We start from the raw sequence: 72,089 nt of genomic DNA, 5'->3' as shown, positions 1-72,089 counted from the left end.
GCATCAGCTAGAGTGGTATAAAGCCCTTTAGTGTTAGGCTGTGGAGCAGTGAATTTGTGTTTTTGCACAAAGTGGATTTAATTGACCATTCGATACTTTTGGGATAAGTTGTAGTGTTGTTAGAATTTGTAGCTGAATATTAATAAAGCCTACACCAATATGTCCAAAAGTATCTAGACACTCTTCTACTTAATGAACACAGCTATATTATGGCCCACCCATTGCTGGCACAGGCCTTCAGTACAGCTCACACAGCTTCTCCATAGGTTTTTAAAGAAATATAGAAACTATAGAGTCTTCTAGACTTCTATAGATTGAGATGCTCTGGAGAAGACATAATCCGAAGGTCACTATACTCAACTAGAGAGGTAAAAAGCCCCCCAGCATTAGGCTGTGGAGTAGTGGAACTGTGTTCTCTGGAGCTCCATCCAGTACCTATGAGATGAGTCGAAGTGGCTTGGTCATTCGATATTAGCACCCGACCTTACTAATGCCTTACCTCAGCAACATCACTGTATGACTTTACCCGTAGCTGAATGCAGTCACATTTTCAGTGCAGTGTTTGAACATCTAATAAAAAGCCTTCCAAGAAGTGTCAGCGGCTGTTACTACAGCAAGGTGGGGCAAACCCCCTTAAATACACATGATTTCAGAAGAACTTTGGGTTGTCTACAAACTTTGGACATACAGTGCATGTTGTGACTGTACAGCGAACCAATTTGGACAGCTTAAACATCCTCAAATTCATCTTTAAATACACGTGAAACATGCAGTCCTTACCTGTCGTATGGTTAAGCTACAGCTTCAAGTCTTCTGCTTTTCACCATCAGATCTGGATGTGTGGTGGAGAGATTGAGATAATCCCATGCTCTCGAGTTGGCCACATTTTCCGGGGCGAGAACCCTTACCAGTTCCCCAAAGACCGACAGAAGACAGTAGAGCGGAACCTGGCACGAGTGGCCGAGGTGTGGCTGGACGAGTACAAAGAGGTGTTCTATGGCCACGGCTACCTCCATCTGCTGAACAAAAACGTGATCGATGTTGGAAACCTCACAGCGCAGATCCAACTGCGAGAGAAGCTGCATTGCAAGAGCTTCAAGTGGTACCTGGAGAATGTCTATCCTGAACTGGAAGCTCCTGTGGTCAAAGCTGAAGGCCTGGTACGTACAGTAATGTTATGTAGTAACAGTAAGCAGAGCCTGCATAATCAGTTTTGTCAGGAAAGTTTGGGATAGTTTCACATAAAAATTACAGAACCGCAGAAGAGACTTTAGAAGAACACGTATATAAGATTTCTTCACCTCTGCGATCGTATTTTCTGTTGTGTTTATCTCTGAAAATGCTGCACAATCTCCTATTATGTCCGGCACATAGTAATTTAGTCACTTGTTTTGGTTTTCTCAGAGACGACAGGGCCTTTGTTTAGTGTTTAATGTTCACAATGGCTCCCTGTCAGTCCAAGCCTCATTCAAGGCATCTCGTGTTTTGACTGGAGTCTTTGTCTCGGGAATCAAGGTCAAATGAGCAAAGTCCCGATTAACACGTAAAGTGATGGTGACCTTCTATCCATTTTCCTTTAGGTCTTCAATGTGGGTACCAGAAAGTGCCTAGTGCTGGACAAAGGCTCTTTATTTTTTGAGACCTGTGATCTTAGCAAACAGGTAATGTGTCAAATGGCTGCACATAAATAATGCTGTCTGTATTTATATACTTTTTAATAAGATATAAAAGACAAGCAGAACAAGACATCAGCTGACATCTCTATCCTCCATTTTACAGAACCAGCACTTCAACTACAGCTGGGTGAAAACTCTTCGCCAGAACACTTCCTGTGTGTCTCCACAGAGCACAGGAACAGGTGTGGCCATGGAGCCATGTGACAACACTAAAACGCACCTACGCTGGATGCACAAAACTAATAAAGTCCTGGTATGTCACCACTGAAAAAAACAGCCTGTGTAACTGTACAGATTAGTTCTGCTGAAGTGTTTGAATTGAACGAAGGACTAAGACTAGTTTGGTCCAGAGAAATGAGACTGTTCTGTTCATTTAAACTCATCCGAACAGTGAACACACACACACACACATACACACTAGAGTTCAATTGAACAGAACAGTCTGATTTCTCTGGACCAAACTAGTCTTATTCCTTCGTTCAATTAGTAACTTGGACATTCCTATCTGTTGTGAATGTTGAAACCTTAGAAACCCTGAATACTGTGGTGCATATTGAGTATTGTGGAAATGTCATGCTGTTGTGTTTTTGCTTTATCGCCCAGGGGGTCGCTGTATAGAATTACATAATCTGAGTGTCTGAGTCCTTGAATCAGTATTGCTACTCTGAGATGTTGGTTCAGATTTTTTTTTCCTGTGTGTGTCTTTTAGACAGAGCATCTGATTGCGGAGGTATCCCCCAGGGGTGTCCCCCGGCGAGTGTGTTTGGAGGCCGGGCCTAAAGCGGACGGTGTGTATCTGAAGGCATGTGAGGCATCCAGCTCCTTCCAGAAATGGCAGTTCACCCACTACTACACACAGTGAGCTGTGCATAGGAGCGTTCACCTCCAGCCGCCGGCGGCAGGCCATGTTTTTCCATCTTTCTCTGTCAGGGTGAAGACGTTGAGAAGTGTTATGTTAGTATTTTGAGGAATGGAGAGGTGCATGCGTAGAGCTGATGTAGTTTTGGTATAGGGGATGTTTTAAGGGTCTGTGCAATGTTTCTTACTTGTTTTTGTTTGTTTTTTTGGAAGGGGGGGTGCTGATGCTTTGATATTAGTTTGGCAGCTACTCCACAAAACCGTCATGGATTTGAGGTTTTTTTAGACAGCAGACATCTCTGAATTTTACATCAAAAGCTGTGTTGGATTTGATCAACTTAAATATTTGAAGTGCCTGAAAAAGAAAGTGCAGAAATGTGTGGAATACTGTTCACTAGGTCTAAAAGCACTTAAGTTAATGCACAAATAAATCTGATAAGGAGGGACACTGAAGCTAACTGGATTCAAGCGGACTTATGACCGCATCCGAGCCATACATCCAGCTCCTACATCTCCATGCAGTCCGTTTGTTTTGCTGAGCCAGAGTTCGTATTGTTGTGCTATCAGCTCTTGACTTTGTAGCTGGAATGGGATGGACAGAGTGACCTAAACCCATCCTAAAACAAAAGTACTGTTACTTTAATAAAATTTGCTAGAATTGCTTGTAGCTGGAACTGAAGTTACTGAAGTTTCTGGATCCTTTTGGTATAAACCAAAACGCTAAATCTTAAAATCAAGAGGTATTCTAAACATCTAAGGGGCACAGAATCACACTATGTAGCATTATACCTTATAATAGCAGCTCCAGAATCACAGTGATGCTCTGCAGTATGGATCTCTGGCGAAGTAGGTAGGATAATGCTAGCGAGAAATGCGTAGCGCTGTGTAACCTAAGTCACATTTGTGTAAAGTCCTCTAACATTACTCGACCACCTCAGTCCACATGCTTCTTTCACAGTTTCTGTATCTTCCTGGCTGTAGGGGGAGCCCAGAAGCAAGAAACACCAAGGAATTGTCTAAAAAACTAAAACTGACCTGAGAAACAATAGAATTTAAATTCTTAAAAAAGTAATTACGTACATGAGTAAACTACGTGATTACAACTAGTTACTACCCACCTTTGCTCTCCAGAACCAGACACCCAAGGGCTGGTGTGGTGGAGCAGGTAGGAGCTGGGTTTCAACAAAAATGTGGGTTGGCTGCAGGCCTGGAAGATTGGATTCAGAAACTTCTAATCTGTATAAACATTTCCAAGACCAGAGGAGAATGGCTAACCCCACTGACATGCAATAAATCTTATGTTAAAAGAAATGTTATTGAGGAAACAAGCCTCTCCTGGGCACAGTTCAAGCCAGAACTGTCCAGTCTTATCCATAAAAGGCAACAGGTGTGCTCCTGCAGTGCTAGAATGAAGTTAATGAAAAGCTGCACCTACACCAGCCCTTTGCAAATAAGCTTGCACACCCCTGGCTTAAGCATTTATTCATTTTTGCAGAGTGGCAGCCAGTATTGCTTTTTTGCTTTGTTTGCAAAATTCATCTCATCAGTGGTTGGCTTTGTTCCAGGCCTGGTACTTTTACCAGGTGTCTTTTTGACAATATTCCTGTTTACATGTTGAGTTATCCCTCACATTTTGAGAGATATGTATAACATAAGCAGTTATGCTGTACATGCCCCCTTTTCGCACTAGAGGGCGCTGTTTACAATCATTTTCCCATACACTTCTGTTTATTCTTTTTTTTAATTCTTTTTCTTTCTTATCGGGGTCCACTTCAAGTGTTTTGTTTCTGTTGTATCTGAAATTGATTTTATTAAAAGATTTAACTATTTCTTTAAAATCTATCTATCTATTGTGTGTGTTTTCTATGAAGGTAAGATTATGTGCATAAATTGTTATGCAAGGACAAAGCATGTTACCATATTTAGGCTGTTTTTACACAGTTCAGTTCTAGACCATGGTAAACTGCAGTGATGTGTGCTGATTTTCAAACCCTTTCATTCTGATGATCTACTTACAGTCCTTCTGAACAGGAAGTGCTGAATATTTTTTGTGTAATTCAGGAAAGTACCTGCTTACTGTATTGCCCTTCAGCAAAATTTGGTGAAAATAATGAAGACACAGTCTAATTGATCCTGAGAGAGGTAAAACTTGAAGCAAGTATAGACTATAGGACAGTGAGTTTTCATTCCTTTGGAGAGGAAGCGTAGCAATCACTATAAGCTGCAGAGCGAATAGAGAACATCATCATCCTCTGTTCAGGTAGGGGTCTGTTGCCAGAGTCTTTTGCAGTGTTCTGGCAACAAAGAGGCCCATGCTAGAACAGAAGACCATCCTTAGCAATAGCTGATGGCATGACAGGCCATTGACGACCATATTACACCACACAAAAGAAATAGAAATACTATGCAAGACATAGACATACATGCCTACAGTAGTGAAGAATGCATCTGCATAACCTCAAAGGCCTCAAGGTACAAACCACAGGTGCAAATCTGCTCTGGAAAGCCTTGCCAGGTATACAGTGTTTCTAAAAAGCAAAGTAAACAGGAAATGAAAGTCAGTTCTTGATGACTGATGACGACAGCAGCGGGATCAATTCTGAAAGAAATAGAAGAATATTGCCTCCTTGGATCCAGTCAGATTCACTCAAAATTCACTGTATTGCACTTTCCAATGATCCCAAACATACTCAAAGAATGGAGCAACTATGGGGTCAAAAGGTAGAACAGTCTTGGCCAATCAACCAACCTGAACACCACATAACATTTCACTCACTAAAAACAAGACTGAAGACAAGACGGACTCTAGAAACGGGCAAAACCGTTAATTAGTGTTAATTACTGTTTGGTAATGCATGTGATTTGCAATCTAGTACTAAGCCCCCTGATATAGATGTAGATATACTCTGTTTGGTAATGGCCATGATATTGACCACTACAGGCCCAAAACTGTCAGATTATTTACGTGGCATTAAAACAGGGTGACCATATTTGGTATTCAGAAAAGATGACGCACAGGCTGCAGTTGTGGTTGGGATGTTGTGGCCAGGGGGCTTCAAGCAGGTCATTGGCAATGCGTATTTGTGTGAGGGTGTGGGAGTTAAATACCTCTAAAACCATGTTGCTATGTTAATAGCAATTAATACATAAATGATTACTTATTTATCAATAATAATAAATAGCCTTAATAGCTTATTTGTGGCAATTTATTTCCATTTATTTTTTTATTTTATTTTTTTATTATTTATTACTTTTTTACTGTTATCTTTTTATTGCCATGCAAATATAAAGAAATAATACAAACAAATACATGCAGTCAATCAGCCAGTTGACCAATGATTGATGTAGATGCAGGTGCATTTGGACCAATCATGGTGTCGACTTAAGTCTTTAAAAATCTGTAGATATATTATGGTGACTGTAGAAGCAAACGCTGACATGAACGACATTTTTTTTTATTTTTTTAGATTCCTAAAGGAGGACATGCTGGGGGGAGGGGGGGGGCAGGAGAGGGGGAACAGGAGGTATGGTCACCCTAATTAAAATAAACTCCAGTCTAGCCAGTGTAGGTTTGTTTGTAGTCCTTTTTATTGTTACTCATGCAATGTACAAAGCAGATGTATGTCTAGAACGCAGAAGTGATTTTTATCTTTACATTCTGTTTAAATTCATAAATATTCAGTGGATCATGTCTGGCAGAAACTTTACAATGCATTACGATAAGATTAATTTGCATGACATTTATACACGAGTGTGCAAGATGAAAGTACACATGCTAACAGTGTAGCTGAGCTGCAGTACGAGATGACGAGATGACCTGTTGCATTTGAGCATAGTTGTTGAGCTGTAGAAATATTCCAGTAATGAGTCTTTTGTCTGGAGGATTGTGTGCCTTCATCCTCTTACTTGTTAAGTCTTGTAGTTTTTTTTTTTTTTTTTAGTGTTTAATTAGCCAAAGTATTTTCTCATATGTTTCAGCTCAGAAATCCATCCCTAATAGCTGATCACGCATTCACATACAGTGAACTGTGGTTCGGGTCATTCGCTGTTAATGGACTATTTTGTCTTATCAGGCCTAAGCAGAAAGTGTCTCTTTTTTTGCTATTAAAGCTGTTGCAACTCAAGCATGTTCAGTCACAGTCTGGTTCTTGAACTCACATTTCCTTGTGGCCTTCCAGCACGTTTTCACAGCTGCATCATGGCTTCAAACTCCTCGATCCTCTGCCGCGCGAGGCCTCTGCGAATGCGCCTGTATGAGACCGTTCCGTACTTCGCATGTCTGTCTTGTTCCGGCTCCTCGGTTTCTTCAGGCTGTTCGTTAGTGGTGGTGCTTCCATCGGCCCCTGCTGAGTCTGGAAAAGAAGATTTTGTCCACCTCAAATCAAACCCATGATTCCTGTGTGTGAGCAGTTGACATGAGATCTAATCAAAGGCTTGTTATCTGCAGACTTGATGGGATATCAAGTGTACAAATTATCCCTGAGCCTCTTAACAGCTTCCCCATGCACCTTAAAATGTAGCGCACAAAGACGTACACTGACTGACCAGACCCTAGACTGCACTGCACACTAAGCCGACAAACAACTCAATTGGTTCCCGTGTGTGATCTATGCAGTGCTTAAAGCAACATTATGTAGCATTTTACCTTAAAACTACAGCTTCAACATCATTAACTGTAATAGGGAGGATGGCATCTCTATTGTTGTTACTCTGGGATTCTAACTGCTGCTAGTGCTACTGGCTGCACTATGCAGCGAACTCTGGTGTAACAGGCAGGACAATGCTCGCAAGAACTGCGTAACACTGCATAACCAGAGTCATAATCGGGGTAAAATCCTGTAGTCCAATTTTGTTTTAAATCCCGGTCCACATGCTCATTTTACTTTCAATGACGATTCTGTATCTCTTATCTTGTCAACAAATGCTGTGTAGAGCATGTCTGTTAGTGGTGGCTTAAAACGCAAATGACATTTTCCAACTCTAGGGGGAGCCCATGAGCAATAAATACCAGTTCTCTATAGCGCTGCTTTAAAATACCAAAAATTTAATTTAAACAATTAAATAAATAAATAAATCACACAAACAAAACAGAGCTGTAAAACAGATTAATAAAAAAAAAATGTTACATAGCACTTGTTTTATTTATGTCCCCAAAATCGACATAAATCCAACCCACTAGCGAAAGCTTTTCAACACCTGAAGTTAAGACATGGAAAACTGCAATTGCCACTTCAAGACAAGACGATTTGATTAATTGGATACTTTAATCTCGCCGGGAAGCACATCACCGAATTCTTCTAGCTGGTGTGACCACTAAGCTTAAATAATATAAAATAATATAATAATAATAAATAATAATAAATAATGGCTTGTGAGCCAGGAAGCTGTTTTTTTATGTTGAAATGTATAACATTTATATCTGTGCTAAGGTCGGTGTAGGCAGCCAGTGAGTTAGCAGTTGGCTTAGTGCTACACTATCAAACCTGAGTGTGTTGCTTGTTTACATGTGTCCATCACAGTTTTTCTAGAAGGTTTACATGTCACAAAAGTAACTAGTGAATCCAGCCCTTATAATAACTTAATTTGGTCACTCATTTTTGTTGCATAAAGCAATTTACAATATTTGGGCTGATTTGAGAAAAGCCTTTAGGCCATATTCTAGAGAAAAATGCACTATATTATAGAGTCAGCCATATTTTGATGGAATTCCTAGTTTTAAACCATTGAAAAACTGTGCTGAGCAAAGTAAAGTGTTTATCTGTGAGTGTATTATACTGAATTATCTATCAGGACACCAGAACTTAGTAGCAGTTGTCCTTAGCAATGACTGAATAATGTCTGCTCATTGTGTTGATGTGATCTCGGTTGTACAAAATAAGCTGTCAGTGTTCAGCAACACCTCCAACAGCACTGAACGAAACTGACAAAAAAGATGAAGCATGATAAAGGCTTTGACTGTTTTCAGTTTTCAGTGGAACCAGAAAAAAAGCTTCAGTGAGGCTAGCTATGCTACTAGTGATGGTGGAACAGCACCAAGAGCAACTCATGGACCTAATGATCAGTCAGCTAGTCACCCCACAGCCACTTCTGGCAAAAATAGACCCCTCCGTTCATAATTAGCTACAAAAGCTAAAATAATTGGCCTTTTTCCTGCCTATGGTTACACATTACTGCAAGTATAAACTCATCTGTTTATACTTGATTTCATTGATTTCTACATAGTATTAACCTATTCATTTTCATTGATTAAGGGGGATGAACATGCATAAAACTGCTCCCCCAATCAGACATCCAATAAAACTTCCAACTCTACCTTCTGTGTCCCACTTCTGTGAAGTTTCTATACCCCACCACCACTTTGTGTCCTCCCTTTACCCCTATGATCCTTTCGCCATTAATCATATGTTCTAGCTCAATGCAGGACCCGTCTGAACGGCAGCCCGAAACTCTTAGAGGTCCTTTCCTCATTTTAGTTCTTCTCCCATACCATAATCATGTGGTGATGAACTTGAAACCATGGTCTGAACTTGCAAAATACAGCCTTGGTCCACATGTTTTGTAAGCTTAGTCAAACCGACTAGACCACAGAAAGCTACAATGTGCGATTTTATCACATCATCATATTTAATGCACTTTCAATAAAATATTAGACAGAGAATTCTGTACCTGAGACTAGTGAGAACAAGCTCATGGCATTTCCCTAATCATATAGAAGATACTGGAGCTGAATAGGTTACTATTTAAGCTTAGAAGCTCCCTATTGAAACTCTGGGGTAGATTACCATCTTAATAAACAGCATAGACATAGATCTAGACAAGATGATTGCATTAAATTGGCTTGTTTGTTCAGTAATGGGTCGGCCCATTGTAAGGTTTTAGAGTGATCAAGCTGCTTACCTTTGTCCTGTGTTGCTTGTTCCGATTGCGGTTCTTTTGGAATCTCAGTCATCACATGTCCCAGTAGACTGTTTTCCACCTGCTTCTTTTCTTCAACAGACAACATTTCAGATTCCTCTCTAGTACACATTGCATATGGTACGTTTGATGGCTTTGAAAGCTCTCCAAGTGCTGCTTCAGACTCATCCTCCACTACTGGAACAGAAGCTGAAGATGAAACATGGTTTATTTTACTCTCCATTAAACTCCCCACTTCTTCCTGCATAACATCACCATGATGCACTGAGCCTGATTCCATTAGCCCAGAGCTGTGAATCAACTCTTCAGCTCCTGAATCCTGAATCTGGGGCGAAGACTGAGGCTCTACAGGCCCAGTAGGTCCCTCAGACACAGACCATGGGTCACAGATGGAAACTTCCTGTGGAATTTCTTCATCTTCACTGTAAAACACAGAATCGTCTCCTTCAGTCATAACCAGAGCGGTTTGGCTCACTGCTTCTTCTAGGGTCTGCAGGGCCTCCAGAGTAACTCCTCCACTGATGTCCAATGCTGGTTCCAGCATGGTGCTGCTTTCCGTCTCAAGCAGTCTTGCAGTGTCTGCCATCTTGACTTAGCTTAAGGCTTCGTTTCTGGTCAGGGCACAGTTCTCGCAACGTCCTTAGTGTCCTCACCTTTGCTTCTTGTCACGTCTTATTGGCAAAGGTAACAAATCTGAAGATTAGTTCAAGTGCTGTGCATCATGCCCAGTCACTATTCTGCCCCACCATTCTTCTCTTCTACACTGAGAGAAACGTCCCATCTTGCATTATAATGACCAGGCACACAGGCTATGGCAAGAGGGGCTTTTGTGCTGGGGTGCGATGTTATTCTATAAGCGTTCTGAGCCAATGGAGAGCAGAGGATTTGTACTGCCCAAATGAAAGGCCTTTTGTCTAATGCTCCACTACAAGCAAACCGTTTGTCCTTGTGTTTTAATCCTTCTCGAGTGACCGCCGTCACCAAGAGGTATTTTAAGATTAACATTCTCATTCACGTTTTCATGTCAGATTTGTGCCACTGGTTGGCTGTGTGACCACAGAATGGGTTGCATGTAACTAAAAATACAGTGGTTAAAAGTCCAGTGAATTGACTCCAACGTGTACTATCCAAACATGGGGCTAATTATGGTCAATCAACTGTTATTCTCACAATGTACATTACATACATTATATCTAAGTCCAAATATTTGTGGACTTAGACACCCCTTCTATTGAATGCATTTAACTACACCCATCGCAGAAATATTGCTAATAAAAGGGGTAGAGGAATATAAAGCCCTCCAGCATTGAGCTGTGGAGCAGTGAAAGCAGTTCTCTGGAATGATGGATGGTGCTCCATCCACTACTTTTGGGATGAGCTGGGCAGTTGGGGATGAGGTGGGGTGGTGATCATCCAACATCCTGACCTTACTAATGGGATTGAATTCTCAGAGCAATGCTGCAATGCTCTACTCTGGACAGTAGAGGCAGTTACTCCAACAAAAGTAGGATAAACAATGAATGGGCGGGTGTCCCAATACTTTTGACCATATAGCATATCGACGATTTATGCATTTAAGATCAACCAGCAGCTAGAACTAGAGCACTCACTTTTCAGTTTCATAGCTGTAGCTGGTAAGATGTTCTCAAATATGGTGTCTATCCAAAATCATGGCCAGTATTACTGCTGCATGTTCTACTACTACAACTACTACTGCTAATGTAAGACTTTTGTTCTGGGCTTCCTGAGCCTTTTATATGTTGTCCATGCTAACACACCTTATTTAGCTCATTAGGCATCAAGTCAAATCAGAACTACTATGTTAGTCTGCTGGACATCTGCACTGGCATGCAGTTTTTCAGCTACTCCTTAACAACAGGTGAGCAAATCGTAGCAGCAAATGAAGCACAGGTTACTGCTCTTGTGGCATGTTATCTGATCTGAAGATGAAGATACACAGCCTGCATTGCAACACGTTCTCCAAAAGGCTTTGCTCTTTTATGCCTCTTTCTCTTTTTCCTGTGGTTACCCAAACAGAAGCAGCAGGCTTCATCGAAGGCAGCCGCTGCAAGCATGCTATTGATGCAAATGAGGGAACAGGAGGGGACGAAGCTTTGCTGTGTGTGATGATGGGGCCAGGTGAGCTTACTGTGGGAAAGAGGAGTTAGATCTGCAGGCTGAGAGTTTAGCATTGATAGTGTGCACTGAATAACTTGAAATCATGGCTGTGAGGTTTCACTAGAACAAGATGCACAGAATGAGTGATATTGATTGTTGGACACAATCTTGATGCATCTTGCGGTCTGCTCTTGGGCTGAATTTGCTAGGTCAGCCTGACATGGCTATTGTAAATTATTTTCCAGACAGAGGAATGGCTGATTTCTAACTGTTCTGAGATAGGGGTCCAACAACTACTCAAATTAGTCGACAAAACTCCAAAATCAAGTTAGTTGGCAGCTGATTTAATAGTCGATTGGTTGGTAACGTCATCACGCATGCTTCTCTGACGCTAACTAGGAATGGTTCTGGATGTATGTAGACCAGAATTTAAGCGTAGCAGTGTGGAATCGAGTTATACAGGCAGTGGTTACTTCTTACAGTAAAAGATTCCCTCAATACAGAGACAGAGGAAGAAAGCCATTAGGGAGCTGTAAGGCAACATGGCCACACATCTGCAGTGACATGACTTTGGTGCGTACGTGGAAAGTAGAGTCTCATGTGGACACGGGCTGAGTGTAAAAAGAAGAAGTCGCCAACTAAATCAACACAGAGACGCTTTAAATAAGGAGACCGGTCGCTGAATGGGAGGTTTCGTAACGCTCAACATGGCCTCTGTTTACGGATAAAGTCCCGGGCTTCAACAAAAAGAGCCAATCGCCTTGCTGGTTATGAGTGGAAAAGGGTCGGATAGATTGAGGCACCGGCCAGACCATGTCAAAATAAAAGTCCTTAATGCAAGCACTCAACTAAAAAATCTAAAAAATGGAAAAAATTATTAATGAAAAAACACTTTTATTTAAGCCCTGCTACTTTGCACATCCTTGGTTTTAAATGAATAAAAAAAAACTTTTTTTTTAATTAATTCATTTATTCATTCATTTATTCATTATTTTATATAAGCCGGAAAATGCATTAAAACTGTGAATTTCTAAATAAAGTGAACAATTGTCTTTATTGTTAGTTAGAAAATGCATAAAACAACCTCAAGCTAAATTTAAAAGCTGATAGCTGTGTCAGAGTTATTTGGTAATTTAGCGATTCATAATCAAATCCCTATCAAATTTGTTTATTTTAATCAATTATTCATTTTAATAATCAACAGATTATTCAACTATCAAAATAGTAGTTTGTTGCAGCCCTAGTTCTAAAACTGAGATTTTTACATGCCTGTTCAGACTTCTATGCATCTGCAGCCTCTTTGCATCTGACCATGGTGATAGCACTTACATTTACATTTACATTTATGGCATTTAGCAGACGCTCTTATCCAAAGTGACTTACAAGGTTACTTGTATTACAGAGGAGGGCCAGTGTAGTGTTAGGAGTCTTGCCCAGGGACTCTTATTGGTGTAGCGCAGCATAGCCACCCAGACCGGGAATCGAACCCTGGTCTCCCACGTAGTGTTGTTGTAACTCAGTGGCAGGGGGTGGTGTTATCTGTTGCGCCACACCAACCACCAACCTTACTTCTACTATCAAAAGCAACTATCAAAAGCAAACCAATCTAAATGTCTGAGGTTTAAATAAGACTGGCTCCTTCAAGAATCCCCTGATGTTCTAATCCTCTGCAGCTGATGTGCTGCACCTGTTTCTTATTTTACACTTAGTAATTAATGTGGGAGTGTTGTAACTTTTTCTCAGAAGAAAATTGCATTTCTATTAATTACATTTGACTAATATTTATATTTTATAATTATTGTTAAAGATATTTCTTTGGTTGTATGTGTTCAGTTAGATTACCTCAACCTCTCAGTATTGTTCAAATGAATATCAAATGTTTGTATGTTACAATATGTTAAAAACGCAACATCTTATATGGGGTGTCCTAATGTTTTCACATGCCTGTATGTAATACAAGGACTTATTTACAAACGGTGTATCACACTGCCCTCTGCAGTCTAATGTGGCCAGGCAATCAATGGTTGATTAAAATCCATTACAAGTAAGAGCATCATCATGTGAATAACCTTAAAAAAAAGTTGATGAGGAATGCAGGTAACTTCCTTATGTAAGGCAAAAGCAGCAATGACACTCAGCAACTTGCTTTAGATATTCTTTAATACAGCGCCTTTCCATTTCACTCTTATACAAGCATTCTCCAGACCTGCTTTTAGATATGCTGTACTTGTTGTTGGCAGGCTTTGGTGGCAAATGAGATAGATTGTCAGTCCGTTAAAAGACCTCACCTACAAAAAAGCAAAAATAGTCAGTAGGGTAGCACCTTCATCTAGACCGCATCCTGTTTTGAACACTTGTCTCTGATCTCTGTGGTAAAGGGCTGTGGTATCTGTTAACTCACGTACCCCAGCATGTTCATTCCTTCCACATCACCAGAGCGCTTTCAGCAAGTTGGCCTTATTTCCAGAATAATCTCTACCAAACCTTACCGACATTATTCACCATATCTCTCAGTCTAACACGCTAACCTGAAAAGGTCCAGTGCTGCACAGTTGTGCACAAGTGCTTTTTCATATTTTGCCCACTAGGTTTTTTGCTACAATCAATAATGAGCACATCTAGGTCACTTTGAGATTTGCATGACTAGACTCATCTCATTCTCACGCACTCTCCTAGATAGCAGGTAGCAGATCACATAGTGAGATCCTGTAGGAGCTGGCCATTTGCAATAGGAGTTTAATGCAGTTTTCTGGTAAAACTACCAGATTCATTGAACATCTGGGTAATGCTTGTTGCACTTCACAAATATACAAATGGCTAAAACCGGCTAGCAGTGAAGTGTTCAGTGTCACATAGTCACTTAACATACATTGATCAGCATCCTCTGCTACCTGCTCCTGCACATGTTCTTAGACGGTTCCTTGAGTGTCGCAAAAGTGTGTAATGCTGCCGTGTGGCTTGTTTCAAGCAAACTCAAGCCGGGGAGGAGTCAGTTCTAGAACACCATGTGTTCCAGAATGTCAGCATATCTAGAACGACATGTGTTCTAGAGTGCCAGAAGTTCCACAATGTTGTAAGGATTTCATGTCTTTCAAATCTCAAAAGTTCACTTTTCTGAATGTTGTTGAACGAACTAAACTCAGAATCCACTTTGCACATTCCTTCTGTACTCCTCACACCAGTTTGCATATTTGAAAGGATTTCACATTCGTCTAACAGTCTGTAGGCCCAGCGATGGCTCAAGTGGCCTCCTCCTCCTCCACCGAGTGATTTAGTCCAGGTATAAACTTCAGAATGTGTTTGCGCATGCTTGCCCTTCTCCCTCTGCGGGGCAAGGTGCCAAACACAGAGCTTTGGGCGGAGGAGGCCCGGACGTTGTCCCACGGAGGAGACTGGCAGCTGCTGCCGCTGCTGATGCTGCGGGTTCGGGTCAGAGTCGGACGGGACGGCAGTGCCTGGTCTGGCTGAAACTCTTTACTGAAGAAGCCACAGCCTGGATCGGTGGGACTTAACGAGCTGAAGTCATCAAATACAGGGGACATGAAGGCCCCGTCCTCACTGTCGTCCGTCAGCACGCTCAGGCAGCTGCTGTCGCTGGAAAAGCGCTGGCCGCACCGGCCCGTAGGGGACGAGACAGACATGAGTGAGTCCATGGAAGGGTGCAGAGAGCTGATGCTCAGGTTACCTGCAAAGAGAATATCCATTGCTATGTAAGAAATTCTATGCATGGATGGATGTTAGACATATGACTATATAAGACCATATATTTCCAACCTGTTGGAACCTTTATATCTCAGAACAGGCTGTTTTTGTGGCTGTGTTTTTAACAGGTTTTTGTGATTGTGCTTTTATGGCTGATGTGTGTAAATGGCCTCTAAATGTTTGGATTAACGGCCCTATTTATTTATTTTACCCAATTTTCCTTCCAAGTTTTAGATTAAGGCAACTAACATGTTCAGAGGAAAGCACCAGGTATCCAGCTCCGACGCATCGGCTTGCAGACGCCTGTGGCCACTGTCGCGAAAAACCTAGTGTCTCTATTTTTGTCATTTTCATTTTTTATATAAATTTTGTATAATTTATACCATTTTTTGTATACTTTATATTTTTGTGTATAATTTGAAATAGAAATGTACTTTTTTGGAGATAAGTGGTGGTGTTCCATCATTAATGATGAAAAAACAATGATTTGAAACTTGAAACCAGCTCTGATTTCAGTTTCTCTGAAACACGAAAATGAAAAATTGCAGTTTTTTTACATTGACACATTAACACACAGAGCTCAGCATTTCTAGGGAAGCCTTTTCATTCCAGGTATGGATGCTGATTCATGTTCCAGAATGAAATGTTTAATTACCCATCATTTAATCCACATTTATCTCCATACCATTTCATGGCAAATCAATAAAAATGAAGAAGTGGACACCTAATGACCAAGTAATGACTAATTACCAGCAGAGTATCCTTTCTGTTTGTTATCCCTAACATTAGCTCTAGGAAATGGCAAAACTGAAAGCCACAAACCCATCAGCAGCTGCAACCAGTTGCTTTTTATATATGTTGCATATAAATGTCCCACCTCTTCGGACCCTTATCCCTTTAGAATTAAACAGGCTGTTTTTGAGATTGTGCCTTTAAAACTGCGTGAAAATGACCTCTAAATGTTTTGTAGAGGTTCTCATTATCTGTCCTTAATTGTGCCTTGGTCAAATCATCGTAGCTGTTGCTGTCTCTTTTTTACTTTTTTGCATATTTTTGAAAACCTTTCTTACTTTTTGCATTGGGGTCAAATTTTGCGATGAACAGACCAATGGAAACGCTCCAATATTATTTGGAATAAAGTCCTGTTACATTAACTTCCATTACAAGCCGAGTGTTGTTTGTAAAAAAAAAGAAAATAAAAATGAAGAAGTGGACACGTCACGACCATGAATGCCACCAGAGTAAACTTCCTGTAACCTGTTATCTCTAACATTATTTCTGGGAAATAACAAAACTGAAAGCCACAAACTCATCAGCAGCTGCAGCCAGGTCGAGCCTTGGTCTGTGTTATCTTCACTCCGAGCCCCAGATTATCAAAGAATCCTCACCCATCCCACTTTCCCAAAAGCACCACAGACAGGGTTTAAAAACTGAGAGTGTTGAGAAGTGTTACTCACTCTACCAGCTGGAGATGAGCTTGTGGTGAGCTCTGCACTGCCTGCTGTTGTTTAGGGAAACCACTCTTTTATTATTTCTTCTTTTAATGCACTAACTAATAATCAAGCTATTCATTCATGCACTACATCTACATACTGAATCAGAGAAGCAATAGTTGTGAAATTTGTTGTGTGTGGTGCTCTAGAGCTGGCAGATTGGAGATACTGATTGTTTTCATTCACTGAAGGTTTTCAGTTATTACCAAGAACTGATGCAGTAGATAATAAAAGAGGCCAGTTATCTGTTGACATGTTGGTGCTGATGAGCAGTGCATTACTGCACAAATCAGAATCTGCATAATAATCAACCCTTTACCAGGAACAGTCAACACTGTACCTAAAGCCTGGTCCACCAATCAGCATATAAGCGTAAGGTTTAAGGTTGGAACTCCCCCAGAGAGATTCATAATTCTCTCATTACACTCTGCCTTCATCAGCTCGTTTCATTAGGTGAATGGCAGAGCAAGAGGATGTCTGTGTGGTTTTTCAGCTGGGTCTTTTTTTCTCACCTCGAGTAAGACGTTTTTCCTGCAGCGTGAGGGCCTTCAGTTCCACCCATTTCTCATGCAGTGTTTGCTGTGTTAAAAAAAAAAAAACACCCATGAGAAAGTAGTCATAGTCAGTCTAAAGATCTTCTCAGGCCTGTGTCAGCAGGAATGTGGAGCACTGGAGAGCAACATCAAGATTTGCTTGTGAACAGACTGATTTGACTGGTTCTCATGAGTCTTGAGATGCTGAGCTAGCTGATGTATCTGTCCAGTAGGATTTTGTCATGATCAAATTATAGTATAAAAAAAGAGAAGTTCTGTGAAGAGTCATGTAGACTTTCACCAGTAATGAGTGTGAAGAGCTGGAGCCCATAAAAATGGATGGAAAAAAGTGAAGGATTGAATTTACTTCATTTACTGGGGTTAAACATTGACCCCAGTTACAGACCCTCAGGATTCCCAAGTTTCCCAGACCTGGATTAAAGCTGGTTAAACGGGGTCTGTAATATTATAGCACATTATGGCAGCTCTACTGTACCTACAGTGTGACAAATCACTATCATACACACACCTTGAGCAAGCGCATCCTCTTCTCCAGCTCAATTCTCTTCACCACACTCCCGCTGACTGTTTCCATCCTACACACAACAACACACACACACGTCACAGAATCAGGTCAGAGTCCATCCTTCGGGTCAAGAGGCCGTCTTGCAGAAAGCCTTTTAACGCCTCTCACATTTTATGCGCAAATGTGTTTGCTCATTCTGTAGCTGCCTGGAGCTCAGTAATTAGCTGCCCAGTAATGAACTGCTGATGTAGTGAAGTCAAGGTCGGAATACAGGGATGTTCTGATACACTTTACATCTCCAGTAGTGGGTGTGTTTTTTATTTAACTCACTTTAACATGTTGATGGACTCGCGGATCAGTTCGATAATTTGCTGATGGCGGAACCCTTTAATGCTGACTCCATTTACTGTCAATATGATGTCACCTGTTGGGAGGAGGGAGAAGGAAATGGTTAAAGAGATGCATGGATTCAGTTACACTCTTAAAAATAAAGCTGCTTAAACTGAACACTATCATACCAAACTTCTCACAATCAAAAATGTAGGTTCCTCAATTGTGCTTGGTCAGATTGTTAATTAGGATAAGACCTTAACTTATACAGAGGTTCTTTAATCTTTAACCTTATCATACCCTCTCACATCTCACCCTCATCCCACCAATGAATATAATGTAGGACCTTTACTTTATTTAGGTTCTTTAATGTTTAAAGATTAAGGAAGCTCATCAAGGATAAAGGTTCTACAACCATTAAGCAACTGAATGTTTCCTAGACCTGAACATCCAAAGGTAAGAACCAGCTAGGAACCTTTATCTTTTTACCTTTTAAGGTTGTGAGATGTTAGGTCTGATAGGGTTAGGAATCATGCTTGTAATAGAGATGTGTGTTCTTTAACCTCTATAAGGTTCTTTATACTCACACGGCTCTTTTACAAAAATGGTTCTTTATGGAACCAATAGTGGTTCTTCTATGACTTTATGATCACTCAAAGAACCCTTGGATTTATGTAAAATTTACTAAACTGAAAGGCAAAATTGCATTTATGTAATATATGGTCACTTTCACACAGACACCTTGTATCTCCACTATTTTTCACTTTTTGATATATTGTCAATCTTATTATTTTCATTGTCTGTATATTGTATGATGAATGCACCAATAGAAATTCTCCAGAATGACTTGAAATGATTTGTAATTGACTTTTGGAGATTGGAGGTTTTTGTGGTGTGATGTATGTAGTTGTAAATTTGAAACACCACTTTTTATGCTTCTTCTCACCCTTCAGAGAACTAATAATGAAAGAACGGAACAAAAAGCTAGAATGGACAACAGCGAAGGGAGTGGTGAGTGTTAAACGCTGACCCTGTTTACAGTGCAAATGTCAGACAACGGAAAAAGAAAGTGGTGAGTGCAGGGGTGTTAAAATAGAGTAGTAGATAGGCTGTTTGTGTGGGTAAAGCATCACTGAAAGGGGTCAGAACACATAGGTGTGGTCGTGCGGTGCAAAGGATGTGGCATGAATATGCTCTCAGCTCTCACCAGCAATTAAACCTGCAGACTCTGCTGCACTGCCCTCCTGCACGCTGCACACAAACGTACACATCTCCACCTCATTGCTGTTCCTCAGCTGAAGGCCGTACGTCTGAGGTCGTAGGAAAAGAGGAGAGAGAGGAAAATAGAATAGAAATAGACAGAAATAGAATGTTTTAGATTTTGATTTACTTCATATTTCAACAGACAACAGAGATCAACGCATGTGTGCTGTGCTTGCTCTATGCTTAACCGTTAATGAAAACTGAACTGAAACTCTAACCCCCCCCCTAAAGAAAGCTTGGCTGAAACTGAAATACAGAAGCAAACATACCTGAACTTCAAATCCAAAAGCTTCATTGTCTTGCTTTTCTAACACAACTGTTGTCCTGAAGGAAAGAAACAAAAATCTTGATCATCTGCTGGGCTGCTGGGAAGGATTTCGGTGGAATCTGTGCTGTCTATGTTGGGATACACTATATGTACAAAAGTTTCCAGACACTCCTTTTAATGAGTGAGTTCAGCTACTTTACAGTGCACTCAGTACTGACACAGGCATGCAGGTACGCATGCACAGCTTGTTTAATCACAATAGAAATCCATTGCCTTTGTTTGCAATGGTTTGCTGATTTTCCCTGCTTTAATAGACCTATTAAACCTGTGCCTGAGGAGTAAAAGCTAAAAACTGTGCAGGAATCCAGCCCCCAGGACCTGAATTGCCCACCCCTGGTCACCATGCCCAATGCCATCCGGTAGCACTGGGCTATGGATTCTCTAGAGTGCTGGAGCTCCGGCCAATAATTCTGGGATAGATTTGAGTGTCATTTGTGATCTATAACTATGCAGTACCATTATCCATTATCAGGACCTGACTTTGTTAATGCTCTCATGGCCAAATGCTGTTAAATTCTCACAGCAATGTTCCATAATGTAGTGCAAGGCCTTGCCTGCAGCAAAGGGGCAACAAGCTAGCTATTATTACCCTTGATTTCAAAAGCAGCTCTGGAGGAGCAGGTGTCCACTAACCTTTACATGCAGTATAGTGTATATTTTGGGAGAAATATGAATATGAAATATCAGAAGGTTTTTATTGTGAGAAATAAGAATTACTGTTCTGCATTTACCTCTGAGGATCTGTGTAGTCCACCAGGGAGGTTGAGCACATTCGGTTCAACTGCAAGAAAGACACTGTATTTAGCACCACTGGAACCAATAGGTTTAGTTAATTTGTAATGCAGACTGTCTCATTAAATACTTAACATTCAGAGCTTTGTAGTCTGTAATTAGTAATAAGGTTAATCCCACTGTAGAATATGAACCACTACTTGATCCGTGGGGCATTATCTGGAGCCCACATGAATCAAAGTGCTGTCCAGCTGCCAATCACACCCCAATAACATGTGCATTTAGGCATGAGTTCATGTGCAATAATTTGCATAACAGGATCTAAACTAAGTATTTATTGGGCATTATTACAACTAATAATGCAATTGTTAGCTTTTCTGCACAACAAACCTGCAGTTATCAGTTATGTACTAATACAGATGATCATGAATAAAGCTTAAAGTTTCATAAATCTTTAGATTGTAATTCAGAATTTGTGAAACAAAGAGCAAAACCTTAATAAACCGATCATTTGTATTCAATATATACATTGAATTTTACTTAATTAATTTCATATTTATATTTTAGAAAAAGAGAGAAAGAGTGAGAGAGATAGAAAGAGTGAGAGAGAGCGTTATAGAGAATATATAGAGTTTGTGTGTTAATGCAGGGCAACTGCAAATTGTCGCTGTACTGCAAAAACCTTGTATCTAGATTTTTTATATTTTTACTTTTGAACATAATTTGAGTCTGACAGTTGTTCTTTACATTCTGTCCACCTTTCCTAATGAATGGACCAATAGAAATGCTCCAAAATGGCCTTTTTACATTGACATTCATGGAAAGTTAAGAAGGTTTTTCACAGCTCCTATAAAGTTGACATTTTGGAGATGCAAGTTTTTGTGACAGGCACAAAATGAAATACACTTAAGATAAGCATGCAGTTTATGCATTTAAAAACAAGACAGCCAGACATGAATCCTTCAGCAAAGTTCAACAGTTTACCTGATTGCGTCCCCTTGGCAGCGTCCCACCGCTGTTCTCTGCATTTTTGAGCTGTTTCCCATTGTTTAAAGAACGCCGTCTCCAAGGCAGACCCTTCCTGGAGGAGCTTTCCAGGATGTAGGTGTCCAGGCTCTTCTGGTGCTGCAGGGCTACCTTACGGTTCATGTTGAAGCTCATTGTCACTGCAGTCAGACAGCGCTCACACAGCCACCTCTCACAGCAGCCTGTCAAATCCAACCTGCACGCCTGCGGTCGGCTGACTAAAATGTGTCAAAGCGGATACCCTGCTCATGTGACTGAGCGGAGGACCTGCATTTGTGTGTGGGTGTCTGTGCATGCGTCTGTTTTTTCTCTCACACTTGCAGTAACTTTTTACTTCCTTCAACTTTCTGTCTTCATCATCTGTCCTTATTATCCTCTCTCTTTTCTGATCCAAGGCTCAGCAAGCACTCAGATACACAGACAAGATGCTGCGGTGGTCTTCTTACACTCTCACCTGTTTCCTCTGGTCTCCACTTCCTTACAACAGACACGAAAGACCACTTCTGCTCTGTAGAAGAAAAGGGTTGTGAGAGTTTCGGCAGTGTGAGAGAACAGAAGAGAACTCAGAGGATTCAGTCTCTTACTGAGCTCTTTTGAATGAAGGGTTCCAAACCCTAGCACTTAAGTACCACATACACTGTACGTTTTCGTGTTTTCTCTGCTCTAACACACATACACTTTATGGACAAAAGTATTGGGACACCTGCTCATTCATTCGTTTCTTCTGAAATCAAGGGTATTAAAATGAATTTATCCTGAGTAACTGTCTCTACTGTCCAGGGAAGAAGGATTTCTACTAGATTTTGGAACATTGCTGTGAGGATTTGATTGCATTCACCCCACCTCACCACCCCCCACTTTTCCCAGAAGTACTGGATCGTGCACCATCATTCCAGAGAACACAGTTCCACTGCCCCACAGCTCAGTACTAGGGGCTTTATACCAGTCTAGCCCACGCCTGGCTTTAGGCATGGTGCCAAACTGTTCATGTTTATCTGCTCCAGAGAGTCCTACTCTATTGGCAGTACTTCTCCACAGGCTTCTCTGGTGTGTGTGCATTTGCACATCTGCGTCAGCAATAGATGCAACGTAAAGCATTTGAATGCATTCATTAGAAGGTGGTTCAGCAGAGAAAGCACTAAAAGATGCAGAGCAGGGGTGTGTAAGATGGCATTGATAGCACAGTTTTAACAGTTTTAATCTCTATCAGTGCCTTGCAAAAGTGTTAACCCCCCTTGTGTTAACTCATCAGATTTGTCTGGATTACAAACAGCACTGACACATCCTGTTCCAGGTCGCCTCTTGCTCACTGCTTGAGGGTGATTTCCACCCATTTCTACTGGTAGATTTGCTTCAGGTTGTTGAGATTGGTTGGATGATGCTTGTGTACCAGTATTTGAATAGTGTCACAGATTCTCTATTGAAATGAGATCAGGACTTAGGCCATTTTTTGAACATTCACCTTGTGTTGTTCAACCACTCCAAACGTCAAAACTCCAGATGTCCTTTCAGTCACTCCCCATAGAGGCCAGTTGTATCAAAGTTCTTATAAGCGGCAGAGAGAGAATAAAACAATGGAAACTGAAGGTCAAATTACTGTTTGAAACCATATTTTAAATAATTGATAAAAATTTGAATAGTTTCTAGCATTCGGCTCAATAACTCACAAAAACCCTGATTTTTCAGCTGGTTCTGACTACTGCTCTTCAGAGATCTCCACATTGAAGGGTGCCTTTCTTCCACTTCTAGCATAACCAGCAAGCGGACTAGTTCTTTTTGTTAAAGGGGGGGGGGGTGGCTTTACCTGTAAACGGATGCCAAGGTTGAGCATTACTCCTGTTCATATTTCAACCAGTGGCCAGTCTCTAGATGTGTGTAGCCTGTTTTACATTGTTTATGTTTGTAGTTTTATTTCTAAGATTTTTTTGTCTTCATTTTTGTCTTAAGATTCACAGTTCGACCAATGGAATGTGAATTAAGGGGGTCTTTTATTTGGAATAGTGGCACTTTTTAAATGATTCACAGGTTAAGGCCAATTTTAAGGTGATCATGTTATCATTCATCTGTGTAGACTTTGAGCTTCCAGGGCATATACTTAATACTTAATAACATACTTAATACTTAATATACTTAATACTACAAACAGATTTGATTTTCAGTCATTTTCTATCACCAAAAAAACAAGATAACTTTACATTAATTCATTTTCAAATTAAATGTGGCACACATCTCATGAATGTCTAGCAAAAATGCACCGTCACCTTTCTTCAGCCAATCACCAGCCTCCACCTGGGTTTCACCTAGGCTACTTACATGCCTTTTTTGCTGCTTTCAGAAGCAACGTCATGTCTCTCCCTACTTCCTCCCTACCACCACCAGTTTGGTCCCACCAGCTGCAAGGGGAGTTGGATCCACCCCCCTGCCTTTAAATATGGGATGCTCTACGAGAGTCCAGATGTTGCAAGACCTGGGCAGACAACGGGGCCTACGCCAAATATTTTAACAAATATTTTAACCTGTTAACATTGTTTCCTATCTCATTATTCATTACTAGTCATGTACTCATGTCCCCAGAGTATTTTGGTAAAACTAATGTTACCTAATGAAACATCTGTTTGAGCCAACTTTGAGTCAACCAGCCCCTCTCTGCCTACTCCTGGACCAAGGTTTGGAACCACGACTCTAAAAGAAACAGTACAACAGACTGGAGGCCTGTGCTTTTAGGTCTTCCCAGCCAATGTTCTAGGTGGGTTCCATGGTGGGCATGTGCTCTATGTAGGTTTTTTCATGCGGTTTTACTGGGACCCAGTTGAACTTCCTAAATGAGCCCCATCGTTACAGCCATTCCTAGTCTCACATGGGTGGCATCTAGACCCTGTATGTAGTGTACAACCTAGATGGGGCCCATGTTTAACCCCACTTTGTCCCATCACTGACCTAGGTGTGTATCAATATTTAGGTTGGTGTGGCGCAACAGATAACACCACTACCTGCCTGTGAGCTACAATACCATGTGGAAGACTGGGGTTCAATTCCCAATCTGGGTGACCATACTGTGCTGCACCAATAAGAGTCCTTGGGCAAGACTCCTAACACTACACTGGCCCTCCTCTGTAATACGAGTAACCTTGTAAGTCTGGATAAATGCCATTGTAAATGTAATGTTAATGTAGAGCCAACGTGGAGTCCAAGGACAAAACCTTTTGGCTCCTAGTTGGGCTACACATACATGCCCAATGTAGACATATTAACTGGATCTGTCATTCTACCACACAAATTATCTAAAAGAGTTACAGCTAGAAGTGGAGGTTAGGTGGCAACTTAATGTAGAGAAAAGTGTAGAAAAGTGCAGGAAGAAGTAGGTGAATCAAATTTCTTTGTGCTTAATATTTTAAATTGTAAGAGGCAAGGTTCAGACATTGCTTTTTCAGAGGGCTTTTAATGCATAGTCTAAAATGTGCACAGAATAATAAGAATGGGCAGAGAAATGAGAAGAATCTTTTCTTATTGGGGTTTGGAATAGCTTTCTCCAGGATTCCCCTTTATTCTACTTTCTTTTTTTGCTTAAAAGAAAGAAAATGGAACAAATGTACCAATCCCCCAGTTATTATTATCAAATAACAGGAAGGTAGAATGTTAAAACTGCAAAAACTAAAGTCAATCACTCAGCAGTTCGAAGGAGGCTGCACTGGAGTCCCTGTACTTGAGCCAGGGGGCGGCCATGTTTATTGCCCCACTCCCATCTCCACTCTGCTCCAGTGAACTCATCTGGACAGCCCACACACACAAACACACACACACACACACACCACACAAACAGCCCAACACACAACCGTCTGGGCTTCAGCTTTAAGCCTGAGTGCTTGTAGGCTAAAGGGGAGCTGGATTGTGTCCCAGTGCATTTCTCAACATATTTATAAGGATTCAAGATTTGGTAATCACCATTCCTAGCACAGTGCCTGTTTAGATACACCAAGTATTCTATGTAAAACTGGAAATACAGAGCTTACTTGAGAAAAGCTCTGAAAATGTCTTCAATCCCGGTCCTGGAAGGCCAACAAAGAGATTCCCCTGCTCAATCACACATACTAAACCTGCCAGTTCCCAGATAACATGCCCATGTGGGGCCTGTATGGGTAGCCCAACTGGGAACCAGAAAGTTTTGACTATGAGATCCTGTTGACCCCACATATGGATGCCCACCAGGATCAGTGATGGGACCAGGAGGGGTTAAACATGGCCCAATCTGGGTTGTACTCTGCAAATGGGGCCTGAATGGGAGTCTAGATTAGGGTGGGCTGTAACTTTGGGGCCCATTTGGTCCCATTTGGGACCCAGTAACAACATACGTACAAACCCATGTAGCGCCCATGCCCACCTGGAACAAACCTAGCCCTTGTTCCACCCATGTAAGGCCCACATGAGCATGTTGGCTAGGTTAGGAGATGCAGCAGGATGAAGCAGGTGTGAAATCAGCAAACTCTGTTGGCCCTCCAGGACTGGAAGAATTGAGGAACCACTTTTGGTTCTCTTAAAACCTCTTAATAAATGGTTTCTCAGATAAGCATTTTTGTAAATAAGATGTGTAAAAGCCTTTCCAGGTCTGAAGAGCCTCCACATAATGCAAAGGCTCCAAAAAGAACTCTGAAACTGGTATGGAACCGTTATGCTATGTAAAGATTCAGGCTTATTCAGACTCACAAAATCTCAAAAATGAATCTAAAAAGTGGTATTGTAAGTGGACGCTTTTTGCAGTGAGGAATACTTAATAATTAAGTTAATTGAGGGATTCTAGGAAGTACTGTGGTAACACCTCATTAATGTTAAGGATACATACTGTTACAGCCTGCTGAGCCAGTTTGCTCGATCATTAAAATCTTCTATGGGCATCTTTATTTATAAGTATTTTTACAGTCTATTTCACTCTACATTCCTAAAAATACAGCTTCAAATAGTTAGTTGAGCAAAACCATAGAAGAACCACTTTTGACTCCATAAAGAACCAGCCCCTCTGTACTTGATGGCAATGGTTAAAAGCCGATCCGCAGCAAAAGCCCTTCGAGCTTCAAGTATGGCTCGGCTTGACATCTCTCAAAATCCACAGAAGACAAGCGCCCAGGCTTTTTTCTGTCCTGGCACCAAAGTGATTTTTAGCCTATTCTAACTAGCTAGAGGTTTTTCCTGGGTAAATAGCAAAGCACTTTTGTACGTCGCTCTGGATTAGAGCATCTGCTAAATGCCCTAAATGTAAATGTAAATGTTTGTAAAAGAGATGTGAGTGTGAGTAACCTTTTTACATTGGTAATCACATTTATACATACATTCATTCTTTATGGAACCAAAGGTAGTTCTTCTATGGCATCCCTCAAAGAACTATTTGAAGTACCTTTACTTTACACTAGAGTGTATGTACAGAATACAGTATCAGAATCTGTTAAGAGACAGTTAACATAGGCAGTTAGCTAAAAACACAGATTCTGATGTACAATTCTACAGTAGGTCTGAAATACACTGGAAGGTATAGTGTATATGTGTATGGTGTGTGGTCTGGCTGCATTTGATTTCCAGTGAAAGCCAGAGTTCGGACTAAACAGGTTCAGACTAGACCCACAATATTCTTCCATGCTAGTTTGTACATCAAACAGGCTGCATGCCATATCCTTGGTTATTAAGGTTGCATCTGTCTGCAACAGCACTAAGATGAATGAAGTGATGACCCTGCTGAGATACAACAGTCATTTTGAAATCCAGTCTCTGCTGCTTGTGCGTTTGTTACCATTGATAACTTTTCTTTGTAGAGTTCAGGGAAATGCAGTTTTGAAACCGCAGATAACCCCTGTGCTTAACGTCTTTTCCAATACAACACTCAGCAACAAGGCCACAAGGGTAAAAAAAAACTCACACACACACAAGCCTGACTCACTGAAATAGAGGTGAGAGAGCGGACTTGGTTTCTTAACGGTCAAAACGTCTGAAACTGCCAGACGTGCAGTTTGTGTGCAGTTAGAACTCCAGGTTTGAGTCATCAGCGGAGATGACGAAGAGTTAAGCACTCTAGGTCACTTCACCAGAGCAAGTCAGTGCAGAAGACAGGATGCATAAAGCTGACTGTAGTGCTGGGTTTGTGGTGCCTTTCAATCAATGATAAGAACAAAATACAGAGAAAAGGAAAAGATCAGAAAGGCAAGCAGCCATATCATGAAAAATAGTTTATTGTCTCACAGTTTGTATATGAATACAATAAATAGTCCAGTTCAGACAGTACAATATTACAATACTATGTGACACTCATGATCTAAAAGACACTCATGATTTGAAGTCGAAACATAAACAGGAGCATGGATTCCACCCTCAACGTCCTCTTGTCAAAGCAAGAGTCACAGTACATTTTGGAGAGGATCCAAAAACTGCCTCGCACGACATGAGCAAAGCCCTCGGTCAACGGTTCGGACTTTTCTTTGGAATGAGTGACGAATTTCGGAGGAGTAAAACAGTTACACGCACAAAAGCAATGCTATTCTCAAGCAGACTCACAGGCAGACACCGGTCACTGATGCTGACTGGCAGCAAAGGCAAACGTTTATTCTACAATGACCTCAGGACTGCATCTCTAACTGAGACCCATGAGATTATTTGGAAATGGAAATGTTTTTTTTTTGTTTGTTTTTTTACACAAAACAGGCCAAAAGTTATAGTAGTGCTAAATCTGAGCATTACAGTGAGTTATAGTGGTGCTGAATTTGCCTACGGAAGCCAAACTCCTAGCAGAGGATGTCATTTGCAGACTGCATGTCCATGCTCCATTAACCATGCTTACAGAACACTATGTATAGCACAGCGATGCAGATTCAGCTTGGGTCTCTCTGACCTGTCAGACAACACCATTGCTGTGGTATAATATTAAACATGTATGAATATTTCTACAAGGCCTGAACACCAGAATAAATTGGCCTACAGAACTAACCAAGACATGCCCTACCATAATCAGGTGTCCTGTAATCCAGTGGTTCCCAACCCTGGTCCTGGATAAGCCCCTTTCCTGCACATTGTAGTGCTTTCCTGCTCCCAACACATCTTATCCAGCTAATCAGCTAATTACAAACAAACCCTTCATGTGTCGAAGGTAGTGTGCTAGAACAGGGATGTGCAGAGAAAAGGGTCCTCCAGGACCAGAGTTGGGAAGCACTGCTGTAGTCAATGATCATGTGATTTGACATGTGCTTTTCCTGTGTTTCAGCACCTGTTTGCTCTAACCCTTAGAAGCTGCAGTTATCGCTACCAGCAATGTTTCTGGCTATAATTAGGGTATGTAGCCTGAGGGCTCCCACAAGCCAAATGTGGCCCTGTGTGTTGGGCAATTTTTACCATAAATGAGCAAATATTAAAATATGACATACAAGACACTATCAAAATGCCAATATTAGTATTAAATTATTTAATCATTTATTATAAATAATATTTAATCTATATAATCAAATATGTTTAATTATTATTAATTAATATTTTATTTTGATCTATAATAATCTCCATGAATATAAGAAGTACTGGCTATTTATATAGTTATATGGTAATATCATTTATTAATTTAGTGAAGTATTCATTCTTTTTGATTCTTGCAAACAAAGTATTATGACTGGGCCAAAGGTAGGGTATTTCTCAGGACCCACAAACAATCAGGAACAGCCCTACTGCCGATTCTGTGTGTTAAAATCTAAGGAAAGCGAATGACAGAACTAACTGCATACTTCTAAGGGTTAATTCTCACAGTAACAACAGTGAGCACACAGATTTGCAGCATGCTACATCATGCTCATGCATACTGTAAGTATATGTGGCCTATCCTCTTCAGTCTGTTAACCACTTTGATAGGTTCAGCAACAAGAGCATTAGTGAGGTCAGGATGTTGGATGATCACCACCCCACCCCACCCCACCTCATCTCAGACTCTCCAACTCATCTCCAAAGCTCAATGTTCGGGGGTTTTACACCCCTCTAGCCCACAACTGGGATTAGCCATGGAACGAATAGGTTCATATTTCCATATTTGTTTGCTTCAGAGAGTCCTATTCTATTAGTAATACTTCTCTACAGGGAGTAGACAAGCTGTGTGTGTGTGCATGCATTTGCACATCTGTGTCAGCAATGGGTGCAGCTTAAAGTAGCTGAATGCATTCATTAGAAGGGGTGTCCACAAATATTTGGACATTAAAGCATTGCACTTTTCAAGCATCTCGCTCTCTCTCTTGCCTGTGATAGTCTTTATGATTCCACAGCTTCACTATGCCTTTTCTGTCACAAACCTGATCTCTACTGAGGCCTGCTTTTTTGTCCAAGACTTGACCTCTAGGTTCATCTGTATGTGTGTTTTTCAGTTTTGCTGCTACATGCTTCACTTATGAAGTTTTGGAATGCAACAAAATCACTTTAGAGCCACTTGATGCTGCTCTGCTTCAACACAAGCACATTCCAAAGGAAATATGAGTAAAGAGCATTCACACAAGTACATTTTCCCACATTTGTGTGGTTATCACCATTTTTCACATTGGCATTTGTAAGCTGCACTAACGCATGTCCATAAAAAGGCTTCAGACTAGTTGTGCTTATGTACTAGATATTGCACTTGATACTAAGGAATATATGAATATAGCTTGCTGGGTGTCCAGTGCATCTCTTCTGTCTTAGAGCAAAAGCTGTTATCATTGTTTTTTCTTTTCTTGCACATTGAAAAATAACAGCTTTACAGGAAGTCACGCTCGTGGATGGAAATCTCCATGCAGTGTAACTGAAAGTGATAGTGCTCAACTGAAATTAAGTGTTCAGAAATGGAAAACAGCTAAAAAACAACACGCCTTCCTATGATCTCTGCTAAAGACAGCACAACTTTCGCTCATCTGTAAGCATTGCTTAAACTGTGCAAATCACATGAAAGCTGTTTTAAATCAGACTGAGAAACTGAATGATATATAAAATACATTCTGATATATTGGTCCTTTAGATACTCCTGGAAGGGCTTTTTTTTTTTTTTTTTTTTTATACAAAAATAGGAAGGGAATCTTCTCCATAAATGGCATTTTCAATTGGCTGGCTGGGTGATTGACCGACTGTTTAATTAACAATAGAGTGAATCGATCAGGCAAACTCATGAGTGTCTTGCTCAGTAACAATAATAATCCATGTACACAGAATACAGTATATATACATAACATCAACCAGAACATTTATGGCACAAGCATATGTGCAATTCAAAGCTTTTGGCACTTAAAGAAACACTTGAGGTAGCAGTCCATCTTTGCATTCTGAAAGGTGCAGGGAGCAGGATTTCTACATTGAAGTGGTATTATGGGATCGAAAGACAGGCTGTTATTAATAAATGAGAGCAGAGAGTCTCTCTAATGCACTTTTTCTGAAACTCCTCCCCTTCCAATATTACGTGCAAACTGACATTAGCACTGACTGAAATAGCTAAAGAGTTTCACAGTCATATCTGAATATTACAACCACCTAACTAACAGTGGGAATAACCAGCCTTGGCTTGGATGACAGTAGCGAGTTTCGTGGTATGGACTGTATTAGGTGATAGAAGGTGTTCATTACAGAGGTTAGCTGATCCACAGTGGCGCAGCGATTGCTTTGTCCCACCTGAGTCGTTGTTCATCTTTGGCCTCAGTGACCTGTGGTGCAGCATGTGGTTATGCTCTTGAGAGGCACTCAATGGGCCACCTTCAATACGGCGGCTCTGGCACATCCCACAAAGTTAGCGCTTTCTGATATACTACCACCCTCTGCCCACAGTCACAGTCATATCACAATATTATGACCACCCCTGGTTTGCAATGAACTCGGCCCAGGATGTCACAGATGCCATGTGACTTGTATGAATAAGCGAGCACACCAGTCAGTTGTAGGAGAGTGCAAAACGATCGTCATGGGCAAAGAACGCAATCGGACTGATGTCCAAAAGGGTGCGATAATAGGGTACCAGATGAAGAGTGGTGACATCTCGGAAACCGCTAATTTTGTGGGAGTCCCCACAGTGAAGGAGTACCGAGAATGGACACCTCGCACATTGACTGCCTCCCAACCACATAACAGTGGTGCTCCATGGGTCACTGACGCCGGAGGGAAACGACGCCTCCAGTGAGAGCTAGAGAGCAATCAATGCGCCACTGTGGAGCAGATACCCTCTATAATGAGCACATTCTATCCCCTAATACAGTCCATGCCACAATGTCTGAGCCAAATGTGGTTATTCCCCCATTAGTCTATTTTTCTTCAGATCTAGCTAACACTTATGCTATAGCATGCTTTTACAGTGCAGCAATTCTCGCTGGTTTAGCTGGTTAATACTCTTAACTTGTTAGTTGTAGAGGTGGAAGGACAACCCGATATAATATAATACTGCCATATTTTATGTTTACAAAATATTGATATTTTATTATTTCATTATTCACATTTTTAATGTTTATTAAAGCCATTGTGAGGCTGATCAATTGCAGAAAAGCATCGCTAACTTAATCCACAAGACTCAGCTGTGTTACTGTTTGGCCAGAATCATGCTATCCGTTATGTTATTAAAGTGGAAAACACTGACTACTGAAAGGGGCAACGGAGGACAATCAACAGCCATCACAGTGTCAAGCAGATATCATATAGATACTTATACAAGTTAAACAGTTATGCAAGAGACTTGTCGAAAACCTGGTCTGCTATGACAGCTGTCACTGTAGCTCCTTCTTCCTCTAAGGCCCTTTCACATCGAACGGAAGGCCAAAATGCGGTTAAATTTGATCTGCCCTCTGCTCTATTCTTGGGATTTTTTGCAGGTGACATTAAGCTCCCTTCACCAATCACAGATCTCTTTCTGGCTTTAGTATGGTAAACAGCCATTTACGAGCATGCAGTGTTTACTTTGTGGGGCCCTGTCTCAAATTACTCCATCTCCCATATGTAGTCTCCTTTGTAGGTTGTAAAATAGCAGCACCTCCACCCAAACAGTACATGATCTGTCTGATCTACAGTCGTTTAAATTTAGCAATTAATTGACTGAGTATTTAACATGCTGTCACTGTTTAACGATTTCGGAGTTTAGGTAGTGCACCATGTAAGAACTATAACGAGGTGATTTGAGACCATGCCAACAGTCTCTTCTCAGAAAGAGCAAACTGCGCAGGGTGTCGCGTTCAGTGTGTAATGGCCTTTACAGTGCTGCTTGCACTTGCACTGCGTTAGGAATTGTGTACTGATGCTTTTTAAAAAGCACTTGAAACCTTGTTGTGCATCTTGAAGCATTTTGCGAAACATGTTTCTGGCACAAGCAGAGCTGGGTTTGATCCCCTGTTCAGTCTGGAATCCATAATTTGCTTTGTGCGAGATTGCTTACATTCACTTTCCAGTGTAAACTGCTCTGGATAAAAGTATTTGTTAAATTTGTACAGGTTTTGCATGCTGTTTGTCTGCTTTACAAATCTGATAAATACGTAAATGTTAGGACACACTGTTTTTGAATTTAGGGTTAGGGTTCGATTTTTTTTTTTATTACAATTCTGCTTTGTGTAAAAGATTGACGTTAGCTGAGTGAAGGGTAATAATGAAAATATTGCCATTTTAAAATAAGCGTCTCTAATAATTGTAGTTATTACATGTTAACAATCCTGTAATAACAATGTAATTACCAGGAGCTGTTCTTACAGATGCATTACAGCAATACAGCTTGTGTAGATACACAAGTGTATCAACTTTGACTCATGCTATTCCACAATAACAAACAGGAAAAGCAGCTCATATAAATACAAATACCTTTATCTTATTACACATGTATAACTGCATAAGAGCGAATATGATATTACAGCTATTGAGATACACTTGTGTAAACATATGAGTCAAAACTAAATTTGCATTAGCTGTACTACCGTAATCCATCTGTAACAGTAAATACATATAGCTATAGATACACTGTTATTATATGGTCTGTTAATGTGTAATTACATGGTTATAAAAAGACATGTACAATACAGTTGGACAAATAGAAGTAATGTGTCACAATTTACAATAAATCCTGAAATAATGCAATAAAACTGTATGACTGTCTAAGTATCATGATAATATTGTATCATGGGGTCTGCAGTGATTCCCACCCCTACTTAGCTTTTATTCAAATGTATTGAAGTCATGTTGCACTATATTAGACTCCAAACTCTCAGGACAATTTCACAGAGCCAGTAAGTTGCTCTAAGCCTGATGTGAATTATTGTGAAAAATCTTTAACTCTTGTAACTTGTCTTTGCAACCTGTGCTACACAGTCTGGGCGGAGTGGCCGGAGGAGTGAGAAGCTGAGGAAAGCATGGAGAGGAGGTGGAAAGAGAGATAAGGAGAGATGATATATGATGAGGAGTGAAGACAGAAGAAGAAATGAAGGATGTCGAGGAGAGCTAGTTGGGAGTGGTGTAAGAGGTAGTGTTTAGGAAAACAGCCAAAAAATGACTGAATTAGTGCTCATTCACAAGTTTGGAGATATACCCCCTGCACCTTCATGTTGTCATTGAAAAGGTTCAGAGATCCAATCTGCTCTCAGCAGCTCAATATCCCGTTGCAGTTAGGCGCTTCACTGTGGAAGCCTTCACTGCTAGACACTAGGGTTCTTTGGCATCACAGACAGAGCATTCTGAAATGTCTTTAGAATGTGGTCCCCTAATCAGTGATGGAGGGGTCACTCATCCAGGTCATCATACCAGAGCCTTCGAGTGTGTATTGTGTGTGTGGGGGCGTGGGGGGCTACTCTTTAACGTCCTTTACGACAGTCACCTGAGAGATAGTCTTCTTGACACGCAGCGCTGTAAGGCGAGCAGCAGAGTTGGCATACCAGCACTCCCTCATGATCTTACCCATTACTCGCAGGGCCTGTGTATACACACACACACACACACACACACACAAACGCACACAATCAGAAATGTTCAAATTTCTAAATCTTCCAAGGTGGGGTTATACAATTGATTTTTAACTATTAAAACTATCACAAATCTTGCTTAAATATATATTACAATATAATTATATAATATTAATGAGGATAGTCAAAACTTTTTCACAACCCCCCCAGCTCTAGCTTCATCTACCACCTAAAGTATACAGTCATATTATTCTTGTCCTGCAATAATAATGAATTATTATTCAAATTAATAATTTTATTTATACTTTTCACACACAGAAAGACGTTCAAAGCGCTTCAATACATAAGTTAATACAAAAAATAATAAACAATAAAACAGCAGGGCAAAGAGAAAAAAAACTAACAATATAAAATTTAATAAAAATTAAAATAAGAGAAAAAATTATAATAGCAGTAAAAAAAAAAAAACTAAACAGATAAACAAAACAATGTTAATTATGAATACAATGTTATAAATAAAACAAATAAACTAAATAAATAAATACTTATTTATTTATTATGGATAAATAAATAAATATGTTTTGTTGCTTTGGTAAAGTCTTGCAGATTTTTGGTGCGTACTGGCAAAAAGCTGTTTCACCAATTTACCCAATCTACTTCATTTTTGGAACATTTAGGGAGCCAGCATTTTATCTACTGTGATTTATTTTAATCCCAACTGGATAAGGACTAAAATAGCCAATTCTCAAGCTATAAAAATGTGGATTAACACTGGATTGGATCGGGACATATAACTTTTTTATAGAGCAAATATTTCTTGTGTGTACTGAGCTTGATTGTCTTAAAAATCAGAATCAGAATCAGAATCAGAATCTCTTTATTTCACCAAGTATGTTACCCATACAAGGAATTTGTCTTGGTGAGAGCAACACGTCTGACAAGTAACAAAGAAACACAGAACACAGTCTTAAACTAAAGGAAAATGACACTAAACAATAAATAGGGTAGGTGATAAATTAAAAAAAGTAGAAAGTACTAAAGGTAATAAAGGTAATAAAGAGCTGAAAAATATATTTACAGAAAAGAAAAGAAAAGAAAAGAAAAGAAAAGAACAGTAATGAGTAATGGAGTTCCACAGTTAAGAAGCAGAGTAATAGAAAAAGAGGACAGGGGTCTTTGTAGCAGTATGTAATATTTTTTGCTCCTAGGCTCCATCTTACAGCTGTGCCCTTTTACACCAATATTGTAAATATTAATTATGCTTTGAGCTCCCTATTACAATCAGCGCACCATGAAAATGAGAAATACTATTTAAAACATGCAAACAAATGCTTATAATTCTACAACCAATCTAGAATAAAAAGCCAGAGCTTTATCAGTATCTATTAAATGATAGTATCATCTGTTGTAACTGTGTTTACATGAAGGGTAAAACTATGCTTAGTTTGTTTAGTGGTTTTGTTGGGTCAGTGCAGTTGGCCTGTTAGCCTCAGTTATGCAACTGCATGTACTGCAGTGATGGTGTACAATATTATGGTCCCTTAGAGCCAGTTTCCAGTTCTAAGCCTGGACTAATAAGAATTACAATGGTGAACCTGAATCTACTTTCACTGTAAGTTTGGAAATCATTTGTGAAATCTTAGTGTGTCATGTTTTCAGACTCATACTGAGCTCTGATCATTAACCTCTGTAACTCATTCGATCATTCAAACACTGCCCTAGGTATTTTGATGAAGTCATGCGGGTATTACATCAGTCACAATGAAACTGTAAGTTTGGACAGTGTGCAGTGAAGTCTGTATGACTGTGTGGCACACCAGCCTCTCACCTCACAGCTCTGCCACTGGTTGGGGATGCTGGGTCTCAGTTTCTGATCACACACCACCCTCCTCATGTCCTCTACCGATGGGTCTGAAGGCACCAGGTCATAATAAGGCAGCTGGAAATCCTCATGTATCCCTGTGAGGTGGAAATGAGGCTCACGTCACACACACTATATTATACAGTTGCTGTTTTGGAGATATAAAGCTTTTGTGTAACATCTGCTTTTATATATATATATATATATATATATATATATATATATATATACAAATGTCATATTAAGCCTCACATCTCAAAAGTACATGTAAATGACACTGATTTGGAGTGGGAAAATACAAAAAATTACTCCTTTAAGTACCTATAATCTTTAAATCTATTGGTCTATTCATTATGTAATTTTGAAACAATGTAAAGAACAACTGTAAGATGTAAGATTCACATTATGTCAAAAATGCAATGGAGAAACACAGTTCTTCAGGTCAGTGATGTTTTACTACCTCTACAGTTACCTCTAAACTATGTAAGCTTACTTTAACACGTTAATTAATGGGACATTGGAATGTTTATCATATAATTTATCATTTTTTATGTAAAATTCAGAAAATTCTGAAGGAATTGTCTCTAAAATGTGCAATAAATGTCTTCTTCTTTTTTCAGCATTTGTTCACTTTTGTAAACTTAAAAAAATCAACAAAATGTCTGGTTTGAACCGGGTTGCCCAAACTGTTGTATAAGACTGTATTAATAGCCTATTTAAAAAAAAACTTTCTAAATAGCTTTTAGGGACTACAACCCCACAGTAGAACTTGGACTTACTGTCCGATCTTGCAACAACAACAACAACAACAAAGGAAAAAAAAAACAGCTACAGAAAATGCTTTTGTCGGCAGAACAAGGACAGGTCAATTATACAGAACAACATTAAATGCTACATTCCCCGCCACACACAAAACAACTTCCTTCCTAACTCAATCCAGCCTGTTGTTCACAAGCAATGGGGCCCATTTTGAGCAACACTGCAGCTTAGCAGCTCTTTTGTTAAGCTGTTACCTCGAACAGAACACCTCCGGGCCAGCTCCCAGAAAACCAACCCCAGGGAATAGATATCCGCCCGCTTAAACGACTCAAAGCTGTTCATGTTAATGGTGTCATCCAGAATCTCAGGGGCCATATACCTGCAGGAGCACACACACACACACACATAAATGCACACAGTCAGAGTCACGTACATTAAGCCCTGTTTGAGATATGCTCTCATGCCAAAAGGTAAACAATGATACATCTGTCCATTACAGGGAAAACAGGTGTGCAGAGTTCAAAGAAGGGGCTGCACACACCTAAGGACATGAGCATAGACATGCACAAATGCATGCACACTCTCACTACCAGGCAGAGTAGAGTATATACAAGCGCACGCATTACAGAGTTAATGGAGGCTGATCCCTGTATTCAGAGGCTGGGCATATGGCCGGCTGTAAATAGCAGCTCAGAATGACTCAGTAATGGTGAGCTGATAGCCAGTGTATCAGCTCCTCTCTGAGCCACATGAACTTTACAAATTATGCTGCTGATGCATGTTCAACATACATTATGGGGCCATCTTGCAGTAAAATCGGCCCATGGGGACGTATATCACAGGCTCATTAAACGGTGTGGAAAGTTCCTTACAGCACTTTGTGCTTCACTTTAACTCATGAAGACCCTAAGTGACATCTTTGCTTCTAAACGTCTGTTCAAACACATTTAACCTTTCACACACTTGTCATATCACACAAATGTCATATATTACATATTACCAGTTCTGAAATATGAACTGGAATACAAAGAAACTGTTGTTGTGATATTATTTAAAACTGGGACTTAAATATTAAATCATTTGCAAAAGAAGTCATGTGACCCTTTATTACAATAAGAAAAAAACACAAATGAGCTGTTTAATTATTTTACCCGAATTTAATTATTTTGAATCAGTATTCAAAACTTTTTTAAATAATAAAATATTAAATTAAATAAAATCTGCTTACAAAATAGTTTTTTTTAACCTAATCTAGTCTATCTATGTTGTATCATCAATTACAATATATTTTAATATGTTATCAAATACTAGAAACTCACTTACTGCAGAAAATACTACTCAATATCTCAGTATGTTTTTTAATAAAGTATATATGTTTCTAAAACACGTTTATTAATTAATATTACAGAAAAGCTATGAATTCATATATAATTACTTTCAGAGATAAGAATGTATTGTAATGTATGTAATAAACAACCAGGCAACCATGTTAATATTAGCATATTTTAGTAAATTTATCAGGAGGTTTGGTATTAGTTAACTAGCTAACTACCTCTTTACAAGTTAGCTCTCCAGCTAAAATGTCTGAGCTAAAATAGATTTGGCTACGTTGGTTGAGGTTAAAAATGATTACCATTTCTCTTTTTATCTTAAATTATGTAAATGTATATCTTCCCAAAGTCTAATAAATGCCCACTGTATTTCCCCAGTATTGCTCTCCTCTCGATGTAGAACGGGCTAGAAGAGGGAAAGGCCTACGTCAGCAGAAAGCATCTTAAGAGAGTGTCACTGCAGTGCTGAGAATGACCCACCACCCAAATAATAGCTGCTCTGTGGTGGTCCTGTGGGGTCCTGATCACTGAAGAACAGGATTAAAAGAATGCAGAGAAACAGATGGACTGCAGTCTGTAATTATACACTGTGCTACTTTATGGTAAAAGGAGCTGAAATAATGGACCAAACCAATGGGCCAAATCATTCCAAACCTCATAATATTATATAATCATTGTGTGTGTGTGTGTGTGTGTGTGTGTGTGTGTATCTCTCTCTCTCTCTCTCTCTATATATATATATATATATATATATATATATATATATATCCATTAACAATATCCATTGACAAAAAAGAACGGGGTCAGACCTCTTAGTGCCCACTCTGTGGTTGACTGGGATGTCGATGGCATTGGAGGTAGAGTCGTGCTTGACTGCGAGCCCCAGGTCAGCGATCACCGCTGTTCCGTTCTTCTTCACCAAGATATTCTTGGACTTTATATCTCTGTGAGCAATTGCAGGCTTCCCTGAAAACACACATACACACACACACTAAAGTCAGGCTACTTGAGTAAATGAACAGTTCACGCTTACAATATCTGAAGGTTACTACTGCTCTGCAATACATCCTCTCCTCCACTGGACCGATGCTCTCTCGTCCTGGGTATTTGAGCACTGGTATAGCTCTGCATGACGGACTATAGCGAACACTTCAGTCTAAGCTTCTCAGAACTATTAATTTTAGTGCCACACACTGTTGAGAAGAGTGCTGTAACTTAGCAACTAGTTGAAAAGTTGAAAACACCAATTTTACATGAATTCATGAGAATTTAATCTTTGCAGGTTCTGAGAAAGAGCAACTAAAAAAAGCCATAGCTGCGAAAAACAAAAACAACGTCAAGTTAAAAGAGACTTGTCACCTTCACTAGAACGCAGAGTACAGGTAATCAAGCCGAGCAGATGGATCTAGTTTGACACACAGGTTCTTAACAAGGATTTACCACAGCTAGCCAAATGCAGCTCAGACTTCTGACCTGACAGTGAACTCACATATTAGATTATGTAGAATTTACTGAATAATTCACTGTACACTGAAAAGGCCATGCGTTACAGTGACCTTGAGTCAACCGTATATGCTATATATGTCCAAGAGTTTTTTCTTCTAAGAGAGTCTTCTAAAATCAAGGGTATTAATTAAAAGGGTGCTTGGCCACCCTCATCCACCTCTACTCTTCTGGGAAGGCTTTACAGTACACATCAAAACACTGCCTTAAGAATTTGATTGATTCAGCCATGAGAGCATTATTGAGGCACATCAGGCACTGATGTTAAATTTAACTGTGTCCAAACATCATCTTAAAACCCCTCTCTTTGATTATCGGCAGTGAGCATGGTGACCTAAAGCTCATGTGTGGCTGCCCTGGAGCTTCCCATTGCAGTGGAACTGCTTTTCTATGGAGATTTATTCAATCTGCGTGCACACAAGTGAATGTCTGTGTCAGCAAGGGGTGCACTTTAATCTGCTGAAAGTACAAGCAGCATGACTACCAATCGTACACGGACTTGGCACCAAAAGATCAGCTCCACTGTGCCACGATGCCAGAGCACCGGAATTCCAACAAGACTAGTCTTATGCTTGGAGATCTGAGAGCCTGTCCATTCTAGAGGCTTTAAAAGTTATCTACAGACCCAGATACGTGCCTGAAATGTTGCCTGTGGAGGCAAAGCTGTGACGGCTACAATCACACAGTGAAGGATGAAGCTATATACAATAAAATTGCACATCGGAAGCTGTGCAAATGAGAGCATATGCACTTTCAGCCTCTTTGATTAGAACAGTCTTGGCTAGCCTGTGACCATCAATCACATTTTGAGGCGTCAGCTTTGCAGCAGCTCTGTAGTCCACTTTTAGCTTTATTCAGGTTTACCAATATGTCCAAATTTGAACAGAACACCTAACCCCCCCCTCCCCAAAAGCCATGTGGATTTCATAATTGCAAAAGTGCCTGCATACAGTTTTTTGCGTCATTACGCCCTTTTCCAGAACAAGCGCAGCCCCAGTGAGTCCCTGCTGCTTGATGAAGAGGAGCGTTTTCCTGAAGACAGCTTCTTAAAGTGGATTCACTGCAGCTAGCTGAGAGGAGAGTGGAAACTTAACTGAGGTGTAAATCTCTGACCATATAACTCCTTTGATTCCAATTCAGTAGGAAACGTATCATTAAATCTCAAGTTGAATTCTGTACACTGAAGACATCAATCTCACTGAAGGAGCTAATTATGTAAAAGTATGATAACAAATGATTTTACATACATAATGGTTATATAGGTTAAGTAATAGGTTAAATAGAGTGTTTTCTTTGGTTTTAAACTAATACTGATGCCATAGTTAACTGGATATTAATGACATTGTGAACAGATTCAGATTCAAATTCAGTGCCTTTTCATAACCATCACCTGTAGAGTAATTTTACAACCCCAACTCTTAGTAGTGACTAGCAGTAATGGTGCTGTCCCACCTTGAGTGCCGATGATCTCCATGTGCAGGTGAGCCAGGCCGCTGGCGATGGACAGCGCTAGGACAATCATGCCATCCACAGACACTGTATACCTGTTCAGGTAATCAAACAGAGAGCCGTGCTCATGATACTCCGACACCAGCCACAGCTGAGTCCACGAACCATTATCTACAGCGAGAGAGAGAGAGAGAGAGAGAGAGAGAGAGAGAGAGCAAGAGAGAGAGAAGGAGAGAGATAGTGAGAAATAGAGACCCATGCAGAGAGCAAGATAGAGAGATAGATAGTGAGAGATAAAGAGACCCAAACGTAAAGTGAGAGTTAAAAGGAGAGAGAGGGAGAGAGAGAGAGAGATGGTGAAAGATATACAAAGAGATCATATCATCGCTGTCATGCTAAAAGCTTGTATCTCCATTTTTGTCTCAATATAGACTCCAGCATTTTAATAGCTTCAGGCAGTTCTTTAGATTGTGTCATGGCGACCAATAGAAATGCACCAAAATGAGCATTACCAAGGTGGTAGTTTAGTCAAGTTGGTCATATTGATAGACTAGCAGGATAAACCAATGCTTCTCAAATGAAACTTGCTGTACGACTGGACTACCACACTGGCACGGTGTGCTGGTTTGTGCGGTTGCAGTCTAATGGCATCAGTTCAGCATGCAGCAGCTGGCTTACATGTAGCAATATTTATATTTTGACTCTTTAACAACCTTGTAATTCAGAGTATCCAGTGTTATACACAAAGTACAGGGTTCTGAACTGATTTATTTACCACAGAAATTGACAGAGGCAATTTTTTGAAACCCCTATTCATTTCTGTCATTAAAAAACGAGGCAGGACCTGGAGTGCCAAATATGGGTATAACAGGGACTGTAGGCTGAAGCACATTTGAACACAAAACAACATTATGATCACAAATGCGGTGTCAATCCACACCACATTTGTGCAGTGGAGGAGAAGATATTTTATATAATAGGAATTTGATGACTTGAAGTTATGGTTGTGTTTACAAGCTTTATTTGTGGAAAGGAAAACATCCATTCCATTTTCTTGCCTTGTTTTTGTCATTGTTTCTAGCATGATCATTTAATAAAGTGTTGACCACCTGCTGTGCTGTTCCATCCGTCAGGAATTTCAAATGAATATTGTGGGTTTTTTTCTCTGTAATATTGAAATATATTACCAACTGAATGCTGCCTTCAGTCAGACAGCCTCAGACTGACGTAGCCCCCTCGCTGTGTGTGCAAGTACCTTTATTATCGGCTGCAATGAAGCCCAAGATGTTTTCGTGCCTCAGCATGATGGTCTGGTAGATTTCGGCCTCACGGAACCAGGAGCGCTCGTCTCGAGAGGAGAAAATCTTCACAGCCACGTCCTCACCCCGCCACTTCCCCCGCCACACCTCTCCAAACCGGCCCTTCCCAATGCTCTCCTGAAGAACGATGGTCCGCGCTATCGTCCTCTGTACCAGAAGCGGCAGTCCTGAGACACACCAACATATAAACAATAAACCAGAAAATCAAATGACACTTAAAGCCCAACATCAGCCACATTTATGGACCTGAAATTAAACGCTATTAGCAGACATAAATAGCCTGTGTGGGTTCTAACTGATCATTAAGTGAGAATGAAGGGTTTATATAGGGCTGAAAGGATGGGGTTGGGGCTTGGCCCAGTTATGTCATAACTCCTTAACTTAAAATCTAGTGTTGTATGTGAACTCTGTGCTTATTTTTACTGTCTATACTTTTTAGGCTTGCATCTTTGTACGTTTATATGCTCAGTCAAGTTCATTCCTGTGTAATACACCAATCAGTCATGACAGTAGCACCACCTGCCCAATGCTGAGTAGGTCCCCCTTGTGCCACTACAACAGATCTGCCAGATCTGGCATGGACTTCACAAGACCTGCCATAGAAGGTGTCCTGTGGTATCTGGCACAAAGACATTAGTAGCAGATCCGTTAAGTCCTGTAAGTTGAAAGAGGTCCCCATTAGAATCAATGAGCCTTAGGTGCCCATGACCCGGTCACTGGTTCACTGGTTGTCCTTTTGCACTTTTGGTACGTACTGACCACTGCTTACTGGACCCCACAGGACCTGCCTGATGTTTTGGAGATGTTCTGACCCAGTCGTCTAGCCATTACAGTCTGGTTCTTGTCAAAGTGTCCTGGCTGTTTACTTGCTACCTAATATATCCACCTCTTCAGAGATGCCACTGTAGATGAAGGTTTTTCACTGCACCTCAGTGGTGCTAATGTTACGGCCGACTGGTTTATGTACATTTGGCAAATAGCAGGCTCCTTGTAGGCTTTACAATTCGAAACAACAGGTGTTTACCTAAACAAATATAAAAATTGAAAATGGTAAATGAACCTTTTAAAGATCTAAAAAACCTTCAGTTGACATAAAGGTTCAGAACCAAATTAGAGGTTCTTCATTCTCACACATCTCTGTTATCGTTCTTTATGGAACCAAAAGTCATTCTTCCATGGCATCCCTCAAAGAGGGAGATTCACCAGATAGAGATTAGAGGTGTTATTTTAATACATGTGCCTCTCTCTCACTTTCTCTTGCTCTCGTATTTGCTCTCTCTCTTTCTCTCTCTCTCTCTCTCTCTCTCTCTCTCTCTTTGGTCTCACCTGACCCTGAGCCGGACGTGCTCATATCATAGATGAGTTCTTTCAGGCATTTTTCAGGTGAGACGAGACTCTGGTCGTCGAGTGGTTCTTCTGGGTCCTGTTTCCGGGCTTTACTGTGCACACAGCGCTGATTCTGAAGAGCACACAGACCCAGAACCACACCCACACACAGCAGGCACGACGGCACCAGAATCACAGCTGCCAACTCCAGCCGGCCCCAGCTCGAGCCATCAGAGGCTGTTTCTGTAACACAAACACATAGAAAACACTCAGGACTCTTTTTCAGCTAATTTTAAATAAATGTAATAAAATAAGACAAAACCAACATTAACCCACAATGCCAATATTTCTATTGCAATAAATAAATGCCAAAAATACATTAAATTATATAATTTAAACTAAACAAAACAGGGCAACTATAGACAAAAATCGTAAAATGAGAACTGATATGATTACATATAGTTTATTATAAATGAACCCTGCATCAACTTCTGCTGTGAGTGAAGCTCAGAGTTTACAGTAAGCCTCAACTACTCAGTCTGGATGTCCTTCACACTTCAACACCTCAGAAAGATGTTGCTAGATAGCTAGAACACTAAGATCTGTAAAACCCACACGCAAGTTCTTTTACTGCACTTCCAAAAAGTTAAACACTAGGAGAAGACCGTTAGCTCATTAATTCAACCATGAGAGAAGAACGAGAAGATAATAATTCATATTAAGGACACTGCTCCCTCTAGTGTTGGCTCCTGTCAGCATCAGTCTGACAGCATCTCGAGGCCAGCGGATTGTTATTAGATATGGACATGATAATGAGTGTTGAAGAGGCAGGATTAAGTGCACAGAACCACAAATGATTTCACCCTGCCTGGTTAGTGCTAGAGCTTAGCCTTCTGCAAGGTTCAAGTCAGGGAGAATCAGATGGCCTATTGTGAATCAGCTTTTGTATGTGAAAGCAGCTCTATATATAAAAAAGCTCTGAGCTCTGAAAGTGGGGCCAAACAGGGCAGACAGGGGAAAGCACTGAGAAACACAAAGGAAGCTTTTCATTGATCTCTCCATTAAATCCTTGACTTCTGTATACAGAATATACAGTGCATATAGAAGCATACAAGGATGTAGATGCTGAGATCATAAACATACTCATAAAATTAAAATAATAAAAAAAAACAAGATACCAAGTTGATGGCTGAACTTAACTGTTCCTTATTTTTGCTATATTTTCTGGATCACTTCTGACACAGCTGCGAATGTCCAGTTCTACCACATCCCATAGCTGTTCTACTGGATTCAGATCCGGTGGACTGGGAAGGCCCCTGAGGATCACTTAACTCTTTGTCATGTTCATACAACCAGTTTGAGAGGACTTTTGCTTTGTGACACGGTGCGCTATCATGCTGGAAGTAGCTATGAGAAGATGAAGCTAAGTTGTGGTCATGAAGGGATGCCCATGGCCAGCAGCAATGATCAAATAAGCTGTGGCATTCAAGAAAGCATCCAATGGTATTAACAGGTCCAAAGTGTCCCGATAAACCATTCCCCACACCATCACACCTTCTCCACTGGAGGTCCGCCTGGACTGTAGATAGATAAGGTAGATTGGGTTCATGGACTGGTGCTGTTGGCACCAATTTCTGACCTTACCATCTGTGGACCTCAGCAGAAGTTAGGATTGATCAGATCTGGATACGTTGTCCCTGCCTTCTACTATCCAGTTTTGCTGAACTTGTGCACACTGCAGCCTCAGCTTTCTGTTCTTGCCTGACAGAAATGAAACCCAACCCAATTACACCACTCTGAATAAACTCTAGAGACTGTTGTGATAAAACTCTCAGAAGATCAGACGTTCTAGAAATACTTAAATCAGCCCACCAGCAATCATGTCGTGTCCAAAATCACTGAGATCCCTTTTTTTGCCATTCTGATGGTTGATGTGAACATAACCTAAAGCTGCTGGCCCATCCATATCTGCATGCTCCCACACAACTGACTGATGAGATAATTGCATGAATGTACAGGTGTACAGGTGTTCCTAACAAAGTGTTTGATGAGTGAAGGTCATGACTCTGATTAGGCTGGAAACAAAGCACACCATTCAAGTTCAAGAGTTTTATTGTCATATGCACAGCAGAAACAGACAGTTACGCTGTACAATGAAATTCTTACTTTGCTGTCCCTCCATTCACCAATAGATAAAGATAACAAAAAAGAAATTAACAAATAATAATAAAAAATATGTATATACAGAGTAAATAAAGTATAATAATATAAGTTGAAGTAAATAAAATTAAAGTAAACTTCCTTTTTACAATTAAAAAAATGAAAATAAAAGTTACATGTGCTAATAAAAGTTACATGTGCTTGAAGAGCAGCAGCTATAAAGTGCAGGTTGCAAGTAAGAGATGTAAACAATAGTGTGCAAGTAGCGAATGTAAACAGTGTTCTGACAGCAGCAGTACAGTCAGTGTAAGGTGCAGTTAAAATCAGATTAGAGTTTAAAACCAGTTCAGATAGGAAGGGTTGGAGAGGTAGTGCGTGAGGTGTTCACAAGCCTGATGGCCTGTGAGTAGAAACTGTTTGTGAGTCTTGTGGTCCTGGACTTCACACTCCTGTAGCGTCTGCCTGAAGGTAAAAGTGTGAAGAGTGTGTGCTGGGGGTGTGTACTGTCCCTGATTATGTTGTGGGCTCTCCTGGTGACTCTGTTATGGTAGATGTTCTGCAGTGAGGGGAAGGCTGCTCCTGAGATGGACTGTGCGGTTTTGATCACACGCTGGAGAGCCTTTCTGTCCTGGGCAGTAGAGTTTCCATACCAGACGATGATGGAGCTGGTAAGAACACTCTCAATCATACTCCTGTAGAAGGTGCTGAGAATTTTGGCTGGCATGCCAAATTTTCTCAGCCTTCTCAGAAAGTACAGTCTCTGCTGGGACTTCCTGATGATGATCTGAGTGTTGTGGGACCAGCTGAGATCCTCACTGATGTGAATGCCAAGGAATTTGAAGGTTTTCACCCTCTCCACCTCAGTCTCCCCTATGTACAGGGGTGTGTGCAGCTCTCGCTTCCTCCTTGGATCGACAATCATTTCCTTGGTCTTGTCTGCATTCAAGGAAAGATTGTTGTCATGACACCAGGCCACCAGCTCAGCCACCTCCTTCCTGTACGCTGTTTCTTCCCCACCAGTGATCAGTCCAATGACTGTAGTGTCATCAGCAAATTTGATGATGCTGGTGTTGTTCTGGGAGGCCACACAGTCGTATGTGAAGAGCGTGTACAGAAGGGGGCTCAGCACACAGCCTTGAGGGACCCCTGTGCTTACTGTTCTTGTGCTGGATGTGCGGCTGCCCACTCTGACTGACTGGGGTCTGTCTTTTAGAAAATTCAGCACCCAGTTGCAGAGGGCTGGTGTCAGTCCGAGGATGAGGAGCTTTTCTGAAAGTCTGTGTGGGATGACCGTGTTGAATGCTGAACTGTAATCAATAAAGAGCATTCTGACATATGTGTCCTTGCCCTCCAGGTGTGTGAGGGCTTTGTGAAGAACAACATGGTGTAATCGCAACACTTGACTTTTGCAGTACACCTTGTCTTTCAGAGTGACTTTACAGCTTGTTTTTATGACTGTGGCTTTGTGACAATGAAGAATAAAGGCACACATGTAAATGTCACTTAGCTGAGTAAAACCATCCAGCTGCACTTAGTCTCTACATTACATAGACCCTCCATTTACAACTGTTTACTGTAGGTTTCTTAGTATGTGGCGTTTGACCATTTCTCACAAAAAGGCCTAAGTAAGAACAGGCCGGACACGAATGAAGTGCGGATGCAGGAATAAGAATAACCCAGAGAAGACGACGGTCAGAAACTGAGATTTGAAACGATTGTTGTTGACAAAAGTTCACAGGTTTTTATCAGAAAGAGGCCAATTTTACCTCTAAACTGATCAATTTCCTCACTGAAAACAATCTCAGGGCATTTTTGCATACTGAAACTGCCCTTTCCAGAGAGTTGTATCTTTCCAACAGAACAGTTTGTCACCTCAGGAAAACATACATCTTCTTCCACCCTTGTCACACAAGGTGTGCCTCAAGGATCAGTAGTTGGTCCTCTTCTGTTTATCGTCTACTTGTTAACCATTGAACAAGTTAGCCACAGTCTTCCCCTTCATTGTTATGCAGATGACAATCAGTTATACCTAAGTGCCGATTCCACAGGCCTTTCCAATAACACTGGCTATACCTCACTAGTCTCTCCTGTTTGGGTGGCAGGTCATATAGTGCTGTGGAACCCAAAAAAGGCCATTCCCCAACCCTTCAGATCCTAACTGACCCCCACTGTTCACTCAGCACTTCTCTATTCCCAGGTGATATGTTTTGTAAAGAGACCTATATAACTAGTACAAATAAATAAAAAGATAATGAAATTCAAATCAAATTAAAATCAAATCCTAATTTCAGAAGAAACATTGGACGAGAAGGTGTCTTTAAACTTGTGGACATAAAGGTCTGGTTTCCTAGATGGAGAGTTAGCCTGAGCCTATACTAAAATTAATTACTGGTGCTTCAGTTTAGTCCATGACAAAACCTAATCCATGTCTGGGAAAACGGCCCCTAATGTACCTGCCAGACTGCTTTTTATTTTCCTGCATGTACTTTCAGCCAAAAAAGCCACAAACAGCTTCCTGTTGTTTAAAAACAGGGTTTTTTCTTCTTTATCATAGCATCAGAGAGAAAATACTTACCACCTAATATCTAATCTAACCAATCTACTACATCCGGTGAAGTTGGAAATGAGTAATTGGTGCATTTAACATATAAATTCTTCAAATTCTCAAACTGTCAGCATTTCAACTAGACTTTTCTGTATGTTGTCTCAATATTTGTAACTTTTATTAATAATAATTTATACATTACTAGGCATTATCATATGTATGTAAAGTGTTTTGAACTGCAAAAAAATCTGCATATACAAGGGTTCCGTGAAAAGGGCTGCAAACAACTATTTTGAGTCAAATAATGTATCAATTATTGAAATAAATAACTGATAATTTGGATTAGGAATCGCTAAAGTACCAAATAACTAAAACTAAAGCTATTAGCTATTAAATTTAGGTTGAGATAGTTTTATTCATTTGCTCATTAACTATCAAGACAAAAAAGATTTACTTTTGATTGTTTTTAGAAACTTTCCTTCCATAATATTTTCTAAAACAATGAATAAAATTATTAATTTATTATCTTTTTCAGATCAAAATATTAAACCAATGATGTGCAAAGTTTGTTAGTTAGTCAGTTTTTCCGTCATTTTTTGGATCAGCAAAAAAGAAAAGAAAAGAAAAGTGGGAGACAGCAATTTTAGCTTCGTATGTACTTTTATTTTGACACAGTCTGTGCGACCCGCATCCGCTCGTAACCAGCAAGCTGACTGGCATATTTTGATTAATGGTGGGGTTTTATTCATAACCAGCAAACTGATTGGCTCCTTTTGTTGAAGGACAGGACTTTATCCATAAACAGCCGCCATGTCAAATATTTTTACCGTTAAATGGACGCTATCCTCATTTACGTCTCTTGGCTGACTTACTTGGAGATTTCTCTTTTTACACTCAGCCCCTGTCCACATGAGACTCCGACACCAGAGTGATGTTGTTGCCTTCTGGCTCTGTATCAGTTTTATCCAGACACTCTGGTCATGTGACTGACAGCTGCTCAGTCCGTATACAATAAAACTGTATTCCACACTGTTACAGTTAAACTTTGGTGATTAATCTATGGTACACGTATGCCCAGAACCGGTCCTAGTCAGTGTGAGAAAAATGAGAGATGACATCTCCAACTAATCAACCATTAAAATAGTTGTTAACTAATTTGGCCATCGTTGTTACATGCCTATCTATAAATAAAGCTTATTATAATGTGGGTCCACCCTTCAAAACTGCACTCTCATAACTAAATAAATTACATACTAGTGACATAGTAGTTTCCTATTGGAATTATTAAGAGTCAAACTTCAACAGTTGCTGAACATCTACAAATATTCAATTGCATCAAATAGTAATCAACTCTCATTTCACTAATCACAAGTTAAGTTCAGTCTCAATTCCCTGACTGTATTACCTGAACAACCCCACCCACAGGAATGCAGTCAGCCATCCCACAGGGAAGATAAGTAAGCAAGTGATTTATGGGCCAGCCAAAGACCTACAAAGCTGTGTGAATGGAGAACGCAACAGGAGTTGCTCAAAGTTCAATACTTTTTCAATACTGCACTCTGGTAAACAATTCCAATTTTAAGATCCATCTACAAGCCATCTTACAGGAACACATGCGGCACACACTTGCATCTTTAGGCTAGATGTGGCCTACAAGTGTGAGTGTAGGCTAGATATGACCTCTACACATCATGCATGTAATCTCTTTTGCCATCACTGGAGCTCACCTGCTTTTGCAATCTGTAAGCTAGCATGGCAGGATGATAACCTACTGATCTCTTGAGACAGAGGGAAACAATGAAAGTGCAGAGGATGTAGCGAACCATGGCGTCTACATGACACTCTCTTGACACCCAAATTAATTATTCAGTTGTTAATTTTAATGCATAACTGATTGTGAAATACTTGGTAACCGGTTGATTTAGCATGGCTTGTGGAGTCCCACAGGGTTCTATTTTAGGGCCTATGAAACTGATATTAATTATTATAGTACTGTCGTTATGAGGGTAAAGAACTGCAGTGTGTGCTTACAGACAGAGTCTAATGTTATGTTCCGAAAATTACAGATTAAAACATCATAGATTTTAATAATTTATTTCATGCAATTTTCTGCATACTACCTTGGGTTGCTTGCGCACCAACAGTGGTACACGCACCACAGTTTGAGAACCATTGCTTTATGTAATAAGCTAAATAACGATTGACACTGTATTTTGTACCAATAGAAATATATACCATGCATCATGAAATCAAATGAAACTTTCACAATTTCAATTAATTATTTATATAATATTATATAAATAATAGTATTAAATAAATATAGTCACACACTGTTATTTTATCATACTTTACTGAAGATTATTACAACTGTTACAACTGATTTGAATATTCCAATATTGCTATATTTGAATCACCACCTTCACATCAATGCAAATCTTCCCCTCTACTAAACAGAGCTGTAAACGTCCTCATTGCAGCACTGCAGTGTGTTTGCCAATAACCAAGCTGGTCTAAACTGGACCCTGGTGAGTCCTTCTCCCAAAGGGCCACACTCTTGCTGCATCTGCACTGGGTTACTGGCGAAAGTCAGAGGCAAGTATTTCAAAACATGTGTCCCTCCCCTTTCTCCCAGAAATCAATCGTCTGCAAGCGGGTTCGGCCAGGACACAGCAGCGCGGCCTGCATGGCAACACGAGTGCTACTCAAAAACAGCCCAGTGATACACAGACACAACACTACTGAAGCACTACAGCAACACCATTTGTGTCTGCAAACACACTCGTGTATGTGAGGACAGTATCAAACAAAGAATAGGACACATTCCATCAGACAGATTTTGATGCAACTGTGGTCATTCTGATATTTTTGGGATCTGGATAGAGGTTGGTGTAGTGTGGTGTGTACCAACACCACTTTCCACATGGTAAACTAGGGTACAATTTCCTGGCTAGGCAAGCACATCACACTATACCAGTAAGAGTTTTTGTGCAAGACTACTTTTTATCCTACTGGTGCAGTGCAGCGTGATTCACATGTTCGTCATTCTGGAAAAGAGCATCAGCCAAATGCCATAAATCTGAACATAATGCATCTGCAGATGCTCAGAGAAGGGGGAACAGAGGCCTGAGTTGAGGGTTTGAATGACAACAAGTGTTTTACTCTGCATCATCTTTATGGACGTATTCATTTTTCACATCAAGTACCAAACATGTTCTTGAAAAGGGTTGAACTCATTGCCGTGCAGTTAAAGCACATTGCAGAACACCGAGTTCAGGGCATAGGGTTAGTCATGCTGTGGTGCCCTTAGAACAAAGAGGGTTAAGTGCCTTGCTCAAGGCCCAAACAGTGACATCCAAAACATGACATCCAGTCAGAATCCCTCTACTGGTAGGTCTCCTTTACAATATAGTCATATGGTTGCAGTGAACTCTTCTTCTGATGGTGTTGTTTTCCATAGGGCAGAGTCCTGTTTATTTGAGGTAAATTAGACATATAGATTTTTAAATTAGATATCTTAGTGTTTCTTGTTTTGTGGACAAGGTCATTACATTTTTGATTTATCAAAAAGGCCTACTGATATTGATCTGAGACATCTGAGGCTGGTTCAAGATGCTCACAGTAGACAATACAATCATTTGCTTTTGGTGCCTTCTGCCATCTGTCAAAAGCCATATTGTGCAGATGAATAAATGCCATGAAGACTTTGTCTGCAATCAGCAGAAGTATGTTTGGAGAAAAACAAAAAGGTAAAAACATTTAATTTTATGAAATACACACCGGTCCAACTGTTAAGCATAAGGGTGCATCGACCATGCCTTAAGCCTGTGCTGCAGCCAGTGACACAGGGAACACTTCACTGTTAAGGGGAAGAATGTACTCAATAAAATACCAGCACATTCTGTAAGCAAACTTCACACCATCTGTAAGAAGAGGAAGATCTCTACAGCAGGATACTGATTCTAAACACACCTCTAAATCCACAATAGACCACCTCAAGTGGCGCTACAAGTACCCCTCAAAAGAGCAGTGCATGCAAGACAGCCCAAAAACAATGGGGAAAATTTCCCTGCACAAGACGCTTTCTGCAAAACGTTTTAGTGGATGCAAAGCACTACCATCTGTCAAAGACCATACTGTACACACCACAAACATCCATGAAAGAGTCATTAAACATGAAACTATGTAGAAATACAAGCAATAGCTTCGAACCAGCCTTGCCTTGCAACTGAAAGACACTCTTTGTCCAACTTAAAGTCTGTAGATGATCATCTGAAGTAGATCAAGTCCTACACAGGTTCCACACTGAAACTGTGCGCAAGTTTGGTTACTGGTGTGATTGTTTCCATTCTCAAAACCACAACTGTGATTCAATTAATAGCCTCAATTCACAACCCTCAACCTCTGTCGATCTGCCGAGTTTCAGCACAGCTTGGAAATCCCTGATTTATGAGCATAAGCCACATCAAAACTTGCTTCACCACCCACAAGAGCTTACAGCAGCTGCTGATTGGCCTTCTGAAGTTCAGTCAAGCAGCAGCTCCAGTTCTGTAGCTGTGTAGGTGGCTCCACTGCAAAGTTGAATATGATGCTTTTGGGCCATCAGTGCAGCGGTTCAGGAGCATGGCCATATCCTCACTAACAAAGCCGAGTGCTCCTCTTTAATCTGCATCAGCAGTATTTAATAAAGGAGCTTAATTTTAATGTTTTCTTTTCCGCTCACGCGTTCCTCCCTGACTTTCTGCTTCAGTAAACAAACCCTAGCAACGGTAACCACGGTAACAGACATTACAGCTCTGATGCAAAGAAGTGCCACCAAATAGGAAGTGAAGCTCTTCAGTCACGGGCAGCCGCTCTCCCACGGACAAAAATCTATTGCAGCCGAACGGGATCCTCTGGACTGTGAGCAAAACTCTTAATGAGAAAGTTCTCAGAAGCGGTCTGATTAAGTGCATAAACCACCATCAGGCATTTAAATATTCATTGGCTTACTCTATCAACGTCGGGGCTGGGGGGAGAAGGGGGGTGTACAGAGTAAAATGGGGCAAACAATGGGACAAAGCTTTGGTGATTAAAGGAGTAGTTTGGTGAAAAATCATATGACCACAACTTGCTTTGAGGACCCTTGTCTCAGGTGTAGTCCATGAATCAAGACATCTGGTGTCGCAATTAAGCTATTAATAGAGATATCAGGTAAATAAACTGTAGTATAAACAAAACTCAGGCTTTATTGTGGCTGATGCTGCTGTTTTTAGCTGTGAAATGTACTTTTGTCCAGCACTTTATGCATAGGCTACTATACTAAGCGCACTATCCTGAATGTGCTATGAATAGTGAAGTACTACTTTTACAAACTATTCAGCACAGTATAGATTCTACTTGATTTAACTACAATAAAAATACACAATTCTGCTCATTTCCTTTTGGAATTCTGCATTCTGGATAACGTGGACCAATTAAGCTAGAATATAACACTTGGCTGCAACCGGCAAAGTAATGTTTGGAGAAAAAAAGGTGCAGAATTTCATGAAAAGCACCCCTCTCCAACTGTTAAGCTCAGTGGTGGATAGATCATGCTTCAGGCTTGTGTTGCAGCCAGTAGCACAGGGAGCGTTTCACTGTTAAGGGGAAGAATGTATTTAACTAAATAGCAGCAACTTCTGGAAGCAAACACCACACTCTCGGCAAATGTAAATAGGATGGCTTCAGCACATTGATTCTTAACATTTCAAAATCCAGAATGGACTACCTTGAGAAGTGCAGGCTAGAGGCTAGAGGCCCTCACAGTTTCCCAACCTAAACATCATTGGAAACTGTAAATAGACCTCAGAAGAGCAGTGCAGCAAGACGGCCCAGAAAACGAACGAACAGATTTTTGCTAAGAACTGGCAAAAATTCCTGCAGACAAGAAGTGAAAGACTCTTCGATGCTACAAACAACATTTACAAGCTGCAATACCAGGCATAGAGGGTGTTACTAAGTACTGACAATGCAGGTTGCCCAAACCTTTGCTTTAGATCCTTTTGCTGTTTGGTCATTTTAACTGTGAAAGAATTAAATTAAATAAAAAATGATGTTTATGCCTTATGTCTTTTGGAAATCAGGTCATCCTTTACTCGCTTAGCTTTTCACAGTAACAGACATTTTAACTAGGGGTGCCCAAACGCCTGCAAGCCACTGTATACCCTACTTAAAATTTCAACACCCTAACTTAAGGTCTGCCAAACACCTTCTAGTGTGCAGCTACTTCAGACACCAAACATTTCTTGGCAACTCCAGTACTGTGCAAAAGTTGTAGGCACCTGGAAGACTAGAATGAAGAAGCTGCTTATCTGGGCATTAAGTGTTTATTTGCTCAGTAAAACACTGATATTACAATAAATACTAATAACATTCCTACAGAAAGTGGTGGTGGTTCTCCATCACTGTGTTCATCATTAGAACATCTCCAAAGTTCTCCTAATGGAGTCTAGTATTATTTAGAGTTCTCCTCATATCAACACTTGGTTTGGTGGTAAATCAGGGCTTAATGATGGTAAATCAGGTGAGCTGCTGCTGCTGCTGATGATGATGATGGAGTTGAACAAATCCACGCTGTGCTGGCTGGACTGGGGGGCGTCCAGGAGAAACCTGGAGGAACCAAGCTCTGCTCTTCAGACTAACTCACAAGATCTCACCTATTTCTTCAGAATGAGAAGCTTTTCTTATTTTTTACTGGATTTCTGTTTCTGGAGTTCTTACAGTAAAAGCTCTCCTATTGCTGGGAGAAATGCTTAAAATACTGTGCTTCTACACAGTTCTGAATGTTTGGGGTACGCATCTCAAAATTATAACTTATTGTGATGCACTTGACTCCTGCAATCCCACACTGCCTCAATCTCCACCCCTCAGGCCAAAGGGCAGGTGGCACCTCCAAACCTCTGCAGTGAACGGTTTCCACAATGCCAATCTAAAAGAAGAATCTGTACATGATACCGTACTTTCCATCATCCCAAGCCGTACTGCGTATTATTTTCGCTGACAGCTGACACTTGGGTGTGTGCAGAGGGTGTTAAAAGGCAGATATAAGACATGGGCCGCTTTCCAAATCGTTTCGCTCATCTTCCTTTCTCGCCTCCTCTCCTGGTCATCGAGTTTGTAGTGCTTGAGACGACAGAGCGAGGGTGAGAGATCAGAAGAGATAACAAGGTACAAAAACACCCTAATCACCTTGAAGCGATCTAAATTTAACGTGACTTGGCATCACACACAAGCGAGCGGTCTTCTGAAAAGATGCAGGAAACAATCCAAACCACTAAGTCTGATGTCAGTTTAGAATGGAAATCTGCACCTCAGGGCTGAAGGGGGAAGGGAACACTCTTCTTAATTAAAAACTGGGCGACTTTCACATACACCACTCTTCCCATAGAAGTATAAAGGAGACCCATACTTTTATGGGTCTCCTCCATCATCCTTCAGCACAGCAACAGGGCACTCAAAGCCTTCAAGAAGATGTCTAAGGGAACTGCTAGTTTGGGCAGACTTTGGCAGGTTAGCAAATATTTCTGGGTTGCGAATAAACGGAGGGGGGCGGAGCCAAATGTTCTAGACTAAAGAGGACTTCCCAGTAAGAAGAATTCCCACTGAAAGTGTAACTTGTTCCCAACCTTGATTTGAACTGAATACTCTGGAGATAGGCCTGAACAGTTCCATTCAAAAGTATGGACACACCTGAATATATGCTTGTGTCTCTATGCATAACCATTACACAAGCCAAACGTGTGGCGCAACAGATAACACCACTACCTGCCAGTGAGCTACCACACCATGTGGGAGACCAGGGTTCGATTCCCAGTCTGGGTGACTGTGCTGTGCTACATCAATAAGAGTCCTTGGGCAAGACTCCTAACACTACATTGGCCCACCTCTGTAATACGAGTAACCTTGTAAGTCGCTCTGGATAAGAGCGTCTGCTAAATGCCATAAATGTAAATGTTTGGAAGACCCCATTTTCAGTGACAGATTTCACAGATGTTTTCATCCTCACAACCCAACACACACACACACACATACAGAACAGAACACCCCACACTTGTTGTTTGAGATTATGCTCATGCGCTCTCAAACAACAGTCTGTCTCTCACAACATAACCTCCCAGAAGTCCCTCCTCATGAATAAGTAGTACACTAAAATAAATATGGTAGATTGCAGCAGGACATAGGCTGCTCATTTTGATGCAACAAACAGTGTTACAGGATATATTCCATATATATATTCCATATACACACACACATGAAGGGCTAAGTAGAGGAAGGGCCAAGGTGCGTATGATTGGGTTTGCTACCTGGGCTCTGCAAGCTGCCACTGTTGGGCCCTTGAGCAAGGCTCTTAACCCTCTCCGGACTGCTCTGTGGCATGTGTGCTCACAGTCACTGTGTGTGTTTGCTCACTGGTGTGGTATCTGGTGAATATGGTTGTCTTGTCTTAGGGTGTCAAGACTGTTGTTTTTGACAGTCTAGAGTCAAATAAACATCCAATGAACAGCCTTAGTCCATACCCTTTCCTAGCAGTCTAAAGAGGGCTTAAAATAGACCTGAATAGGGACCCTGATCTAATCTGCAAGTACATGAAAAAAGACCAGCCGGGTAAACTGTATTGACCGTTAATGTCTTTAACCCCTTAACACTCTAAGGCTTATTACACACTAAGGTGTATTGCTCATTAACTACTGGGACTTCTGAACAAACTGGTGGGGCTATTCTGTGTTATAGAAGTTTGTAAAAGCACTTTCTGTTTTAATTTCTCAAAAGATACAAAAAGAGGAAAGTGCTAATAGATAAATGCTAAAAAAAAAAAACTAAATTATGGGGCCACACTGTAGGTTATTAAAGGCTATTAAAAGGGTATTTTAAAAAAAGAGTTTACCATTTTGTTGGAGTAACTTTCTCTACTGTAAAGGGAAGGCTTGCTGTGGGAATTTGATAACATTCAGTGACAAAAAAGTATTGGATGGAGCGCTAACTTTCATGTTTATCTGCTCAAAGAGTCCTATTAAATTGGCAGTTCTTTTCTATTTACACATTTGCACATCCGTGTCATCAACTACTGCAACTTACAGAAGCTGAATGCTTTCCTTAAAAGGGGTGTCCACAAGTATTTGGATATATAGTGGAATTTCAAGTTTTGATGCCATATATTGTCCAAATGTAAAACATCTAACATGAAAAAAAGAAAGCTCTTCTATGAGTAGGTGGGCCCAACCAGTTGACAGCTACTGTATATGCTGACTCAGTCTAGTCCAATATGGCCAACCCCGCACTCTCACCCTCTCACTCTCACTTTCTAAGCTGGGATATGCAAAAAGAAGAATTTCAATGTATTGTATAATGCCAATAAAGAGGACATCATCTTCAAAAAAAGACCAGGAGCTTGTGTGTTGTGGCAGGATTCTACATTAAAATAAGTTCATTGTGGTCAGCAAACAATGTCATCATCTCTTCATCTGTAATTTCATAATACCAGAGCCCAACTGAGTAAAAGTGTACAGCGTTTGGGTTAGGCATCGGGATTAGCATTCGTCTAATCCGAACTATAATAAATCAAAACGATTATCTGCAGAGCCCTGACCCCGTAAGCCAGGAAAATCAAGCCATCAAGCCAGGACATGGCTTCCTTTTCGAGGGAAGATCTGTCCGATGCTAAAAACAGGCACTGTTACAGTGTTTGCTCACTGGTAAACCACTATCCACAACCAACTAAACATTCACAAAGACACCACCACATTTACATTTGTGACATTTGTAGAGTAACTTACACTGGAATCCTGTTATGCACAGCTGAGTGGTAGGAAAATGGCTCGGATGGTCAAGAACAACCCAAGAACTTGCAAGAACACCAGTGTCGCTTTCTACAGCCAAGCGAATTTTACCATTGCTGGCCACATGGACCACAAAAAGCCTTCTAAAGGTTTAATGGTCAAGTGATATAAAAATTGAGTTGTTTGGCCACAATGACCAGAGGTAAAGCTCTGCATCAACTACTGTTAAGCATGGTGGTGGAAGCATCTGTGCAACTTAAAGGCAGTTCCCGGGGGTCACAAGTTCAAATCCCAAGCCATGTCGTTTAGCCATTAGTAGTCTGGAGTCTCAGAAAGCACAATTGACACAATTGCTCTCTCTGGGTGGGTAGATGGTGCCCTCACTTGGCATCACTCTTACAGAAGGGTTGGTTGGCACAGGTGTCTGTTAGCTGGTGTGGTGGTGCTTGTTTCTCAGAGTGTGTAGGTTGCCCGAAGATTGCTGCATTGACTGACTTTGCATATATCGGAGGAGACGTGTTAAGTCCGTACCCTCCTGGTGTCAGGAGCATTGCTAGTGCTAGGGGGAGCTACGAATGGGTGGGTAATTGGCAGTACCAAATTGGGAGAAAGGGGGAAAAATTTAACAAAACAAAAAATAGGTGCAATTTAAGGGGCATTTAACCAAATATTACATGTGATGTATGTTTAATTTTGTACTGATTTTAGAACACTTAAAATAATGAAAGGTTGTGCACCAAATTCTTGTTTATTTCTATTAGATATGTATGCAGTACACTAATTCTGACCCAGAAAAAGAACAGTTCAGATAACTCATCCGCCCAATATTGTCAAAGCATCCATGTCCATAATGAGTGTAAGTAAACATCTGAGGACAACTGTAGCCAGGCAAACATGGTGCAAGGACTCTAAGTGTAGCGCTGTGCGCCTGCCAGGCCAGGGAATCAAGCCCCAGTCTGCCACAGGGAGCACAATGTTGTTACCCACTACTTTACACCAACCGCTAATGACATCTCACAGTGTCACACTGTTTAACAATCATGCCAAACCAGCTACTACGCTTTGTAAAAATTAACCAAAGAAGTCCAAGACCAAGCATATCCCTATCACTATGTTTGACTAGAAGCTGACTAATTGCGTTACAGTTTATGCTTGATTAGTTGCCCCAACACAATCTCCCTATAGGGCCCTGAGGCCCAGCTTCAGCTATAACCACTCTATCATTAATTATTGGTATGAGGAAGGGCTTAAATCAGAGGATCTAGTGCATTAGCTCCAGCCTATCCTCCCCCAGCATGATGTACCTGCCAGGCAGGCACTCAGTCAGAGGCTGTGCACTCCCCCGCTAGGCTGTGGTAAGGTATTAATAACCCTTGGCTGGGAGATTGCACTGCCTGCCTGCTCGTAACCCTGCCAGGATATTATGTCACAGCACAACTGAGGAGGATCAACGTGTCTGGTTGATCCTCCGTCTAGCAGGGGCAACAGTCTGAGACCGCATATGTGAACGCACTCAGAGGGAGGAAAATCCCTCTGCAAATGGCACTGTGGCTTCCATTCATTAGAAAGAAATGGGGAAAGGGAACTGCACATCCTGCCAGACAAACGTTTGACACAAGCTCGAGTCCAGTCTCTACGAGATCTTCCGTTCAGATGAGCTCAGATGAGCAGCCGTGTATATTTTTAACAGCAACACAGTGTTGCAACACATGCATGGTGTCGGGAGAGCGAGGCACAAATTAAACCAAGGCACAAATTAAACCAGGGAAAAATACGACAGATTTATTATGTAGTATAGATATAGATGTAGTATAGTATAGATTTTTCTCGCCATGTTTTGTTACAGCCTCTTTTTACTGATCATGTTCATTTGGATGGCATTATTTTTTAATTTGGTTTAAAAAAAAACATAATTTGTCATTGTTGTGCAGCAACCTCGTATTTTCATTCTTGCTGTTTTTCATTTTCTGACACTGACAGCTGTTCTTTACATTGTGTAAAAAAATCATGATGAATGTACCAATAGAGATGCTCCAAAATGACTATTAGGAATAAAAAGTTTTCCAAAGTTACACAGGTTTTTCCTTCTTCTGGGCCATTTTGGAAATACTGTTGCAACAAGCCCCCCAGTCTGGTCCACTGAACCCTTCTAATGGGGTACACTGTAACATTTGCACCCCCTTTACTCACTTCTAAACTTTTTATAAACAGCTGGTCCTGGGAACAAGGTTTCTTGCTCAAAAATGTGGAGAATAATTTGGCAAAACAAGACAAAAAGCTGGTTGCTGTAGGTTGTGCTCTGCTCTCCCATAAGACACACAACAGTCAGTCCATATTAAAGTAGGACAGAACAACCTTGTCTTGACAGTATACATGTATGCTCTCCTGCTAAAGACTAGGGATTATCATTAATGATCAGTAAAAACTGATTATACAATCATTCATTAATAATAGTCGCTACTGCTGTGGACAGCTAGTTAATTTTCGCTCCACCCCAATAGCCACGGTCTAGCCTCTACTAGTCTCTACTGTCATGTAAATTATGGCTTTACTGTTTATTGTTTCTATTAATTGTGTTTCTTGTCTGCATCTGTTTCCTGATGAAACTACATCTTGCCTGTTGTGACTTTGTCTAGATTTAATTCCATTTTTATAAATAATCGTAAGTTAAACATACTTACTGTTCCACACGCTAAAATTAAACAACTTAAATATGCAATTTAATACAATGCAATTAAGCATGCCTCTACATTCTCTTTGGGGAAGGAATGCAGTCCTATTTAAGCACTGTGTATATCTATAACAGTATTCTTAGAGAAGCACATTGTGCCACAGTTTGTTATGATGATAACAATAAAAATAATAACATATTGCCTACCCCAAGGTCAAAACATGCACTACTGTTTAAGTAGGTGAGCCAATTTACTTGAGGAAACCCACCAGACTCTCTGACTGTGACAGACGAGCATGATGCAAACCGCCGTTTATAAGCCTCCATTACTTCCATTGCTTGCTACATCACCTCCACAGCTCCAGCGCAAAACCTGCTACTCCACACATCCCGCCATTAAACCTCCATTAAAACAATTTCTCATCCAAAATAAAAGATCTAAGGGTACGGTACGTGGGTGCAGGTGAAGAGTCTCGTTGTTGCAGAAGTCGGTGAAGCAGCAGTTGCGTTTGGAGACGTTCCTGGAGCTGTAGCAGAACACCTGGCCCTTCAGCTGGCTGGGAGAGAGGCACGACTTCACAGCCTCTTCTTTCCCGTTGATCAGCATCACTGAATTCCAGCATGCACCCTCAGCCTCCGTCTCACAGGTGTGATTCACACATAGCTGACACACGCACTTTAGAGCTGCAACCACAAACAGACAGAAATGGGGGAAAATAATGAATATTAGGGAGGATTAGATTCGATTCGCTGCTGCTTGATTTTCCCATATAGAGTTGCAGTACTCTCTCCATTCTGCAGTAAACTCAACACTGTCATTTTTAGCAAGCCCTATTCTTCATTTAATAAATCAGAAGAGCTTTGTATTAATATATCAGACTTGCTTAATCATGCTAATTAAGCTGTTTTCTGTGTTCGGTCCAACAAACATTTCAAGCCAGTTTCCCAGACCCAGATTAAAGCTAAACTAAGTAATAAACTGAAGTGCAAGGCCCTTCACCCTCTCTGCTCCACTGTGTGTTTGATCACTAGTGTGTATGTGTGTGTACATGGCTCTATACTATATGGGCAAAAGTATTGGGACACCTGTTTGTTTGTTCGTTCATTCATTGTTTCTTCCAAAATAAAGGGAATTAATAAAAAAGTGTATCCTGCTTTTGTTGAAGTAACTCTACTGTATCTACTGTCCAGGGAAGAAGGCTTACTACTAATTCTAGATTCTAGAGCACTGCTGTAAGGATTTGATTGCATTCGGCAACAAGAGCATTAGTGAGGTCAGGATGTTAGATGATCACCACCCCACCTCACCCCCCACTGCCCAGCTCATCCCAAAAGTACTGGATGGAGCACCATAAATCTAGAGGACACAGTTCCATTGCTCCACAGCCACATAGTATAGCCTCACACTTCAGTTCAGGGGTCTGGCTAATACTAGAACACTCAACCTGATCTCTAAAAACATTTATAGCACTCAAACAATCGTATGATCTATTGCCGTTTTTTTTACTGGGTTTTAATACTGGGTTTTGAAATCAGTTTTCTGATTCAACAACCAACTTTCTATCCTACTATTTTGGAACTTGATCTTCTTGAACTTTCCGTCCAGGCATTACAATGACTTATGCCAACATTTTTTCCGCAATTACCCACCCTGTAAACACACAGCACACTGCTACATTCTTTACTCCATTCTTTAAAAATACATTTCAAAAATCGCCTTTCGTTGTCCTTATGTTGCTCCAAACTATCAGCCAGAAATAAACACCAAGAAGAAAGGAATAATCCTGTTAACTTCTATTTTCCGTTGCTATCCAGTGGCCACTAACTCCTTGAGTGGAGCTTTTTTAGGTTGCGTAACTCAGCCCATGCTCTTAGACTGCAGGGGAAAGCTGTGTAATGCTGCTTAGGCTAACACCATGCTAATCTCAAGCTGCTCTCCGTGCACCTGTCCTGCTTTCAGAGGCAGTGCTGGTCGTGCTCTCCTTTCTGGGAAAAAGGAATCCAGAAAAACAGGCAGAATCTCATGCTGCAGGAGAAGGAAGGGCTTCCTTTTCTCTCCTTATAAGAACAGTGGAACATCATTGAACACCTGTAGTCCTGGATAATGCAATCCAGCCAGTAAGACAGGGGTCAAAAGGCAAGGTCAACCATGCTAGACGTAAAGCTCAATTCACACTGCAAGACACTAAAATAGCCTTCTTCATATTTTGACGTGCCAGTAGCTTTGCTCTTTCGGTTAGATCTTTCATGCATGCTACACTTTATGGACAAAAGTATTAGGACACCTGCTCATTTACGGTTTCTCCCGAAATCAAGGATATTAAAAAAAGAGGCGCAGAGCAGCACTTTTACACCAGCAGGTTCACTCCAGCAGTTTCAGGACAGTGGCACTGAACGCATGCATGGTTGTGCCGTGAAGACCAGCGACTCTTTGGAGAAGGGTGTGATTACTGACTGTTTGTATGTTTGCCACGCAAATTTCCATTCAGGAAGGGATGTCTTTATTATTTCAATAAATATGAAGCCAGTGTAAGCCTGTCTGACACAGTTTTATTCCTCCACACTTTTCAGATGTCAACATAACTCATTAGCTTACCCAGGCCACATACGCTAAAGTATGTGTAATATTTACCCTGTGACTGTCTATATGTGTTTAATAACTGAAGTTTGGTTCAGCCTAAAGGTTCATTTTATGCTTGGTTTGAGGCAAAATTTTATTCCTACATATATTTTGCAATATTAAACATAAATCCCACATATTAGCTGAGCCAACTATCAACTTTGAGGTTAAATTCAATTGTAACTGAGCCATTCTGCTTTAGTCTAAAGCTATATAATGTTAACAATAATAATAATAATAATAATAATAATAATAATATAATGTACCCAACACATAAAAAAATCTGAAATATTGATTAGCCTCGCTTAGATAAACCTAAACAAGTGTCCGTGTTTGTGATGAATGCAACTGGCCTTAAACTGCTGGTGGCATGAAACTGACATATTATACTTGTATTACATTACTGACATTTTATACTGTGTGTAAAACTATAATATATGATCCAATATAACTGACTTCCCTGACAATCTGGCTACAAGTTACTTTAAAATGTTACACTACAATCACTTAATTTTTGCAAATGTGATTATTTTACAGTGTTATTATTGTGCTATGGCTTCTGTTAACATGCCAATATATTGAGAAAAGGTGGTTTCCTCAAGGTGACTGTGTAGGGGGCTCTGAGTGGCTCATGTGCTGCCACTATGGCCCAGTGGCCATGGGTTCAAGTCCTGAGCCATGCCGCTTTGCTCAATATGTGCTGGATGCCTAGCAGATCCACATGGGAGCTAGTTCAAAAATAAGGAGGTGGCTGGTTTTGCATGTAATGGAGGTGATGTGTTAAATCCTTACCCTCCTACTGTCAGGAGCATTGCTAGTGCTTGGGGGGAGAGATGAACAGGTGGGATTTTTGGCAGTACCAAATTGAAAGAAAAAGGGAAATTTATGAGGGAAATATATAAATTTAAAACAGATGCATTCATCTGAATGGGCTTTTAAGATTTTGTTGACCTTATCATAACAGATCACTGGTGGGTCTATGTCTTAATGGTTGGTATTCCCATCCTGCATCAATGTGAAAGACATAGCTACTGAATCAATGAGTGATTAATGCAGCTTAGCTATGCTCTGCGTCCTTCTTTCTACCAGATCTACCAGATCTACCAAATAGTGGCAATGGTCTCCTGCAGGACCTGACACATCTATCACAGCCACAGGCACTGGAGGGATGTGTTAAAGCAATGAGACCTTCCTGGTATTTTGAAAGAGTGACTATAGTCTAATGTGTCCTCTTTACTTCCCTCCTTTTCTAATGCCGCTGTTTTTGGCTTGTTAAAGCTAGTGTAGCATGTTGCTCTGTCTTAGTCTTGTTTGGTCCTAGTCTCTGGGTTTGTTTTGCACCGTCATGTGCATAGCAGCATATGGCTCTGTTTGTGTGCTGTCCTTGGTTCCTCCCTGTCATTGGTGGTCTCACCTGTTCCTCTTCTGTAGCCCCACCCTCTCGTTCTTTATCTTCCCCTGTGTTGCTTGCATTAATGGTGTTTCTAATGGGTTTTCAGAACTTTTTTAAGCGTTGTTCTCCTGGATTCCTTGTTTTGGAGTTGTAGTTTAATGCCCTTATGTTTTCTGTCATGGATATGTCCACTCTTCTCAGCTCTGTGAATTATTTGGTCGGATACTATTAAAAGTCAAATGAAAGGAACGTGCACTTGCATCCTGCCTAAACCCCTCCAATCGTGACAGCTAGGTTCACAGAAGCTAACCTGGAGCAAATGCTGAACCACTCCGAGTGAAACGCTTCAAACCATAGCATTTAATTTTCTGATTCTCTTACTGTTACTGATGTAATTTACCTAATTGATTTTCTGTTGTACACTGCAGACAGCCGAGCCTTACACACAGGCCTGCCCACTTTCCCATCCACCATGAAGATGTATTTTACATCAAATTCAATTCGAGCGGGTGGCTGAAATTGCTTTTCCTAAGAAGGTTTCCTTGCAGAGTTAAGCTCATAAATTCAGCAGCGCTATGTGAAGTATGCTTCCTCAAACCAATATCATAAGCTGTTTGCTCCTTCTTCCAGCAGCCAGTGGAACCCTTTCTTACCCTTTCTGCTCCTCTTAATACTACAGCTCATAGAAAAAGGGCTAATGTTTAGCCTCTAATTCCAATGTTTTTCTGCCTTATTGCGAAGCCAAGGCGAGACGATAAAGCACCGGCAGTCTGTGATGTCTCCATGCCAACGTTTCACACCTCTGGAACAAATTACTCCTCTGGCTGGACTTAAGACGGCCACATGAGATAAGATGCACCGCACACAGATGCGGAATACATGAGCTCACCTCACAGAGTCCGTTAAGAAACACAGTCAGTCTTTAAATACATTTCCTTTCGTTTCAGCAAAGCATACAAAGCCTATCAGCACGCAAGCGTGAGGACCAACACGGTGTACTTCTTCCAAAGAGGACCTGCCAAAAATGGCCAAGGCCACTGCTGGACTATGTCAAAGTTTACTAGCTAGGAACACGACAAACATCCATACCCTGGGAACGTCTTCGTCACAGCCAGTTGTAGCAATTCCTGACTGAACTTCTGCAGATTTTGCAATAACTGCTGGTTGGTTTGAGTTCAGCTTGAGAAACAAAGGATTCCTATGGTGTCCATGACAACAAATATTTACAAATGGGTACAAGAACTACAGGCTTCTTAGTATTTCAGTGAACAAACTGTTTTTCATGGAAAAACATTTGCCTCAGACATATTCACCATGACCAGTCTGCTAAGCCTCAGAACTATTTTTCTGGTTTCTTTGCTCACATTGAGAGGTACGCTGGCTCTGACGTTGGCTTAATGACATGCTTCCAAAACCAGGTCAAAAGCAGGAATTTCAAGAAAACAAAGTAGTATCTCAGTCAACATCTTCTCGCATTATTGGGCTTGGGCACTGAATGTCAGGAGCAGGGCTTCAAATACAAGCCAGCAAATCCTGAATGCACTGAATTCGAACTAAATCTACCCCTAAAGTGGGAGATCTGGCAGGTTTTGGAGGATAAAAATGATAAAAAAGCCTGGGAGGGAGTACACACCCCCAAAAATAAAGGCATAAATGGTTTATTGAGTAATGCCATAGAAGAACCAGTTTGGGTTCCATAGTGAACCATGTTTGTAATAGGCATGTGTGCAAATGGAGAACTTTCTAAAGGTCTAAAGTACCTTCACTTGATGAAAAGGTTCTTTACCAAATGAAAGGTCTTCACATTCTTCACAAATCTCTTTTTATTAAATTATTTTAAATACTTGAAGTCCTTTTCCTTGCTACCATTATTTACAATCTACACTCTTAAAAATGAAGGCGCTTCAAATGGTTCGGCTTTGAGTGATGCCTTAGAAGAACTACTCTTGGCTCCAATGGGAACATTGTTGTTCCTCTTGGCTCCAATAGGAACATGGTTAAGAACAATGTTCCCATTGGAGCCAAGAGTAGTTCTTCTAAGGCATCACTCAAAGCCGAACCATTTGAAGCGCCTTCATTTTTAAGAGTGTAGATTGTAAATAATGGTAGCAAGGAAAAGGACTTCATGTGGGAACAAGCAATTGAACTGGGTCAACTGAACACTGATACATTGATTCATTCAAAGTATTTAAAATAATTTCATAAAACGAGTTCATTTGCGTCTTGCTTCTTATTTTTAAGGACCTATTCTTTTATACCTTAAACTAGGGTTGGTTGATATATTGTCTATATCTGTAATACCATGATATTAACTTTCTGTGATGTTAGACCTTAGTGTGATTATATTTTTGTGACAGATAATGAGAATTATATGCATGAAATAATGGCAAATTGCAAAACAAGCAGTGTCCTTGTTGCCTAACAGTTTATTTATTTATTTAATTATTTTAAATCTTATTCGTTAACGTAACCGCAACCATATGTAATTAAGTGTGGTTTACGTTTTCTGTTGGTGTAACTTAAACGTAAACCTTAATAAAGGAATCCAATCCAAAACAAGCTGTGTCAGGTTTAATAAAAGACCCTATAAGAGATCACTGACTTTTTAAATGCAAATTTAAATATCATCTGATATGTAATATATCTGAAAACACTGTGATAAGGAATTACACCAACATTGCACAGCACCTTCATGTACCCTTGATTATAATTTCATTTCTGAGGACTTAAAGAGACTTAATCAGGATCATCTATGGAAAATTAATCTTGGACTAATGTTAATCTATGACCAGTGCTATTTCCCCAGGGTGCTCCTGATCTTTATTTAGGAATGTCTAATGCTTGGAAATGAAGTGCACAAAACAGCTTTTGTCAACACATGCTTCTGGCTATAGGGACTTATAAGTATCAGTCTCTCAGTCTACAAAACTGTGTGCATTTGTCAGAAAGTAACTGAAGACAGCAGGGAAAGCACTGGAAGCCAGCGCTACAGCACTGATTTCACATAATGACACATTTACACAGAAAAAGCAGGAAAACAGTTGTACATTAGACCTGGACCACCCTGCTGTACCCACTTCACTAAGGACAGCTAGGCTAATTCAGGTTGGACTATTAAATTAAGGAATAACCAGTGAATCAAGTGTGAAAATATATAAACAGATGAATCTAAAGGAGCCCAAGTTCATTTGAAACAATAAAAAACCTGTTAAATATAAAGCAACGTGAATCATACCCATTTAAAATGATGTAAAAATCTGACTACATGACAGCAACAAAAGCTGAGGTAATGAGGCAGTTTATGAATATATATATATATATATATATATATATATATATATATATATATATAGATAAAATATAGAATATATAGTGACTATGGCACCAAAGGCCAAGGCCAAGGAGTTATGGCCAAAAAGGTCCCTTTGGCCATGTGCTGTTAAACTGGTCTCATCAGCAACACCAACCTCTGCAACCATGCACTCTGCACTTCAACTGGAACTCCCTCTCTTTACCTAAGCTGTGTCCTGGTCTCTCCACCTGGACGATAGCTGCTATACTTATTCCCGCACTCTTCACCTTGTTTACATGTGTGATGCTGCTGTAATACCAGACTGGTCTGCCTCAGCACACACTGCTGAACTCCCTGTTTTACTCACGCGCATCACTGCTCTACGTCTTCATTCCATTTAACTGTTAGTGCAGGAACTTAGTTTGGACCGTAACTGGTCAGCTCTCATGAACACAGCTGCACACGTGCACACATTTGTATATTATTGTATTTATGTATGTGTGTGTTGTCTATTGTTTTTGCACTATTGTCTCATGTCGTACCTATTCTGCAGCAGAGACTTAGTCTAACAGTGTTTTGTTGCACTGTACAACCCTGTATTAGTATAATGACAATGAAACTGAATTTAATTTAACTGAATATATATATAAATATTTTTTATTATATTTAACATATTGTCTTGCATTCTTCTGTTTCTTTTGTACAATGTTACTACTAGAATGTGATACTAGATGCTAACTGCATTTTGTTGTTATCTATCTGAATATCTATTTATCTAAATATCTACCTATCTAAACAATTATCTGTCTAAATATCCATCTATCTAAATATTTACCTGTCTATCAACTATCTATCCATCTATTTCTCTATCTAAATATCTCTGTCTGTCTGAATATATATCTGTCTTTATATCCATATATCTAAACATCTATCTATCAATCCATCTAAATATCAATCTGTCTAAAGATTCATATATCTATCTGTATTTCTATCTGCCTATCAATTTATCTAAATATCTGTCTAACTATCTATCTGTCTATCTATCTGTCTATCTATCTATCTATCTGTCTGTCTATCTATCTATCTGTCTATCTATCTATCTGTCTATCTATCTATCTATCTATCTATCTATCTGTCTATCTATCTATCTATCTATCTATCTGACAGTCTATCTATCTATCTGACAGTCTATCTATCTATCTATCTGTCTGACAGTCTATCTATCTATCTGACAGTCTATCTATCTATCTATCTGTCTATCTATCTATCTATCTGTCTATCTGTCTATCTATCTGTCTGTCTATCTATCTATCTGTCAGTCTATCTATCTGTCTATCTGTCTATATCTGTCTATCTGTCTATCTATCTGTCTATCTATCTGTCTATCTATCTATCTGTCAGTCTATCTATCTGTCTATATCTGTCTATCTATCTATCTATCTGTCTATCTATCTGTCTATCTATCTATCTATCTGTCTATCTATCTGTCTGTCTGTCTATCTATCTATCTATCTATCTATCTATCTGACAGTCTATCTATCTATCTGACAGTCTATCTATCTATCTGTCTGTCTATCTATCTATTTATCTATCTATCTGACAGTCTATCTATCTATCTATCTATCTGTCTGACAGTCTATTTATCTATCTGACAGTCTATCTATCTATCTATCTATCTATCTATCTGTCTATCTATCTATCTATCTATCTGTCTATCTGTCTATCTATCTGTCTGTCTATCTATCTATCTGTCAGTCTATCTATCTGTCTATATCTGTCTATCTATCTGTCTATCTATCTGTCTATCTATCTATCTGTCAGTCTATCTATCTGTCTATCTGTCTATATCTGTCTATCTATCTATCTATCTGTCTATCTATCTGTCTATCTATCTATCTATCTGTCTATCTATCTGTCTGTCTATCTATCTATCTATCTATCTGTCTATCTATCTGTCTATCTATCTATCTATCTATCTGTCTATCTATCTGTCTGTCTATCTATCTATCTATCTGTCAGTCTATCTATCTGTCTATATCTGTCTATCTGTCTATCTATCTATCTGTCTATCTATCTATCTGTCAGTCTATCTATCTGTCTATCTGTCTATATCTGTCTATCTATCTATCTATCTGTCTATCTATCTATCTATCTATCTATCTGTCTATCTGTCTATCTGTCTATCTATCCGTCCGTCTGCCTGTCTGTCTATCTATCTATCTATCTATCTATCTGTCTATCTATCTGTCTATCTATCTATCAGTCTATCTATCTATCTGTCTATCTATCTATCTATCTGTCTATCTAAATATCTATCTAATTGCCTATGTTTTGGTTTGGCAGAAGACAGAAGGGTGCAGAGTATTAAAAAAGTTACTTGCAATAAAAGTCAAAATCCAGACAATTCAGAAATCCCTGTTTTATCCCACATTTTAGCTCCCAATAAGAGGACATGTCCAGGAAATCGAGGACATATGTCCACCCCACTGTAATTACACTATAAGTCCAAAAAGTGTGCAGATGCCATCACTCTCAATGCTCGTGCACTGCTGCTGCAGAGCGTCCCTTTCTATGGAGATTAAACTAAACGGCGCGCGCACCTGTGTCTGCAGCGGGTGCGCCTTAAAGTAGCTGACCTGAGTAATCAGCAGAGGGGGAGGAGGAGGGGGGGGGGGCTCCTCCAACGCACCAAGTTGTAGCTGTATGCGTACTATGGAGAATAACTCACCGTTACCCTGCAGTTTTATCCCTACACGCGCGCGCGATCGAGCAGCTGTCCCCCCCCTGATCTTTTGACTTCACGCGCCCTCCCAAAGCCCATTACATAATGCGCTCGTTTCGTTGCACAGAGACGGTCCAGAGTCCGCGAGCGACTGTTACAACCATAAAACGCGAGCGCACAGACTCTCCCGTTCACGACGGTCAGCAGGTTCGTGGAGGAGCAGCCCTGCGAACAACCCTCAGGCACGAACTGGACGATGTGACCGGACCAAGTTTGCCCAAAGCAAAACTGCACCATATGCGAGCGCGCCCCATCCCTCCACCCCAACCCCAACCCCAACCCCAAATGGGGCTTTTACCCCACTTACCTGTTCCGAGTTGGGTGAGCACAAGCACGAGCAGCGCCGCCCCGGCGCCGAGACACCTGAGCCCGCGCATGTCCAGCCCTACATCGGGCTCTTTCCTCGCTGGCGCGCGCACGCACACACACACGCACACACACACACACACACAGAGTGGACTAGCACGCAGCAGCTCTTGCAAAACAAATCACATCGCCCGTTTCCTTCGTCCTCTTTCCCTCGGCTACACTTTGCATTGCTGCACGCTAAATAACAAGCTCGAGCGCCGGAGTGTTGGAGGCGGGGGTGGAGTGGAGGGAGGTGTTTAGACCCCGCCCACTGGCTGTGGCTATAAGCGGATTAGAAAGGAAACACAGCGGGACGACGAGCTGAAGCCGGACTGACCTGCTGGACTCGACGTGTATCGGCTAGGCCAGTGATTCATCAGAATGGCAGGACTGGAGGAGGACCTGCAGGTTGAGGAGCACCTGTGGGCGCGAGGAGGTTAAAGGAGTGCTCTGAGATGGAGTTGGAGCACGGGTGGGTTAATGAGGTCGTGCAACAGTGAAAGAGGTCATGTGTGCCAGCTGGACACAAACACACAGGCATGACCTTCT

At 40.6% G+C, this 72,089-nt stretch overlaps 4 protein-coding genes across 4 annotated transcripts in view; 1 reads left to right on the top strand and 3 right to left on the bottom strand.

The window, feature by feature from the left end:
- LOC140560891 (polypeptide N-acetylgalactosaminyltransferase 5) overlaps nt 1-4,366 on the top strand; it is an 11,855-nt gene extending 7,489 nt beyond the window's left edge. The window contains exons 7-10 of the mRNA XM_072685543.1: nt 831-1,160; nt 1,581-1,661; nt 1,780-1,929; nt 2,386-4,366. Of these exons, the coding sequence (XP_072541644.1) occupies nt 831-1,160; nt 1,581-1,661; nt 1,780-1,929; nt 2,386-2,538 (714 nt within the window). The 3' untranslated portion in view covers nt 2,539-4,366. The remainder of the gene's footprint in view (nt 1-830; nt 1,161-1,580; nt 1,662-1,779; nt 1,930-2,385) is intronic.
- Nucleotides 4,367-6,100: 1,734 nt separating this feature from the next.
- Nucleotides 6,101-10,295, bottom strand: LOC140560547 (uncharacterized). Its single transcript, XM_072685024.1, has 2 exons — nt 9,432-10,295; nt 6,101-6,886 (listed from the first exon to the last, which is right to left on the bottom strand). Exons 1-2 carry the CDS (start codon nt 10,033-10,035, stop codon nt 6,720-6,722), a joined length of 771 nt encoding a protein of 256 aa, XP_072541125.1. The 5' UTR covers nt 10,036-10,295; the 3' UTR covers nt 6,101-6,719.
- A 3,414-nt stretch (nt 10,296-13,709) lies between these two features.
- On the bottom strand, nt 13,710-21,902 carry cytip (cytohesin 1 interacting protein). The gene is made up of 8 exons (XM_072685023.1): nt 21,459-21,902; nt 20,474-20,523; nt 19,684-19,738; nt 19,359-19,461; nt 18,152-18,245; nt 17,825-17,891; nt 17,275-17,341; nt 13,710-15,252 (listed from the first exon to the last, which is right to left on the bottom strand). Exons 1-8 carry the CDS (start codon nt 21,633-21,635, stop codon nt 14,807-14,809), a joined length of 1,059 nt encoding a protein of 352 aa, XP_072541124.1. The 5' UTR covers nt 21,636-21,902; the 3' UTR covers nt 13,710-14,806.
- A 5,792-nt stretch (nt 21,903-27,694) lies between these two features.
- Nucleotides 27,695-71,726, bottom strand: acvr1c (activin A receptor type 1C). Its single transcript, XM_072685535.1, has 9 exons — nt 71,500-71,726; nt 61,559-61,789; nt 43,936-44,178; nt 42,546-42,776; nt 41,294-41,461; nt 39,148-39,304; nt 37,262-37,386; nt 36,216-36,346; nt 27,695-34,398 (listed from the first exon to the last, which is right to left on the bottom strand). The coding sequence occupies exons 1-9, from the start codon at nt 71,567-71,569 to the stop codon at nt 34,273-34,275; spliced, it is 1,482 nt and encodes a 493-aa protein (XP_072541636.1). The 5' UTR covers nt 71,570-71,726; the 3' UTR covers nt 27,695-34,272.
- Between the last annotated feature and the right edge of the window lie 363 nt (nt 71,727-72,089).

Source organism: Salminus brasiliensis, chromosome 8, assembly GCF_030463535.1.
Source record: "Salminus brasiliensis chromosome 8, fSalBra1.hap2, whole genome shotgun sequence".
Classification (NCBI taxonomy): domain Eukaryota; kingdom Metazoa; phylum Chordata; class Actinopteri; order Characiformes; family Bryconidae; genus Salminus; species Salminus brasiliensis.
The sequence above is the reverse complement of the archived record's forward strand: the minus strand, read 5'-3'. Positions and strand labels throughout refer to the sequence as shown.

Excerpts from the sequence above, each read along its gene's own strand:
- LOC140560547 (XM_072685024.1), bottom strand. The coding sequence starts at position 10,035 with ATGGCAGACACTGCAAGACTGCTTGAGACGGAAAGCAGCACCATGCTG. Across the intron at positions 6,887-9,431 it reads ACAAGCAACACAGGACAAAG|ACTCAGCAGGGGCCGATGGA; the intron begins GTAAGCAGCTTG and ends CTTCTTTTCCAG.
- cytip (XM_072685023.1), bottom strand. The coding sequence starts at position 21,635 with ATGAGCTTCAACATGAACCGTAAGGTAGCCCTGCAGCACCAGAAGAGC. Across the intron at positions 19,462-19,683 it reads CTTTTGGATTTGAAGTTCAG|ACGTACGGCCTTCAGCTGAG; the intron begins GTATGTTTGCTT and ends CTACGACCTCAG. Across the intron at positions 18,246-19,358 it reads GTCTGCAGGTTTAATTGCTG|GTGACATCATATTGACAGTA; the intron begins GTGAGAGCTGAG and ends TCCTCCCAACAG.
- acvr1c (XM_072685535.1), bottom strand. The coding sequence starts at position 71,569 with ATGCGCGGGCTCAGGTGTCTCGGCGCCGGGGCGGCGCTGCTCGTGCTT. Across the intron at positions 44,179-61,558 it reads GACTCTTCACCTGCACCCAC|AAACAGCCTCTGATGGCTCG; the intron begins GTACCGTACCCT and ends TTTGTGTTACAG. Across the intron at positions 41,462-42,545 it reads CATTGCAGCCGATAATAAAG|ATAATGGTTCGTGGACTCAG; the intron begins GTACTTGCACAC and ends CTCTCGCTGTAG.